The sequence below is a fragment of the Aegilops tauschii genome, chromosome 2, assembly GCF_002575655.3.
Source record: "Aegilops tauschii subsp. strangulata cultivar AL8/78 chromosome 2, Aet v6.0, whole genome shotgun sequence".
NCBI lineage: Eukaryota > Viridiplantae > Streptophyta > Magnoliopsida > Poales > Poaceae > Aegilops > Aegilops tauschii.
In genome coordinates this window covers 625,085,850-625,156,184 of record NC_053036.3, presented here as the reverse complement: position 1 = coordinate 625,156,184, position 70,335 = coordinate 625,085,850, and the positions used below count along the sequence as shown (strand labels likewise).

At 47.5% G+C, this 70,335-nt stretch overlaps 4 protein-coding genes, 1 long non-coding RNA gene and 2 other non-coding genes across 14 annotated transcripts; 2 read left to right on the top strand and 5 right to left on the bottom strand.

Annotated features, from left to right (window-relative positions):
* Window positions 1-1,542: 1,542 nt before the first annotated feature.
* On the bottom strand, window positions 1,543-9,408 carry LOC109770895 (auxin response factor 12). The gene is made up of 16 exons (XM_020329612.3): window positions 9,228-9,408; window positions 8,967-9,129; window positions 8,712-8,821; window positions 8,474-8,572; window positions 8,311-8,367; window positions 8,061-8,216; window positions 7,875-7,959; window positions 7,068-7,158; window positions 6,819-6,983; window positions 6,614-6,736; window positions 6,368-6,443; window positions 5,888-6,035; window positions 3,931-4,961; window positions 3,666-3,856; window positions 2,956-3,077; window positions 1,543-1,971 (listed from the first exon to the last, which is right to left on the bottom strand). Exons 2-15 carry the CDS (start codon window positions 9,037-9,039, stop codon window positions 2,981-2,983), a joined length of 2,502 nt encoding a protein of 833 aa, XP_020185201.1. The 5' UTR covers window positions 9,040-9,129; window positions 9,228-9,408; the 3' UTR covers window positions 1,543-1,971; window positions 2,956-2,980.
* Window positions 9,409-19,369: 9,961 nt separating this feature from the next.
* Window positions 19,370-22,810, bottom strand: LOC109770898 (peptidyl-tRNA hydrolase, mitochondrial). The gene is made up of 9 exons (XM_020329615.4): window positions 22,589-22,810; window positions 21,941-22,152; window positions 21,772-21,856; window positions 21,609-21,676; window positions 21,388-21,438; window positions 21,239-21,312; window positions 20,525-20,583; window positions 20,370-20,446; window positions 19,370-19,740 (listed from the first exon to the last, which is right to left on the bottom strand). Exons 2-9 carry the CDS (start codon window positions 22,106-22,108, stop codon window positions 19,609-19,611), a joined length of 714 nt encoding a protein of 237 aa, XP_020185204.1. The 5' UTR covers window positions 22,109-22,152; window positions 22,589-22,810; the 3' UTR covers window positions 19,370-19,608.
* A 23,097-nt stretch (window positions 22,811-45,907) lies between these two features.
* Window positions 45,908-45,981, bottom strand: TRNAN-GUU (transfer RNA asparagine (anticodon GUU)). Its single transcript has one exon. It is a non-coding gene; the product is annotated as a tRNA-Asn (tRNA).
* Window positions 45,982-46,532: 551 nt separating this feature from the next.
* Window positions 46,533-47,362, top strand: LOC141041839 (uncharacterized). The gene is made up of 2 exons (XR_012203578.1): window positions 46,533-46,640; window positions 46,671-47,362. It is a non-coding gene; the product is annotated as an uncharacterized lncRNA (long non-coding RNA).
* Window positions 47,129-49,033, bottom strand: LOC109770896 (cytochrome P450 89A2-like). The gene is made up of 2 exons (XM_045233435.2): window positions 47,364-49,033; window positions 47,129-47,259 (listed from the first exon to the last, which is right to left on the bottom strand). Exons 1-2 carry the CDS (start codon window positions 48,976-48,978, stop codon window positions 47,225-47,227), a joined length of 1,650 nt encoding a protein of 549 aa, XP_045089370.1. The 5' UTR covers window positions 48,979-49,033; the 3' UTR covers window positions 47,129-47,224.
* A 2,556-nt stretch (window positions 49,034-51,589) lies between these two features.
* On the top strand, window positions 51,590-51,663 carry TRNAN-GUU (transfer RNA asparagine (anticodon GUU)). Its single transcript has one exon. It is a non-coding gene; the product is annotated as a tRNA-Asn (tRNA).
* A 12,005-nt stretch (window positions 51,664-63,668) lies between these two features.
* Window positions 63,669-68,229, bottom strand: LOC109750115 (G-type lectin S-receptor-like serine/threonine-protein kinase At4g27290). Of its 8 annotated transcripts, none has more exons than XR_012203576.1 (7): window positions 66,615-68,150; window positions 66,186-66,531; window positions 65,879-66,107; window positions 65,493-65,730; window positions 65,240-65,390; window positions 64,884-65,142; window positions 63,669-63,945 (listed from the first exon to the last, which is right to left on the bottom strand). XR_012203576.1 is itself a non-coding variant. In XM_020309070.4 (7 exons), exons 1-7 carry the CDS (start codon window positions 67,957-67,959, stop codon window positions 63,875-63,877), a joined length of 2,619 nt encoding a protein of 872 aa, XP_020164659.1. In that variant the 5' UTR covers window positions 67,960-68,150; the 3' UTR covers window positions 63,669-63,874. The 8 variants fall into 8 exon arrangements, 5 of the variants coding, with proteins under 5 accessions (XP_020164659.1, XP_045089369.1, XP_020164661.1 ...); XM_020309070.4 differs by having other exon boundaries at window positions 65,899-66,107; XM_045233434.2 differs by having other exon boundaries at window positions 65,062-65,142; window positions 65,899-66,107.
* Between the last annotated feature and the right edge of the window lie 2,106 nt (window positions 68,230-70,335).

Here is a 70,335-nt window from a genome sequence, read left to right as displayed (position 1 = left end):
AGATACATCCATTTCTATCCATTTTGGCGACAAGTATTTCCGGACGAAGGGAGTACGAACATTGCATCTTATATATGGTAAAAAAAACAACGGAAGGAGGGTTCAGGTTTCAGAAGTTCCATCGCTCACGCAACTTTAAGAGCGTCTCTAGCAAATCTCGCAACTGGACGGCCCGCAAAATGCATATAAGGGCGCCCACAAAACTTTTTTACGATGCGGCGAGCGCTCTGCCGGTCGCCGGAACAGATATCTCAAATGCGTGTGTGACGAGTTTGCCGGATCTATTCCGCCGGAGCGCTCGCCGCATCGTAAAAAGGTGCATAGCATCAAACAAATTTACACATTTCAATGATATTAACCGAATGGAATCTCAATATAAATTCAACATATGAATATATATATGGTCCGAAAAGCAATGCAACAATAGTTTTCATTACAACAAATGTTCAAATTCAAGTAATTATCACAACATAAATAGGCACCGGCGCCGGCCGCGACCGGCGAACACAAATAGGCACCCCCGCCGGCAGAAATTAGGCGGAATGGATGCGGCGCGGGGCAACCGGGGGCAGCAACATGCGGCGGGGATTTGCGGCGGCAGCGGCGACGGGTAGTGGAGGCGGGAACTGAAACGGCCAGAAGTGGGTTCGCGTCAACGAAAAGGGGAGACGGCAAACTTGGGCGATGCCTGTAGATTTGAAGGAAATGGGCTCGCGAATTCTGAATCCCGTAAAATTCTTTCCGAGACGCCCGATTTGACGGGATATGAAATAGATCCTGCAAACCGGCCCGGTTTGCAGGATCTGCTAGAGATGCTCTAACAAACACGAGCCTCAGAACCGGCAACACCGGGAAACCGCAACAAGGTTGGTGCGCCGCCAGCCTGCCGGCGCAGGCCAGCCGCAGCTGATCCCTTTCAGATTTTCCGATCCTTCTCCACGCCACCTCCCGGTCCCCCGTCACCTGAAGGCGCACCAGTGGGCGGCGGCTACATTTGCCTTGACCGCACACGTGTGAGCACACTCGCCCCAGCCGCCGGTCGTCGGCTCGTCGCCGGCACCAAGACCAACGCAGCGCTGTTCACGGCTACGGTATTTTCCCGACTAGGCCTGTTGCGCCCATCCATCCTTCCACGCGCCATGTCCCAGAATTTTAATTCCAAGCAGGCTGTAGGGATGGGTATGTCTGGTTCATGCCCTACCAATTTTTGCCAACCATTGGCTGGGATTCATTGATCCTTTGTTGTCCATATACAAAAGTTTGGCAAGATTTTTGAAAGGAACGAGAGAAGAGTTGGCAAGACGCCATAGGCAACTAAAATTGTGGTAACCAAAGTTTGGTAGGGTAAATTAGGGCACAAACCAAACATAGCCAGAGTCTTCAGCAATTCCAACTGTGCATCAGCATCCCTACCAATCGTGCAATCCGGCATAGCAATTTAGAGAAAAAGCTTCAGATAAAAAGCTCCAACTGAATCACAGCCTTGAGATGAAAACCGGCGAAATCTAGGATGCAGCAGCAGCAAATGAACAACGACAGGAATTCATCAAAACGACTCGAAATAATCCTCCTGCATTCAAATTATTGCAGTTCTTCAAGGAAAGCGTGCCTGGGAGTCTCGAATACATAGATAGAATACGACCGAACACAGTACCAACTAAGCATAGTCTTGAAACATTTGATGCGGCGCGTGAACAGACGGGCAGATGGGCTGCCGCGCCACGCGGGGTACAAACCATCTAGGATAAAAGTTAAACCGATACAGATTCCCAAGAGGAACCTACAGAAATATCAGTTCATGGTGTCGGTGGCTTGCACCGGACGGAGATAGGTAACGGACGGGGAGCTCTCGAGACGTGCACGGAGCACACACAAGAGACAGGTACGAAGATGAGACGATGGGAGGTTCCGGGGATGTTGTGCCGCCGTGAGCAAGGGTGCTACCATGTGCTGTCGAATCCTCGCTGGATCCTGCAAATGTAGGCCCAGGTCAAGATGTTAGTGGACAGAGATGAACATCCAAAATAGTACTCCCTCCGATCCAAAATAAGTATCGTGGTTTTAGTTCTTGGATTGCAGGGAGTAGCTGATAAGACAATAATTCATCAAGTTTTTTTTTTCCTGAGAGAGAATTCAGCAAGTTCTGATAGCAGGCAATGAGTTGCTGTGCTGACTGGATAAAAGAAGTAGAAGCAACCGACGTCTAAAAACAATAGCAAAATGCATGACAAGATTGTGCCAGCCAAGCTACCCAAAATTTTACTTGGGGATCTGAATTTTCTAGAGATGTACTACTCACAGAGATGCCATAAAAATCTGAATTTTCTCCATGGAAGTCCACTGCTCAGAACAAACAAAGAATATCGATTACAGTTCAGTTTTCGATGCATGTGCATTATGCCATTATTTAACTCTGAAAGCATCAATTGTATGAGAAGATTTAGGTCTACCGTAGTCAGACATAATTCCTGCACATTTGTGCTTTATTATCTGTCCAGCTACCAAAACGACTGTCTTGACAAATCTCAAAACCCAACAAAAATCTAAATACTACACTTCACGGTGGCTTTATTTGTTTTCAAAGTTTTTTTTTTTTCAGGGGGTCAAGTCTGAGAGCAAACACCTACTCTTGCCCTCGAAAATAATGGGGAAACCTACTTCACCCATGAATCCCTATTATAGGTTAAAGATCATGAGCCCCCCTCCCCCCACCCCCACCCCCACCCCCCATTTAATTCTTATTTCTTTCTGAAATGGGGAAAATTAATTCTTTCTGTAGCTACACAAAAGGGGTTCCAGACCAGAATGCTCTGAAAGCCAATTCTTTCATGCCATTATAAATATAAATACCATAGACACGTTAACATAATGATCTGAATTTTTTTTAACAGAGATCATGACAAAATCCAATAATTAGTATGTACAGTAAGTAAACAACGGAGCAATATTAATTACCAGAAACAGCACAATGATCTTGCACTTAGGAAAGGTAACGTGGATCATTTCCTTGCTTGCCCAACTTGTGCACATCCTCTGGTGAAAGTATCTTGATGTACCATACACTATTGACAAATGACCTGCACAATTGACATGGAGATGATGTGGTTCAGAATAAAGCACACATGGAATTGTACACACTCTGCAGTCTTAAAGTAACTTGTGTCCTCAGACCATATCAATTAGGCACTGGGTACTCTGCATACTCATTATTGCTGGTAGATGCAGAAGGCATACACATTTAACCTAGAATGTAACTTAAAATAACCTAGAATGTAACTTAAAATACCAGGTACTCTGCATATTCATTATTGCTAATTTGCTATTAGATGCAGAAGGCATACACATTTAACCTAGAACGTGTCTTGATAAGCTATGAACTGCAGTTAGCAGAAAACCAAGTTTAGCAACACGAAGCCATCACAATTAAGTATATAGAGAAACATACTACTTTGTGGCAACTAAATACCATCTCCTATACTATGCGATCCAAAATTTTAGCACACATAAGAGAAACATAAAACTATGTGATGTAAAAAATTATCACCTAAGACAAAGCGAAAAACACAAAAATGCATCATACATTGTAGCAACCTGAATTTATAACACGGATATAAGTAACCCTTCAGGAATAAAGGAAATCAACATTCTAAAAAGTGGTTTCTTACTCCCAAGGGTCGTCTCCAAGGAGAAGCACATCATTCTCCCTGTCGACGAATACAAGCTGCCAGCCTGATCTATCGGGGTCATCCAACTGACCCCTAATGCCGTACATCTGACCCAGTTCTTCCCGAAGTTCAGAATAATTGGAGAACCGGGTGATGTCCAAGGACCTCCCCACTGATCCTGACTTATAAACCTGCAAAATATGTAACGATTCCATAAGAAAGGATTTATACTTGATGTAAAAAAGACACAACGTAATACAACTACCTTCACGAATGTTCTGCTTGTTGGGTCATTCTCTCCTGTATTCTGAAATATACCAGAAGAGTCGTCCAAACAACCATACATGGGACTTTGCAGATATGTTGATCCAGAAGGAATCGTAGACATGTTGTTATCCGCAACATTTGAAGTCATGTTAGGCACCATGTTGTACAGTAGGGAGGAAGAATCAACTTGAGGACTAAAAAGGGACTGATTTTGCACATCAGAACCAATTTTGCTCTCAAGAGAACCGTCTTTACTTGTGGGTGAGCTAAGCAAACCCGAGCCCCCAAAAGACAGTGATTGTGAACCCATAAACTTTTGCTTCCAAGCCTGCTGTTGCTGTTGTTGCTGCTGCTGCTGCTGATCGCTAGCTACTGGCTGATTGAATCTAGACAAGTCTACAGCTTTCGAATTCCCCTGAAGGAAGTTCGATTCCAGCATGTTGTCGCTGCTGCTAGAAGTGGTGAAGCTTGACGAATTAGCATTAGGATCAGAGAAGCCAAATTTTTCACGCAGATGGCTTGGTAGTGATGTTGGACTTGGGAGAGACGCACTAGTAGGAACATGATATGTTTGATCTGATTGAATCTTCTGCTTCTGATCAATGTGAGCCTGCTGCGCCTGCTGCACCTGGTGCACCTGCTGCAGTTGCTGGAGCTGTTGAAGTTGGTGCTGCATAGCACTTGAGTTCAGCATTGCCTGAATATTCTGACTATCAGCACTAACGGTTTGTTGTTGGCTTGCTTGCTGCAAGATCTGTTGCTGCAAGAGCGGGTTGAGGTTGCAGTGTTCTTGAGGCGACTGCATAGGCTGCTGAAGGTTTAGGAATTGTTGTTTCATATAACCACCAGACTGGGAGGCGGCGGCAGCAGCAGCAACTACAGCTTGGTACTGATCATGGTCGGTACTCAGCAAAGAAGGATGGAGCCTCTGTTGTCCCCAGGAGCCAATACCAGGTGACTGAAAGTTCATAGACTGATAACCTCCATCTCCAGCAACTCCTCTCAGCCACATCAAAGCATTGCTGTCATCTTAAGTGAAATACAATAATTAATAAAGGAATATGTGAATAAGAAAGGCTAGAAAGAAAAACAGAAGTAAACCGATTAGTGTAATTTCCAATGACAAGAACATAAAAGGCAGCCCGGTGCACGTAGCTCCCGCTTGCGCAGGGTCCGGGGAAGGGAACATGCAAAAGAAAATCTAAAATGTGTAGCAATCTACTCCTTCCGTTCCTAAATATAAGTCTTTTTAGAGATTCCAATGCGGACTACATACGGAGCAAAATGAGTGAATCTACATTCTAAAATATGTCTATATACATCAGTATGTAGTTCATATTGGAATCTCTAAAAAGACTTATATTTAGAAACGGAGGGAGTATGTAGCATGCATGGAGACTCTGGTGAATATCATTCATCCACCTTGGCGCTTAAAGGGCTGACTTTGCTTAGAATAAATAAGATCTCACGTACACTAATCTTACTTGCACTACTAATAATAAAGGATAGCGGAATACAAACTTCAGTTGCTGCATATATCAAGATGAATAAACAAATTATTAGATCACATCACTAATAACATTCGTTCCCAGCGGATAAATCAACATGCTTCAAAGTTCCAACTTCAAATCTCATGCTTTGACACCAGGTGGGGTTCACACACCAGATGGCATACACTACAGGCTCATAAGGCTCCAGTCTTACAGATACACAGTTCCAATTACTCCACTACTTAGCATTGAACCAAAGGTTAGTGAAGGTAATCTTGATTCCATGTTATCATTGACTTATGTTATTCTTGTTATAATGTAGCAAGTGCAGTGATTTGAATGCCATCTAAATGTACAAAAAGAGCTCTAGATTCTAGGTGCCACGCACATAGCAAACACACAATGATGTAGCTCCAAAAATCAGATATGCCAGACTCAATATAGAGAACAATGACTAAATAGTACCTTGAAGGCCTGCTACACCAGAATACCAGGGATGCTTAACCCTCAGCGGAAACAAAGACGGATACATAGGAAAGGTTGTCAATGGTTCAATCTCCCATAAAGAAACTCTAGGCGGCCTTTCCCCAGCAGTTGATTCATCCCAACCAACCTACATTTACAGCATCAATGATACTTTTTAGTGAATCCTCGTACTTCCAAGCAGTTTGAAGAAGCACAAAACACAATGATTAAATATAACTAATTTTGTTCTGACCAAACAATAGCATCTGAAGATATAACACGGATGCAAAATTTCTGTTATGAAAGAGAATGGTATACCGAAATAAAAGAGAGAATAGATGAAATATCATCAAAGGCACAAAAAAAGAAAAAAACTGCAAGTACAAAATGCAGCTGGCAACGAAATAAAGCAGATAAGTGGGGGAACCAACCAGGCAGCGCTCCAGAACAAAATCATTAAGTGGAAAAGACAGCTCTTACCTTAACTGATCTCCAGTAGGAACTAGCCCAACGCACTGGATCAGCATCACTCACTTCTGTTATCGTCCCCATATACCTGTATTTCATTTAATATCTCGTCAGTTTCCTTCAGCAAAAAAGAGAGGTAACTTTAGTCATTGCCATTACATACTGCAAACATTTCATGGTACCAAACAACCAAGAGAACAATAAGGATAAAGAGCACAATCTAGAAGCAAGATTGAGTTTGTGATTTCGCTACTTCACCTGCGAACACTAGATTCCTCGGTCTCAAAGAGCATCCTGAACCGCATGCCGACCGATATCCGGGTGTGAAAAACAGCCTTGATATACTTTGAGAGTGGTATGACAAATTCTGATGGACATGCCCTACAAACATTCTTCTTTGTAAGACTTGACCACAAAAAGGAAATGTAGCACCACCACATGTTAATGAAACAATCCAAATTACCTCGGATTGTAGAAAATTGTGAAGCGGCTGTTTGTAGAAGCAGCGTGAGCCGCAGCTGCAAGGAGCCCTATGTGCATGCTGTCACTCGAAAGAACAGAGGAAGGCATCACAGTCTGTGTCCGGTTGGCACGCCTGATTCCTAGCCAAAGCTGGTTTTTCTCGTTCCTAAATCATAAAATAAACAGTAAGTCCTACTTGTTTACCAAGTCCAATTTTTTCCACAAGCACAAGAATAAAGAGTAAACAAACCATATGAAGAGCACTGAGTCTCCAGCAACTAGTCTTTTGGCGCTAACGAACACACTCCAGCCAGTAGTTAGCAAGTGTCGTTTGGGCTGGCCTGTGAAAAATAAGCATATTATTAATATAAAAGGGTAACAATATGCGATGTTAACAAATAGTACTATAAAACAGCTTTTCAGTGTTGTTCAATTAATATGTGTGTGATGGCAACCTTTGTTAGTCATGGTGATACAAAATGAAGTGCATTTTAGTTAAAATATAGAGTATATTCTGCACTGAAGAATCCACACAAAAAAAAATACTCCATGGGAAATACAAGCCCAAGACATAAGGGGGAAAAAAACACATAGTACATTTGTACAGGTTAGAAGGAGTGAACACCAGTTCAGAGACTAGAGTGCTCCATATGCAATTTTGTTAGTGCCCGACTCCCAATTTAAGTACTTCAGAAAACATCTGACGAAATATTATTGTCAATTGTTACTTATATTCGATCCAGTACTGCACTCAGGTTCCAGTGTAGTACTAACTATCCAAGTAATTACTCCAAGAATTTCTTCTTTTGCAAGCCCATTAAAGAGAACTTCATGTACTGACTGTTTCCCCCCATAAAGGAGACGCTCAAATAACATTATGCACGAACAGTTGATATTTCCGTGCGCACACGCACTTTGGAAATGTTTGGGAGGACATGATTTGATCAATCATCAGTGGTAAGAAAGTCAAACTGTACCATAGCAGTTCAAAGCCAAACTAATTAAGAGACTTCATTTAAAACCAGAAGACTTCACGCTGGAGATTTTAGAAACTTGCCTCGGAAGATGTGCCTAAACTTCCACTCCACATCATGAATGTCCCGCGCAATTAGCTCCTGAGCAGGAGGCTGCTGCGTGAAATCCTACAAACCACACTATACCACCTGTTATTGGCAACAGCAGACCCAAAACCCACGATGCAAAAGGAAAGGAACGCTGGCCAGAGCTAACACACTCATCACACCAGAGGGGGGAAGACGCGCTCGGCGGCACGGCGGGGCACGGAGAAGCCGCCGTGCGTGCTGGTGTCGCTGGCCGTCAGCGTCTTGCAGAAGTAGTTGGTCGGCTGCTTGCTCATGATCCCCATCTCCGCCGGCAGGTAGGCGTCGTTCTGCTCTTGCTGCAGCAACACAGATGAGAAAACATCGAACTCCATCAGCATCACACCATTTCAACTAGTACAATCATGAAATATACATCAGCGGCTGGCTTACTGGATTCAGCGGCTGCAGCGTCATCTGCGCGTACACTTCGTCGGTCTCCACATCAGCCTGCACAGATTGTCACCCAGACTCAGCACCAGCAGCACCCAAATAGGCAATAGGTCAACACGGATCACCGCATCTGAGTAAGAAATCATGGCAGAGAAAGACGTACATGCATTGTGACATCGTGCAGCTGGCAGATGAGCTGCGGCGGCAGGTTGGGGTAGTTGGGGATGTGCCCCTCCACCTCCTTGTTCGTGGACGCCGCCACCTTCACGACGCAGCGCATTAGAAAACAGCACAGAAGAACGCCCACGCAGGCAATAAACCAAGAACGTTGCACGCACGCAGGTTTTACGAGCGAAACACCAAGCGGAGAGAGGGGAGTGGCGGGAGACGGCGGAGCTGACCTGCTCGCTGTGGCCCTGCGGGAAGTAGACGACGCGCGTGCCGAGGGTGGGGAGGCAGACGAGCGGGCCGGCGCATGCGTGCCACAGCTCCGAGTTGAGGTTCTTCTTCTCTGCACCCGCACGCACGGACGCACAGCAAGCTTAATAAACAAACCAAGGGAAGAAGAAAGGCCAAGCACGCACGCACGCACGCAGCAGGCAAGCAAGCAAGCAATAAAGAACCAACCAAACAACAAGACCTAGCGACCCACTGACCTTCCTCCGGCGGCGCGGCGGGCGGCGGCGGCGGCGGCTGGCCGCCAAGGCTGGCCCCTGACGAGGAGCTCATCTCCCCCGCACCCGCAGCACCAACACCAAAAACCAAGGACCCCTCTCACGAATCCGCCCGGCGGAACCCCATCCTCAAATCCGCCGCATTCTGCAACCAAAGCCACCGCGTCAGACGCCCGCCACCCTCGAAACCACACGGATAAAAAGCAAGGAGGCGGCATCAAATAAACACGGATACGCGCCTACCTCATCTCGTCCGGTCAGGTCAGCCGAGCTCGGAGATCGCCATGGTGGCCGGCCAGGAGGGTGGGGGTGGAGAGAGAGAGAGAGGGGAGAGGGGAGGGGTGGGAATGATTAGGTCCGGGGCATTTAAGCGGGATGAGACTGGGAGGCGCAAGTGCGAGTGCGAGTGGGAGTGCGCGTGTGCACAGTGCAGAGGAGAGAGAAGGGTAGAGAGTTTTGAATAAAGCGAGGCCGAGGAGAGAGGAAAGTTGGAAAGCGGGTTTTCGAAAAAGCCGTATTTTATGGGCTCATGTAAGCCGCTGTCGGGCGCCCGCCCGTAACCCCGCCCCCGTAATGCATGCCACAGGCACAAGATGATACACCCTGCCACCGCCCGCTCCCTCATCACACTAGCACTGGCAGTACCAGCGTGGTGGTATCTCTGCGGCGTGGGCCAGGCCGCCTGTGAGGCGCGCAGTCACAGGCCACGCAGCCCACAGCCCACCGCTGCTCGGACGTGCTTGTCCAGTCCCTCCCTCCCACCAGATTCTGCGTGCCGTTTTTCAAAATATTTCCACCTCGTTCGTCCGAGCCGAGCCGCACCGGAATAGATGCCGCCCATCCATCGAGATGAGCAGCGAGCGATTCCTTCAATGGCCCGTGTACGTGACGCCTGGTGCACGTACGCATCCATCCGTCCATCATGCGATGCCTTTCTCCCAGCACTGTGCATGCGTACTCTCCTCTCTTTGCCAGTACAGTTTAGCCAACACGACTCGTCGCCGCCGCGATAAAGCGGTGCTAAAGCGCCCCATCCTCGTGTCGAGCTGCCGGCCGCGGGACTAATACGATAAGCCGGCGGAATTTCGACGTTTTTTTTTTTTGCCCGGCAAAGGGTGGAATTTTCGCATGATGGCGGCATCTTTGGCGGCGAAGACCACAAAAAACGGACGACGGATATGATAACCATTGTTTATTAATGTCTTTATTACTACAGTACCTCGTAGAGTGCTAAACTCGGCGGGCGGCCGGTCGTTAGTTAACTCGTGTCACCTGCCTGCCGCAACCACTCGCCGCACGAGCCACAGCACCGGTGACCGGCCGTCCTCCGAACAGCGTTGTCTCCCCCTAATCCGGGCCGTGATTAGCACACGGGCACAGCGTTAGCGTACGTGACAGCACGGCGCACTAAATAAAGAAAAGGAAAAAGAGTACGGGGTACGGAGCCGATCATGTCACGTCCACTCATCAGTGCACTGCCGCTGCCACTGCCACTGCGCGCGACATGCCGCTCGTACCGTGACGTGACCACCCAAGAGAAATATAAATGAAATGTACTAGTAATAAACAAATAGTATCTCGTCCGTGCCGGCACGAGCGCGCTTCTGTCGAGTCGACTGGGAGAGAGAGAGGGAAAAAAATAAAGGTGACGCGACCCGGAGGAAGCAGGGAGTGAGAGACATGCTGGATCGATCGGACCCGTACGTACGTACGCCCGTACGTCGACGCGACGTGCCGGTGGCGGAGGCGCAGCTATATTCCCGGCGTCTTTCACCTTTTTACTGCGCGTTGCGGAAAACTACCGCCGCTGCCTACTGCTAGGCCGTGGAAGGTAGTACGGGTAGGAGGAGGATCGGCCGTACCGTGGAAAATACTCTCAAAAAGTTTACGGCGTAATCTACTGCCGTGCACTCAAACTGGACGGCGGAAGCTAGCTTAACCTCCCTGGCTAGGAGTACTTAGCAGCTCTCTAGATAGACTCTATGGTTCACAAGAGTGGGCTGAGCTCACCAGTGAAACTGCTTTATGCGGATTCGACCGTTGCTTTGGCTGCAACTTCCGGCATCTGCCAACAGTGCCGCTACCTATGATAACCCTGTGCCGTAACTTTCAACTTTGTAAAGGAAATATATACATATACCTTAAAAAGCGCAGCATGACAGGTGGGGCTCATGATGCGCACACAAGCTGTGTGTGTGTGTGTGTGTGTGTGTGTGTGTTGCGAAAACACAGGCTTGAGCTGGGAGTGAACGATAGTAAAGCAGATCCTTGCTTATCAGGGTCTTAATTTTAGTGGTCGCCAATGGGAGACAGGGGAGGGGTCATGATGAGTCCAGAAAACGAGAGGTGGCCGTGCCATCCGTACCGCTGCCACGGCTTTTGACCGGCCCAGTCCAGCATTATTATCATACTAATGCGGCTGGCAGTTTAGTTAAGGACTGGATCTCGAGCGCGAGCGCGTACGTGTACTCCACTTGCCGGCCGGCCTGTCTGTACACACACTCGCTCCGTATTAGTCAATGGTGGTGTACATGGCGGGAATACTTTCAGTTTTTTTTATGCTCACCTCTTCTTGTTTATTTAAGGCAGCTCTTGTACTTGGCCTATCGTCCTATCCAAGGACTTACTTGTCCGGGCGTTTTCAAAAAGAAGCGCCCGCCCGTCCTGGAAAGTGCAAAGGCACAGTGTGACAGTGAGAATCGTCCGGTAGTAGTAAGTTACCGCTACCGCTTAGCACCTCATGTCAGGTGTACCCAGAAAACGGCCAGGTGGAGCTGGCCAGCCCGTACGCTCTCTACCGCCTTGTTTATTTACTCTAAATTATTAAAGACAATGTTCACTACTACTACTACCGTACTCTATACTTTGTGACAAAAAGGAATCTGAAAGTGTTAGTTTTCGCATGCAAGTGAGAGCTCATCTGTTATTTTATTGGACATGTATATGTAACCAAGTTGAGCATATAGTATCATGGTAGCCACATGACTTGAGCTGCACCACTACTGATCAGCACTTGACTCAGCACACTTGCAGCACCTAGCTAGCAGGTGGAGTAGCGTGTTTTGGGCGTGTTGCCTGTATACTCGTCGTCCATGGTTCCTGTCGCGTAGACCAGGCAGCGACGGGCGGGTTACGTCGGCTTGGAAATGCTCTCGGTCTAGCGATGCCTAGGCAGTGCGTACAGATACTCGACGAGTGGTCCATGGCCCCATCGACATCGAGATAGATCACCTCACGCTGATGGGAAATTACCTCCTGCAGGCTGCCTCTAGAGCCCAATCACGGCCCAATATATACTAGTTTCATTGTGTGCGAGCTGGCTCTAGATCGATTGATCGATCGATCTATGATCGATGTGGCTTGGCAGTGTAAAACAACTCGTGTTTTCACTGGCCTGCCTGCCTGCATGCATGCACGAGCACGCACGGCGCACCAGCCGTACGCCGGCGAGGACGTGCGTGCCTCCCGTCGCTGATGAGAGCAAAGCAGATGTACGGCTCGGGCAAGTGGCTGTTGCAAGTTGTGCACGATGGATCCGTCGAGTGGTTTCGTTTCGTACGTTGGGGCGGGGTGGAGGGACGCGCGGTCCACCAGGTGGGAGGCCATGGACGGCGTCCACACACCCAGGCCAGACCCAGGCAGGCATGAGTAGGATCGATCGCGATCGCCGATCGGGCCGCCGCGGGCGCCACCACCGCTGCGAGGGAACAGCGCCGGCTTTGGCTTTTCCACGGCCCCGGCCCCGCGCGCTGCCCCAAAGGCTGCCGGGCTCGCCTCAGCCGCTCGACTGGATCAGTTTCCCCTGCCCATGTCCGTCGCCCTGCCGACGACCGCCGTGCGCCCGGCCCCGCCCACGCCCCCGCCTCACCCCTCCGGCCCCGCCACCCGCGCCATCGATATATAAGGTAGTACGTAGTAAAATAATAGGGACCGGGAGACCGCGCCGGCCGGCGAGCGTGGCGACGGTCGTACGCGTGCGTGCGCCCGGCCGTGCATGTGTCTCTCCCCGCTCCACTAGCCAGTGAATCTCGAGCGTACATACATGGTAGTACTACGTGCGCGCGATCGCTGTGCGCGTCAAGTTTCCTGCATGCACGCACGCACGCGCGCGCGTGGCCACTGGCCGGCGGAGTACAACAGTCCCCGCCGGGTCAGGTCAACAAAGGGGCGGGGCGCTGTAGTGGCGGCCAGGGCCGTGTCACTTGCTCCTGTACCGGCCGGCCGGCCTGCCCCTGCCGCACGCGCGTGGGGTGGCGCCACTGCCACTGCTGCCGTGGTCCGGCCGGCGCCGGGCGGGGACCTGCACCTGCACCTGCTGACCTGCATGCTGGCTAGCTGCGAGATCCGTCCATCTCCGCCAGTTCTCCCCAACCTGTAGTCAGCCAGGCCGGCTCACCCACGCGTGCACGTGCGACGTGCATACGCACAGCCTCCGCCCCTCTCTCTCCCTCTCGACCCAGTTTTGAACGTATCAAAAGCAAGAAGATGAACTGTTCACGCCATGGATGCATCGCGAGCTCTCACTGTCTACCGTCACTATACCGGTGTGCATGCTACGGCATCATCGGCCGATCGATCGCTGTTCGCGAGTACGTAGCACTGCAGTGGCATTGATTCCTGGTGTTCTTCTGTGTATGTATTCCTCCTGCTTCTGTTCTACTAACATGTTAAGCCTCGGCGTGAGCGTACGCATCAATCAAAGCGATTAGACGATCGGCGTACGGTTGACGGATTTTGGCACATGGGGAGTACGGGTGAACAGTGGTCGATGAATCGTCCCTTCGTGCCAGGCCATTCCAAATGAAGCATGTGTCTACAGAAGTGGTGAACAGAGGCCCATGCCTGTGCACAGGGAGCCTCCATACAACTCTTGACGCCTCCACAGTTCATCAGACTCGCGACTTCGTACTTCTCTTGTTGGATCTACGTCGCGAGTTCGTGATCCCGCTGAAAGCACGGCATGGGGTAAGTTTAACCCCTGTACGAAAACCCATGTGTAACTTAACACTTCTTATTCAGACACCCCTGTACGAAACCCATATGTAACTCAACACTTCTTATTCAGACAGAATAGCGCAGGTACGTGTAACCATGTTGCAGATAACCATGCATTTCTTTCGTGGAAAAATTCGACCATTTCTCGACCTCTACGAGTAATCTAATGCAAATATCTGATTTTCGGAGTAGCGGATTGACAATAATTGTTAGATTTTTTTGTTTGAAAGTAAATATGATGAACATATACTCACCCATTTTCTTTTTAGTGTGCATATAAAATTTGTTGATAGTCAAACTTAAAGTTTGACCAACTACATGGAAAAATATATCACCATTCACAACACGAAATCAATACCATTACATCACTTGGCAGTTTTTATACCCGCAAAAAAAGTCTTCATAGTTTTATATCAATTACTATACGATGAACTAGTTGTAATATGATGAAAATAGTAGAGCATCTACAGCCGGACTCCTCAAACCATCCCTCGTACACCTGCGGACGCGCCCGGCCAGTGACCGGACAAGAGAGAGAAGGAAAAACGCGACCCAATCGGACACCTCATATCATCCTTATACACTCGGGCTGTCTGCCAACCCTCATATCCATCTCAAATATGGGGAGGATATGAGGGCTCGCGGACGCGACCGGGCGCGCCCGGTCATTCCGCCACGTAGGACGTGACCCCAACGCGGACCACCTTTTCTGTTTCTTTATTCATTCTTTTACTTCTCTCTCTTCATCTTCATCAATCACGTGCAATGGACCGGATATATAAGAAGAAAAATGAGAAGTGTGGCTGCGCGGACAGATAAATAGGGGCTCAAATCGGACATGCCCGGTCACTGACCGGGCGTGTCCGTGAGCGTCTAAGGAGTCATATTTGCTATGTCCAGCTATAGATGCTCTTACACATCATGTGTACTATATGGATGAATCTAGGTTTCTTGATCGGTCAAGCTATTGTCTAGGTGATGCTTCATGTTCAACACTTCGGTTCTTCCTTTCTACTATTCTTTTTTTGTTGTCATCACAATATTTTCAAAATAAAATCAGATAAAATTCTCCTGCATTATACGGGTTGGGACCTAACATGGGACGCTATACATACATATGGGTGGGTGCACGGTGACGTGCGTAGCTGTTGGTGTCTTGGGCCTTGGATGCCAGGGCGGCGGTCTAGGAGGGCGGTCCACATGGTTGGCTTGACGGTGGTGGCTATGCCTCTTGGTCGTTTGGGCGGCGAGAGTGTAGCCGGGGGTGGCTCGGGCTCGTTCTTTCTCGTTAGCAGGAGCGTCGCCCTGATCCGAATTTGGAGGCTGGTGCACGTCGTGGTTTCCTGGGTGCCTCATGGTGGCACGGGTGGGCTGCCGAATGAAAACTCCGCGCTGTTGTTATCCTCTTGAGGGCATCGTTGTAGTTCTTCTCTCTGTGTCAGGGTTCCGGGTGAAGACCCTTGTCCATGTCGGACTAGGCAGCGGCAACACTTTGCGTTGTTTCCCCTCTGAAGGGTGTTGTTGTGGAGTTTAGGTGTACTAGCCATGACTTGGCGTTGTATCCAGGCATGTATGTATTATTTCTCGACAATGTAGCCGTGTGCGTTTATATTGTTCGGTTATCTCAGGGTCTGCTTTCTAAGAGGGCTCCCTCACTAACCTGTATCATTCGACCGTGTATTTTAGTTTGTGTTTTATCTATAAAGCGGGGCGAGGGCATGTTCATGTAAGATCTCTGGTCATACAACTTCTTTAAAAGAGTGTGTTTTATCGACTTATAACATTGCATCAAGGTGAAGCACAATGGATTCATGCTCAACCTTTGCATAATTGTGGTGCACACATCTGTTGAATTTTTTTCTATTTTGGGCCTAGCCCAATAGCAGTTTCAGAAATTCCTAATAAATCCTAGAGGCCCACACAGCCCATTTGTGCAAGGCAAGAGGTGGAACAAAAGTTTAGTCCCACATTGCTAGTTTAGAGGGAGTTGGACCTCTTTATAAGGGAGGTTCTTTCCCCACTTGTATGAGCATGAGAATAAGAGGGACATCCACGTGCGCTCCTCCTTCGCCGCCCGCCTCGCCACGACGCGCCGCGGGTTGCGTGAATGAGCCTCCTGAACCGCACCTTTTGAGGTTTTTGGGGAGCGCTCTGCGCGACTACTGGCTTCTTCATCACGGATTCCGACGACTACTTTCCCCGACGACGACTTCTTCCCCGACGTCGACTACCTCAGCAACGACATGGCTGGAGAGGATGTCGACCCCAAGTCCAGTGCTTCTGCTGCTGCTGTCCCGTACGTGTTCTTGCTCTTTCTGTTAGATGTCATAACACAGTTCTTTACTCTAGTTTCTGCCCTACATATGATAGGTTCTACTTCATATATGCAACTTCATCTAGTGTCTGTTCTAGATGTGTTTAGTTCAAGTTCATATATGCAGATGCTATTTACTTTCTCTCCGTCAGATTGCATGACTTGCTTTATCGCGGCTATATTAGTCATGCTTTATCTAGTATTTCTGTTAATAAAATCATTTGGTAAATTGCTCATATTTCCAACAACATCCACCACAACGCACCCACCAAAAAAAAAAGGAAAACATAATACTGCTTAGTATGTGATGTTCGCTGCCTAAAAAAAGGAAACATAATGCCAATAACCAACTAATCTTTTAGGGAGGTGGGCCGATGGGAAGACTACAATACCATCTATGATGTTGTTTGCTAAAAACATCTTGCTCCATAGGCAGTTAGGCACATACACCACTGAATCTAGCATTCTACCACTAACTATGCGCTTGACTATGGTTTCGGGCTATTGCCGGGCTCCAGTGATGGGTTGCACTGAATATGTTCATCAGTGTCCGAAGACGCGAAGATTCAACCGTGACGCTAATATTGTGTCACAAGAATGTGTGTGTGGCCTGAAATAGAACTAGGGTCAGTTGATTTCGGGAGCGAAGGAAGGAGGCGACTGGCGGCGCCCGGGCGAGCGAAGCGAGGCCTGGGGATGCCGGCAAGGCCTCGGCCAGGAGCGAGCTGCAGCGGACAGCAGCCGGCGTAGGCAAGTAAGAAACTTAACGGTTTGGGGTGGGGAAGGGTGCAGGGACCCTGGCCAGTCCCTCATTCTTGACACAAGAAGGAAACGACTGAAAAAATACTCGGCCATGGACTGGGATCTTCTTCCTCAAGACCCAACGGAAGAGGCACGGCATGAAATAACCACTCACGGTCTCTCACGGTGTTGGTAAGCACAAATGATCGAATGGTCCATCCATTTCGAAAACACCACATCTTCACTCGCACCACGGCGGAGGCCCCCACCTCGCATGCACTCGCAGATGGCGCGCACCCACAAATCTATCTTGAGAAAAGCTTTGATGTCCATGGTCCCCTGCGGATCGACCCCAATCGAGGCTCCCGCGCTCCCCAGCTTTTGGCGCCTCCTCCAAATCATTCGTCCATAATTCACCCCGCACGCCACTCCACGCACCATCCCCCTCCTCTCCTCTCGCACTAGGCGTAGAGGGGTAGGCCGGCCGGAGCAGGCATGCGTCCCCGTCCACCACCCAAATCCGCCATTGCTTCCCCTTCTTCCTAGCCCTGTCGATCTAGGAGTGGCAAGAGGGCCCGGCCGGCCGTCCCTGCGCGAGGGTCGAGATTCCCCTATTTCCACGAGACGCTGCCGCCGCGGCGCACCAGTCCAGCAGTGGCCGCCCGGTGCGGTCGGTCCCTTGCCCGTGGAATTTTCAAAAATATGATTCGGGGTTTCCGAGGAATCCTCCTCCTCTGTGGATCACCGACCGTTGCGTCACGACGGCAGTGCTTCCATCGAGCTGCCACCCATGCATCAGTGCTTACGTAGAACAGCATGGCCCGGCATTTGTGCCATGCATCTCAAAACGGCGGGTGCCCTACCAGCTATCAGCAGCAATGGCGATGGCTCTTTCTGCCTTTCGGAGCTTAATGCTTTTAGGAGGCTATAAGCTGCATGATTGATCATTGATCCATCGATCTCCCCCCACCCCCCACAATCCGTGGATCTATGCATGCACGCATGCACGCAGCTATGGGCTATAGCAAACCCCGGTCAAGATCGCTGAATAATTGCGGCGTACTTAGGAGCAAGCACCGTGGGAGTGCTCGGAAAGGCCTCTTCACTCGTTACCGGGCGAGCGTGTGGATCCCCGGGAGAGAGAGATGGAGATCGGTGGAGCCGTAATGGCCCGTCCAAAACCGGCACTGTTCCCTGGTAGCCTCGCTGTAAGACTGACTGTAACTCTGCTGGCGCACGCCCGGCCGGCGGGGCGACTGGTCTTTTCCGAGGGCGGGAGGGAGGGAGGAAGGGGCCAAGGGGGAAAACGAGGAGGAACCTCGCTGTTGGTGAGTCCGTGATGACACGGACCGGACCGGCGCGTCCGGTGCATGCAGGGATGCACGCGAGGGATGAGAGCTGACCCGACGGAGAAGCGCGTGGTGTGACACTGTGGCTGCACGGGGTAACTGCACTGCATCTGCATGCATGGTGTGTGTGCTGATGGTGTTACAGACGCCTTCTTCCCCGGCCGCGCTGCACCCAGAGCCAGTGGGGGTGGGGCTGGGTCGGGTCGGGATCAGTAAAAGCAGAGGGTTAGCGTAGCACTAACCCCGGTGATGAGGCGGCCAGCCCTGGGGTCGGATCGCCGCTGCCGAGCACGCATGGGTGGCTTTGGATTCCGGGAGGACGCACTGGTGCATGGTTTGGGCCGGGCGGTGGCAGCGCGCGCCGTGTGGGTTGGCCCGACCCGACCCCGACGGACGGACGGAGCATTGGTGTGGGCAGGGCAGCCGGGGTCCGTGTGGCAGACGCGGCTGGAGGGAGATCACTGGGATCGTGCGCGGAGCAGTGGCAGCAGCGAGCTAGGGACACCGGCAGCGGTACCCCACGGCACAGGCACACACTGGCAGTGGTGTGCCTGCCGTGATCTTTTCCATCCATCGATCGTCTGCCCCTTGCGAGTGCCGGGTGGTCATCATGGTAGTATTGGTCTGTGACTCACTGGAGATGAGACGTGTTGGTGTGGGCGAGGTGACACTGCCATGCCCACACCACAGGCACTGCTGCTGCTGCTGCTCCAGTCCAGTCCAGTCCAGTGTGCTTCCCTCCTTGTTGAAAACTTTGAATGGAATTGCTCCCATACTCACACGTACAGCAAAGGGAAAACACATCTGCCCATCCTTCTCAGCTGGAGACTTCTTTGGGCTGGGATTCTTTATAAGATCATAGGATTTGAATTTTGAATGGCACTAAGCCGACATATTGCTGGTCTGCCTTTTTCATGCCATTTCTAGGGTCTGCGTTTTGAATGGCACCTGCGAGTGATCTGCGTTTCCTACGTGGAGAGATCAGATTGTAGTAAAAGGGGGCCGACACTTCTGCCAAGTTTTATTTGCGACAGGAGATAGGGACGAAGGTCCCCGGCCCGTACAACGTCCAGATCCACATTGTTCATGCCTAAGTCTTGCCACACAAGCACATTTGGAATGGGGCCTGTCAAGAACTCTAGGAGAAAACAGGCACATCAGAGCTTACAGCAAATCATACATACAGTATTTCTCCAGGCCCAAGCGGTTTGTAGCCATCTTTCAATTACAGCTGCTGGTCATGTGAGACCAGATGCTTGTACTTCTGATCCACGTTTGACGCTCTCGCCGCCTCCGTCAGACCCTTGGTCACCACCATCTTCAGAATGTCGCAACCCTCTTTTATGGCCGAATCAATCTAGGTTCAAAACAGGAAGACACAAAACACAATAAGCCTCCGGTTGATGTATGCGGCACTCAATATATAAGCTTATTTCAGTATGTTTCTTTCGGCCAAGTGTGGAACGCCCAACACGCCTCCAGTCAGTCAGTCAGACTATGTTCAGTTTGAAGCACAATATCTATGTCTATGTGCATCTAGTTCGATCATATGAAGATGATATGGTTAAATTCACTTGTCTCAGAATACACTGATCACACAATTTAAGTTTTGGAAACCATCTGAATGTCGAGGATTCCTCTGATTGCTGACTCTGGAGTACTAAAAATGGTGGCAACAGACGAATGCAGTCATAAAATGGGCTACTCGATTAAAACTGCCGGTATAAGTAAGGTGTTTGCCACTTGCAAGAAACTTTGCAAAAACTCACCAAGGTTTAACTGAATCATATTAAATCAAGAGCTTGCTTATACAATATTGTTTGGTCATACCTGTCCTAGCAGATTAATGGACATGACCATGGAACCACAGAACAAATGAAGGAGTTTTAAATTAGTTTATTAAGAGTTAATAACAAATAAGACACGATAATAAAAAGAAGCATTGCATTAAACTGGAACTACATGGTAAAAGCAATAAAGATTTACCCGTTCCCGACCAGTCTTATTGAACTTCTGAAGCACAAAAGCTTTGGGATCCATCTGACCAGGAGGTCGTCCAATTCCTACATATGCCAAACTATGAATTTTTTTTTGTCCAGAAAAGGAAAATAAAATCTGAATCCTGCTGTTGTCAAACCTACCGATCCTTAATCGACCAAATTCCCGGTTCTTGCGAAAATGATAGATCACACTCTTCAACCTGATAAACTAACAAGGTAAATGTTTCCTGTCAAGATAAAAAAAAGCCCTCATCTGACAGAACACACACAGATTTCAGAGTGCCAATGGTCTGCATCCATACGCAAATACCAAATTTAATGATGGAGAATTCTATGACACTAATTAAAGAGTGCTCATGTTTGGAAGATGATTTTCAGTAGCTGACTAAATGTCAAAGTCTGTTAAATGGCAAGTAGAAACAAGTGCACTAAAAGGATCATGGTGGCATGATGAAATGAAAAGAAGAAACGTGTGCATTCAGGAATACAACAACTAACATGAAGTATAATTACTAAGATGGTACACCTGCTTTATCAATGAAATGAACAAGCTTTCCCACTTGTAAAAAAATCTACAGAACAGAAGAGAAGTTCTGGCAATCTCTGTTTCTCAAAGATAATTTGCATAATGATTACCAGTTCACTGAAACAGTGTATCTTCTAAGGGAATACCAACAAACTAGATTAGAGGTCCAAGACAACGATCTGAAATTTTAAACTGATAAATTACAGATATATGCTTTTCATTATTTCTGTATTTAAACACAACGCATGAACACATGGTTTTCCCTTTGGAATCTTCTGACACAGGAATAAAACTCTTTCAGAGAGCACATAAAGTTAAGGTTTACCAACCCATTGTGACGTCCATATCCTCCTTTAGGTTGTAAACGGAGAACTCCACACGGCAGGTCCGTGTCATCATATGCCTAAGACTCAAAAAACAGAGAAATCAGATCACCACATAAGGTGGCGCCGATGAAGATTAGAAAACAAGCGCTTACCACTATGACACGGTGAAGTGGCAGTTTATAATAGGCAGCAAGTGCACCAGCCTGTAATAAGAAAAGGAAAAACAGAGGGGTGTCAGCGTCACAAGCATTTAACATGCTGTCATGGTTCACGGTCAAGCCAGTCAAAATGAACTGCATCGCATGAAAAATGTATAGGAAGGAAAATATGTATAGTATTAAATTTGAAGAAGTCTTCCAAAACTGTTGCTTACAGATTCACCACTCAGATTTATGTATGTTTGAGGCTTGGCAAGCAAAACAGGGACACCATCTACCACCACTGCGGAAGGCCGGAACTTTAATTCAATTCAACTCTTTGTACTTTGAAAACAGAATATGCATTACTTTCTGAGGGATATACAGATGGAGCCAAACCTTCACCAAATAGTGCTTTGAAATGATGCGTTGTCAGGGATATGCCCTGAGACTCTGCAAATGCATCTATCATATCAAACCCAACCTGCAAGGCGAAACAACACAAAAGAGCTCTGAGAATAAAGCCGAGCCACTGAATTCCAAACAAAAGATGAGAAGTAGAACTTACATTGTGTCTGGTGGATTGGTACTTCTCACCGGGGTTACCGAGGCCAATAAAAAGCCATGGTTGTATTACCGAGCTCGATGAAGATGGAGGTAGTGAGGATGTCCGGCAGGTGGAGATGTAAAGCTTTGAAAGGAAGGGAGCAAATCCCATCCGAAGCTTTGCCCGCATGATTTACTTGATCATAGGAGTCCAAACTGCCATAAGTGCAAAACCTGATGGAAAATAATCCGTGAGGTAAACCAATTCTGTGAGTGACCACTGGCAATGCTGCAGCAAAACAAGAGGCCAAAACACACAGATATTCATATTGGACCCAAGCCAATATCTAGTGAGTAGTGACGCACATTGGCCACAGCAGAACACAGAAGTATCCAAGGCAGAAAGAGCTCGAACAATCATGGAAGAAAGCACTTTTACAATCGCAGCATCTAGCTTAAGCATTTCATCATACAGCTGCTAGACAATAACATGTGCCGGCCTCATCCCAATGCCTGAGCTGCAAAACTATCCTGAACTCTAGATCATGATTCAATCATACCATCGGCTCTAATTAGACTCCGTGCTCGAAATGCTAAAAAGCTCCCAAAATGACAGCTCCCCGGCCACATTCGGAGATTCAAGTGCGGGTGAGGACCAGAGAATGCTTACAAGTCGGCTGCAGAGGGCACGATCCCCACGGCACCGGTGAAGACCGTCGCGGAGCAGGGGGCACGGCCGGTGCACCTGGTCTTGATCCGCTTGTTCCCGTCAGCGCGTTGTGGAGTGGCCGCCGGCTCCAGCGCCGTCGCGTCGCTTTTTTTCTTTCCCGAGAGGTTCGCCGTCGCGCGCCGCTGTGTGCGCAAGAGAATTTGGTCGCTCACCGGTGTGCTTGGGCCTCCAGAGAGAGTGGTAAGCTAAAACCCATTGTGTATGGGCCTAAAATATAGGCCCCGATTTGAACGCGGACAGAAACTCAAAAAGCTACAACTAGTGAATATCATTTATGTCAAAAAAACATTTATGTCAAAAAAAGTTTAAAAAAATACATGTACGAAAAAACTGGCATGAAAATTTCACACATGTTGTTTGGATGTCATATAGGAGAGACACACAATGGTAGACACGGCGATGAAAGAATATAAAGTGAGACCGTGTGAATATGAAATTCATTGGAATCAAGGATAGCCATTTGTTTATTCCAAAAAGTGTCAAATTGAAAATATCTATATTCTGCAAAAAATATATCTATATAAATACCATCCTTGAAAAATCCTAAGCTTTTACAACACTAGATAATACCACTTAGATTGCTGCAAGAATTTATAGCAATAAATTTGTCGAGGACAAAATTAGAAGCCTCGTGATCTTCTGGTTTCAGTGGCAGGATTTTTTATAACAAAAATAAAGATTGACAATGATGGGGTGCCCCCATGATCTTCTAGCTTTGGCAGAATAATTTGTTGCTAAAACATAAAAAATAAAAAAATTATGATGATGTGGTGCCTTTACATGTGCTGAAAAATGGGATCATATGTAGTATGTCACCGTACATGCCACCGTCTGCAAATGTTCTCTTCTCATTACAAAAGTTTTAACATTTTTGGAACAAAGCGGTGATATACATTGTGTTATCATGTGTCCTTAAACTCAGGGAGAATACTAATGCATTATATATATTATATAGAAAAGGCAAATTCACACATCTTCAACATTTACTTATTCTCTACCAAAGTTGTCCAACAGTAAAATAAATATAGCAGGAAAAGATGATATTAAAATAATAATTTTTTATAACATATGCGTGCCGGGAGGCTCACGAAAGCTGATATAAAACCGGAAATAAACCGCGCGGACAAATATCTATAAAGGACACTAAGACAAATATTGCAGGAAAACACATTGATTTTTAAAAGAATACTTTTATCCTTCTGAAAGGATCGATATAGTTGACTGGGGGGGGGGGGGGGGTGAATAGGCAACTAACAATTTTTAGTTTTTCTTTACCAATTTAAACTTTGCATCAAAGTAGGTTGCCTAGATATGCAACTAGGTGAGCAACCTATATGATGCAACAACAACAAGCACACAAGCAAGCAAGGGATATAACACAAATAAGCTTGCACAAGTAAAGGCACGAGATAACCAAGAGTGGAGCCGGTGGAGATGAGGATGTGTTACCGAAGTTCCTTCCTTTTGAGGGAAAGTACGTCTCCGTTGGAGCGGTGTGGAGGCACAATGCTCTCCAAGAAGCCACTAGGGCCACCGTATTCTCCTCATGCCCTCACACAATGCGAGATGCCGTGATTCCACTATTGGTGCCCTTGGAGGCGGCGACCGAACCTTTACAAACAAGGTTGGGGCAATCTCCACAACTTAATTGGAGGCTCCCAATGACACCACGAAGCTTCACCACAATGGACTATGGCTCCGCGGTGACCTCAATCGTCTAGGGTGCTCAAACACCCAAGAGTAACAATATCCGCAAGGGATTAGTGGGGGAATCAAATTTATCTTGGTGGAAGTGTAGATCGTGGCCTTCTCAACCAATCCCGAGTAAATCAACAAGTTTGATTGGTTAGGGAGAGAGATCGGGCGAAAATGGAGCTTGGAGCAACAATGGAGCTTAGGGTTGGAAGAGGTAGTCAACTCGGGGAAGAAGACACCCCTTATATAGTGGAGAGACAAATCCAACCGTTATCCACCAGCCCATTCTGCGCAGCACGGTACTACCGCAAGCACACGCGGTACTACCGCGGGGCCTTGCGGTACTACCGCCCGAGCAGCACAGACTTGGCCAGCCCAACCGCACTGAAGCCGAGAGCGGTAGAACCGCACATGCGGTACTACCGCATCACCTTGCGGTACTACCGCAAGGCAGGGAAGGTCCAGAGAACGGGGAGGCACGGACATAAAAAATTACATCCGTAGCAACTTCCGCTGAGTTGGAGTCGATGCAAAAATCCGACATGGTAGTACGGCAGAAGGAGCGGTACTACCGCGTAGCGGCTGAGCCAGGCCAGGGCGCGCGGTACTACCGCGCACAGGGCGCGGTACTACCGCGTATGGCGCGGATGTAAAAAATTACATCCTCCCCTACTACCGCTGCGCAGCAGCACTTGGCCTGGGGGCCACGGTACTACAGCTCCTGAGGAGCGGTACTACCGTGGGCTCCCGCGGTAGTACCGCACCGGGGTCCGGTACTACCGCAAGGGCCTGCGGTACTACCGCTCTAGGGAGCAGTACTAACGCATGCCCAAGCTCAACAACCTAAGACAAGTGCATGGACGAAAAAGACGGAGGATGCTCCAAGGTGCCAAAGAAAAGGCGGTGCAAAAGGAGTAGACGTGTACGTGATGATTCCACCCGAACGTTTCCAAAGCGAACCCCCTCTTAATAGTACGACTTTCCTACGACTCAAATCCACCGAAAAGAAACGTAGAAAAACGCCATCTTCACTAGTCTTCGAGGGGCACCGAACCGTCTTGTGCCTAGTGACGAAACGTCTGAAATACTCAAGGCACACGATTAGTCCGCAAAAGCATTGTCATCAATCACCAAAACAGTTAGGGATAAATATGCCCTTACAATCTCCCCCTTTTTGGTGGATTGATGACAATACGGGATTTGCACAAAGGGAAATAATATGGATCATAAGCAAACCCAACATCTCTAAAATATAGACGGGCTCCCCCTAGATACGTGCTATCTAGATAAGTGCTTTGGACTGCACGACATGTAGGATCAACACTCCCCCTATATTTTATAGACAAGGCATATCTTGCAACAATAGGGCTAACACTAAGCAAGATAGTAAACAAGAGCATAACATAAATAGCACAAAATATCATAAGCTCAATAAGGTACGATAGAGTGCATATGTCTTACACCATATGATAGATAAGTCTTACGAGCAAACCAAACCAAACCAAAGCAAGCAAGGTTCAACGGAACAAACGCACGCAAAGCAAACACAAGACTCGCAAATCTCTACACTCTCTTCCCCTTTGGCATCGAGACGCCAAAAAGGCAGAGAGGACACCTACAACACAAGTGGTGGCTCAAGCGGAGTAGTCACTCGCACGCTCTCCGTCAGACTCAGCAGCGGGGACGGTCTCCTCGTTGTCCTCCTCAGAGTCAGTCCACTTGGAGCCTTGTTTTGCCATCCACTCAGCCTCTGGAGTGATGATCTCCTCAGAACCGCCAGAAACTTCCTCTCCAAAGACTCTCATAATCTTCTTGTCGCAACGGCGACTCTCCTTAGAGGCAACGTGAGTCCTGTACTGTCCCTTTGCCTGCATGCAGAACAGAGTCTTCATCTTGTCCTTCAGCTTCTTAGCCCAAGAGGGCTCAGTGGAGGAAGAGGCATGTCCAGTAGGGCGGTCCTCATATGCATTCTCCTCCTCACTTTCCTCCCCATCCACAGCCATCTTAGCAGCCGCTGCCTCAGCCCGAGTAGTAGTGTTAGCCCACTGGGGCTTGATGCGAAGTCTTATGGGGTCATGACGGATCTAGTCAGGGGCCAGAAACTCATCCTGAGGGAATTGCTGCTCCCAAGTCTTCGAGATCAGCAGAAATAGGTAAGGTCCATAGATGGGAACCTTACGGTTGAACACCGCAAAGCGAAGCTCGCACCACATGATGTGAGAGACATCCAAGGGTTGTGTCTGAGAGATCCGCGCCTCCTCACAGAGAAGCAACATATCCACAAGATAAGCATGCACCTTGTCCTTGTCCCCAATGCGTGGGAAGAGAGAGTTGCGGAAGATCCGGTGCATGATGTCAAGGAAAGGGTTCAGAACCCAGGGCTTCTTGCCGCTTGCAAGGAGCTTCTCAACATAGTATGGCATAAGCTTGTTCTTGTTGGAAGACTCGGGGTTGGCATGAGGACGGACACCAACGGGCGTGTTGAGCCCCTCATTAGGTACATTGAGCAAAGCCATGAACTCCTGCCATGTAGCAGACAGCTGTCGTCCATTGGTCATCCAGGTCAACCTCCGATCCTCCTCAGTGTGAAAGTGAACCGAAGCAAAGAACTGGGCCACAATCTCGGGATCATAGTCCAGGTGAAAAGAGATCACATCCTCAATGGCAAACTGCTCCACGAGATCCAAGGCCTCACCAAAGTAGGCACGGTGCTTCTCCTCCCTCATGTGATGCATATCAATCCAGTGCACATCCACATAAGTGTTCTGCTTGCCCTTGATCACATCCAGATAGATGAGATTTTGCTGCTTGGTCCAGAACAGATCATTGCCTCTGATGTTGGCACGAGGATTCACATACGGGTTGATCATCCTCCGAGCGATAAACTCTGCCAGTGGGATCTCATCCATGCCCATGGTGGGCTCCTTCTGCTTGGTGGCGGTGGTCTTGGTCCTGCGTCGGGGGGCATTGGAGCCCTCTTGTGCTTCATCTTGGTTGCGCAGACGCTTGGAACCTGTGTCACGGCTGGGATTGGAACGGCGAGCAGGAGCACCGGAGCCACCACCTAAGACACAGAACACAAAACACACACAAAAAGGCAAGAAGGATCAATGCAAAGACCTCAGCAAAACACGGGAAACAAGTAGAAAGCATACTTGGTAATTGCCACGAAGAAGATTGGACAACAACGGTAGTACAGCTAGTTCGCGCGGTACTAAAATTTTAGTACCGCTCCTAGTCGCGGTAGTACCGCGTGGAGGCACGGTAGTACCGGGGCTTGGAGCGGTAGTAGGACTTTAGTACCATGGCTCGCGCGGTAGTACCGCACCTAAGGGGCAGTAGTACCGCACGGCATCAGATCCGAATCTGAGAACAACCGCGAAAACGAGGCGGTACTATGGTTGATCAAATCTGCCACGGGACAACATATCAAGTACAATTTCTACGCAACACTACTCTCCTACAACCTCCTCTTGCATAGATTTGGCCTAAAATCTCAAGAACAACATGCAACTCCCCAAAAGCCTAGAAGCACAAGAACAAACACGAAAGAGAGGGATTTGGGGAGAAACCTTGTTCCATGGCAAGAGGAAGTGGTGGGGAACGATCCCACCGGTCGGAATCCGAGGAGAGCGGCCGGAGACGGAGATCCGGCGAGGGTCTTCGGCGCCGTTCTTGAGCAGGAGAGAGAGAGGTGGCGGGGAGAGAAACAGACGAATGGGTATGGGGGAGTTGGAACTCCCCCTGCCCGGGTCTTAACCCCACGCGCCCTCGGCAGCGCGGTAGTACCGCTTGGGCGGAAGTGCCGCACCGAAGCGGTAGTACCGCTCCCCCAGGCGGCAGTAAAAAATTACTGCCGCACTGGGTGCGGAAGTACCGTGCGCTCCACATGCGGTAGTACCGTGGCAGGCCGCGGTAGTACCGTGAGCTCAAGAAGATGCAAGTTTCAAACGAAAGAGAAAGGGTCTTCGCAAGGAAACTTCAAGCGAACGAGACACCACAAGAACACGCTCAACACGAAGAAAGAAAGGCAAGAGACAACAAAGACCAACCACAAGACACAACCTCTCCACGGAGAGGGCGGTGGCCGGAGCCACCTATGTTTGAGTTAATTGGTATGGCACCGCGAAGAATTATCCTTGGGCCCATGACCAAAACTCGTCTTTGAAGCACAAGTACCATAAAAAATGGCTAATGTGAAAGAGTTGATCAATTTATGCATAATGGGGGGAGGGAGAGTTCATTGAGAGAACAACACTCCCCCTATGTCCATGCCTACATCTAAACTAGACAACAAGTTGAGTGTGGTGGGTTGTGCAAGGGTTCAAGTCACATTGCTCGAATCAATGATATTTAGCTCATGCCTTAACTCGCGAAATCTTGCTTCGTCCAAGGGCTTCATGAAAATATCTGCAAGGTTGTCATGGGTGTTGAAATAGTTGAGCTCGATCTCCCCTCGCCTAATATGATCCCGGATGAAGTGATACCGAGTCTCAATATGCTTCGTCTTGAAATGTTGCACCGGGTTGAGAGAAATCTTGATGGCACTTTCATTGTCACACTAAAGAGGCACTTTGTCACAAATGACACCGTAATCCTTTAAAGTTTGCCTCATCCATAAGAGTTGTGCACAACAACTACCGGCCGCGACATACTCCGCTTCGGTGGACGAGAGAGACACACAACTTTCCTTCTTGGAAGACCAACTCACCAAAGAGCAACCAAGAAATTGGCACCCTCCGGAAGTGGACTTCCTATCCACTTTGTCTCCCGCCCAATCGGAGTCCGAATATCCTACAAGCTTGAAGTTTGCTCCCCTTGGGTACCATAAGCCAAAGTTTGGGGTATGAGCCAAATATCGAAAGATTCGCTTGACCGCCACAAAGTGGCTTTCCTTAGGTGCGGCTTGAAACCGTGCACAAATTCCCACACTCAACATGATATCCGGTCTAGATGCACAAAGGTAAAGCAAGGAGCCAATCATGGAGCGATATACCTTTTGATCCACCGCTTTACCATTGGGATCAATGTCAAGTTGGCACTTGGTGGGCATTGGAGTGGAAGCCGGCTTGACATCACTTAGCTTGAATCTCTTGAGCATGTCTTGAGTGTATTTGGCTTGGTTGATGAAGGTTCCTTCTCTTCTTTACTTCACTTCGAATCCGAGAAAGAACTTCAACTCTCCCATAGAAGACATCTTGAACTTTGAGGTCATGAGAGCGGCAAATTCCTCATTGAAAGCTTTGTTAGGGGAACCAAAGAGAATATCATCAACATATAGTTGGCACACAAACAACTCCCCTTTGACCTTCTTAGTAAAAAGAGTGGGGTCGATTAGCCCAACTTCAAATCCACGGTCTTGTAACAACTCGGTAAGGTGGTCATACCACGCACGTGGGGCTTGTTTAAGGCCATAGAGTGCCTTATCGAGTTGATACACATGATCGGGAAAGTAGGGATCCTCGAACCCGGGGGGTTGCTTGACATATACCAACTCATTAATAGGACCATTAAGAAAAGCACTTTTCACATCCATTTGTTGCAACTTAAAGTTGTGATGAGAAGCATAAGCAATCAACAGACGAATGGATTCAAGGCGAGCAACGGGAGCAAAGGTTTCACCGTAGTCGATACCCTCGACTTGGGAGTAACCTTGAGCCACCAATCTTGCCTTGTTGCGAACGATGGTCCCATGAGCATCTTGCTTGTTCTTGAATATCCATTTGGTTCCAATAACATTGTGGTTCCCCGTTGGCCTTGGCACCAATCTCCACACCTTGTTGTACTCGAAGTTGTTGAGTTCTTCATGCATGGCATTAAGCCAATCCGAATCTTCGAGCGCCTCATATACTTTTTGGGGTTCAACACAAGAGAAAAACGCGTGATGTTCACAATAGTTTGCCAATTGTCTACGAGTGCTTACCCCCTTTTGGATGCTTCCAAGCACATTCTTCATGAGATGGCCCTTGGTGGAGTGCTTGGAAGCAATCTTGGCGGCACGACGCTCCAATTCCTTCTCGGGGGAGAGTCGAGGAGCGGTCACTTGATCATCTTGAGCGCCGTCTTGAGCTTGTTCTTGATCTTGAACTTGCTCGGAGGAGAGAACTTGACCTTGGTCATCACTTGGTGTTTCAACACCGTCTTGAGCTTGATCTTGCCCTTGGTCTTGCTCATGAGGTTGAGGGCCTTCACTTTGTTCTTCGGAAGCGTGTGGGCCTTGGGTTGGTGATGGCTCCACTTGAGTGGAGCATTGTCCTTCTCCTTCGGCCACAAGGGGTTCCTCAATGGGTAGGATAAAACCAACTCCCATTCTTCTTATGGATTGGGGAGGAATTTCATCACCTACATCACAACTGCCACTTTGCTCCACTTGGGAGCCGTTATTCTCATCAAACTCCACGTTACACGTCTCCTCAATAAGACCCGTGGACTTATTGAGGACACGGTAAGCATGAGAGTTTGTAGCATAACCAACAAATATGCCCTCATAAGCTCTAGCCTCAAATTTAGACAAACGAACACCTTTCTTGAGAATGAAACACTTGCACCCGAACACCCGAAAGTACTTGAGGTTGGGCTTGTTACCGGTGAGTATCTCATATGGAGTCTTGTTCAAACCTTTGCGGAGATAGAGCCGATTTGATGCATGACACGCGGTGTTGATGGCTTCGGCCCAAAAGTTGTATGGAGACTTGAACTCCGCCATCATGGTCCTTGCCGGATCCATCAACGTCCGGTTCTTCCTCTCCGCTACACCATTTTGTTGAGGGGTGTAAGGTGCGGAGTATTGATGCTTGATCCCCTCATCACTAAGAAACTCATCCAAGGTGTAGTTCTTGAACTCGGTGCCGTTGTCACTTCTTATTGTCAAGATCTCTGCATTGTGTTGACGTTGGGCTTCATTTGCAAAGTCAGTGATGGTTTGTTGGGTCTCACTCTTCCTCTTGAAGAAATATACCCAAGTGTATCTTGAATAGTCATCCACAATCACCAAGCAATACTTCCTACCCCCAAGACTATCAAAGGATGGAGGCCCAAAGAGATCCAAATGAAGGAGCTCCAAAGGCCTCTTCGAGTAAATGATAGTCGTGGGAGGGTGAACCTTCTCATGTAGCTTTCCTTCGATACAAGCACTGCAAGCACGATCTTTAGCAAAACTAACATTCGTTAGTCCACGGACATGGTCCCCCTTGAGAAGACTTTGCAAAGATCTCATATTGACATGGGCTAAACGGCGATGCCAAAGCCATCCCACGTCAACTTTAGCCATTAGGCATGTCACGGTCTTAGTGGGTCGCTCTGAAAAGTTAATCACATAGAGACCGTTCTTGACATGCACAACAAAGGCTACTTTAAGAGTCTTGCTCCACAAGAGGGCCACGGTATCAATATCAAAGAAAGTGGCAAAACCCATGAGTGCAAGTTGACGAACGGAGAGTAAATTGTATGCAAGGGACTCAACAAGCATGACCTTCTCGATCGTGAGATCATGAGAAATGACAACCTTGCCAAGTCCCAATACCTTGGAGGACGAGGCATCACCCCACTCGACATTGGTGGGCATAGATGGAATCTTGTGAACATCCACCAGCAAGTCCTTGCTCCCGGTCATATGATTAGTTGCTCCACTATCGAGCAACCATGATCCCCCACCGGAAGCAAACACCTACAAGAAATCAATGCTTGGTTTTAGGTACCCATTTTGTAATGGGTCCTTTGACGTTAGTAACAAGGGTCTTAGGAACCCAAATAGACCACTCAATGTACTCATATGGAGAACCAATAAATTTGGCATAAACATGCCCATCACTTGCACGGCACAACACATAAGAAGGGTTAAAGTCGCCGGCTTTGTTGGAAGGGGTGGCATTGCCTTTCTTGACACCACCACCCTTCACATTGTTCTTCTTCTCCTTGGAAGCACCCTCTCCCTCCTTCACAAAGGTTTGCTTGAGAGGGGGAGGTCATTTGGTCTTGTCATTCTTCTTCTTGTTCTTGGGCATGGGTGCGAACCCAATCCCTTCCTTGGCCACAACTTCCTTTTGATTGCTCAAAAGGTCGTTGAGGTTCTTCTCACCTTGAATGCACGACACAAGGCCTTTCTCAAGTTGCTCCTTCAACTTAGCATTCTCCTCAACAAGATGCACATGCTCACAACAAGGGTTAGTAGCATTTGCATTATCAATTAACACCATATGAGGAAAGGTGGCTTTCTCCTTGGTTAGCTTCACTTGGAGTTGATCATGAGACTCCTTGAGGCTAGCATGAACACCTTTCAAGGCCTTGTGAGCCTTGTAAAGTATATCAAACTCCTCCTTGAGTCTAGCAAGATCAACCCCAAGTTTGGCCTTCTCGGAATTTAGCACACGAGATACAACAAGAGCACGATCAAGATCTTTCTTTAATTTAGCATGGTCATCGTTGTGTGACTCCTTAAGAGCCAAACGAAGACCACACTCTTCTTCAAGAGCATTGGAAAGATCCGAAATCTCATCGGCATAGTCACGACTATGCCCCTCCATCTTAGAGATGGTGTCTTCGTGAGCCTCGATCATGTCATTGGCTTCACCAAGTTGTTCCAAGAGAGCAACGAAGTGCTTCTTGGGTTTACCTTTGAGTTTGTTCATAAAAGACTCAAACTCATTCTCCTCCACACTAGACCCCTCATGTTCATCAATGCAATCCGTCAAAGAGGGATTATTAATGATGGTAGTTTTGGTGTTGGGGGTTACCTTGTTGGTGGCTTTAGCCATGAGGAACTTGGCGGTGATGTTCTCATTAGGTGAGTCGAAGAGAGAAGCCCGTGGAGTTGTTGCAATGGCAACGGAGGCCATGGCAACCGACTCACCATCTTCATCATCATCATCATCCTCATTGTACTCTTCTTGTACAACCAACGCCTTGGGAGGAGTCTTCTTGGTGAAGTTTCTCTTGTTAGAGAAAGACTTGGCCTTGTCCTTTTGGATGAGCTTGCCACCATTGTCTTCTCTTTTCTCATAAGGGCATTCCGCAACAAAATGGATCACATTGCCACAATTATAGCAAGTCCTCACACGTTGCTTGACCTTCGCGCCACTTGAGTTGCTCTTGTTAAAGTTGGGCCTTGAGTTCTTCTTGCTCCAAAATTGCCTTGAAGCAAGAGCCATGTGTTCATGATAAGCATACTTTGTATCTTCGAGGTTGCCTTCCTCTTCTTCCTCTTCTTCTCCTTCTTCAACACAAACCTTGGCCTTCAATGCAAGGTTGGGCTTCTTTGCCCTTTGAGAGCGTAGCACCGCATTGTCAGCGGTCTTGTCCAAGATGCTCATAGCCACAAACTCATCCAACCCTTCGCTTGAGGACAAAGTGTGGAAGTCCAGCCTTTGACGAATGACGGAGGACATGGCCTTGTGGTAAGGCATCATTGCCTTGAGGAATTCGCGCTTGATCCAATTGTCATCCGTGTCCTTGCTTCCATGGTCTCGGAGTGAAACCGCGAGTTTGGTTACTCTCCGATAAAGCTCACGAGGTTCTTCATCCTCTTTCATTGCAAACTCGTCGGCTTCATCTTGCACCACTTCATAGTTGGAGCGTTGAATGCTTGCACTTCCCCGGTAGAGGGAAACAACTTGGTGCCAAGCATCTTTGGCCATGGCGTAGGGCCGGAGGTGAGGAAGATCTTCGGGTGGAATTGCATCTTGGATGATGAAGAGAGCATTCTAATTGAATTGATTATCCGCGGCTTCTCTAGGAGTGAAGTTGCTTCGGTCATTTGGATAGAAACCTTCTTCAATGATTCTCCAAAGATTAGTATTCACATGATTTAAATGACGCTTAAAGCGATAAACCCAAGAATCAAAGTCCTCATTTTTCACAATCTTAGAGGGAGGACCGACATGATTCAAATGAGTAGAAGGAATCGGTCCACCATAAACAAGTGGAGGTTCCACATGGGCAAATATGCCGGTGCCATTCTTACCACTAGAAGAAGGAGCTTTTTCACTAGTAGCTTCCCCCTTGTCGGAGTTAGCATTCGTCACCTTGTTAGTGGGACCACCCACTTTCAACGGTGCGGTGGAAAGTTTAAGCCCTTCAATGAATTTATTAAACATGCTTTCAACCTCGGTCGTCATGGAGGTTTTCAATGTGTCCAAAGCTACATTGAATTCCTCATGAGAGACCGCGGTTCCCCCATCGCCCGTAGACGAGACCGGATTCGCACCGGAGTGCTCCTCCACACCGTCTACGACGTCAACCATACTCTTCAGACGACAAAGTCCTTAATAAAGAGACGAGGCTCTGATACCAATTGAAAGGATCGATATAGTTGACTAGAGGGGGGTGAATAGGCAACTAACAATTTTTAGCTTTTCTTTACCAATTTAAACTTTGCATCAAAGTAGGTTGTCTAGATATGCAACTAGGTGAGCAACCTATATGATGCAACAACAACAAGCACACAAGCAAGCAAGGGATATAACACAAATAAGCTTGCACAAGTAAAGGCACGAGATAACCAAGAGTGGAGCCGGTGGAGACGAGGATGTGTTACCGAAGTTCCTTCCTTTTGAGGGGAAGTACGTCTCCGTTGGAGCGGTGTGGAGGCACAATGCTCCCCAAGAAGCCACTAGGGCCACCGTATTCTCCTCACACCCTCACGCAATGCGAGATGCTGTGATTCCACTATTGGTGCCCTTGGAGGCGGCGACCGAACCTTTACAAACAAGGTTGGGGCAATCTCCACAACTTAATTGGAAGCTCCCAACGACACCACGAAGCTTCACCACAATGGACTATGGCTCCGGGGTGACCTCAACCGTCTAGGGTGCTCAAACACCCAAGAGTAACAAGATCCGCAGGGATTAGTGGGGGAATCAAATTTCTCTTGGTGGAAGTGTAGATCGTGGCCTTCTCAACCAATCCCGAGCAAATCAACAAGTTTGATTGGCTAGGGAGAGATATCGGGCGAAAATGGAGCTTGGAGCAATAATGGAGCTTAGGGTTGGAAGAGGAAGTCAACTCGGGGAAGAAGACACCCCTTATATAGTGGAGAGACAAATCCAACCGTTATCCACCAGCCCATTCTGCGCAGCACGGTACTACCGCGCCACGGACACGGTACTACCGCAAGCACACGCGGTACTACCGCGGGGCCTTGCGGTACTACTGCCCGAGCAGCACAGACTTGGCCAGCCCAACCGCACTAAAGCGGAGAGTGGTAGAACCAAACATGCGGTACTACCGCACCACCTTGCGGTACTACCGCAAGGCAGAGAAGGTCCAGAGAACGGGGAGGCACGGACATAAAAAATTACATCCGTAGCAACTTCCGCTGAGTTAGAGTCGATGCAAAAATCCGACACAGTAGTACGGCAGGAGGAGCGGTACTACCGCGTGGTGGCTGAGCCAGGCCAGGGCGCGCGGTACTACCGCGCGCAGGGCGCGGTACTACCGCGTATGGCGCGGATGTAAAAAATTACATCCGCCCCTACTACCGCTGCACAGTAGCACTTGGCCTGGGGGCCACGGTACTACAGCTCCTGAGGAGCGGTACTACCGTGGGCTCCCGCGGTAGTACCGCACCCGGTGCGGTACTACCGCAAGGGCCTGCGGTACTACCGCTCCAGGGAGCAGTACTAACGCATGCCCAAGCTCAACAACCTAAGACAAGTGCATGGACGAAAAAGACGGAGGATGCTCCAAGGTGACAAAGGAAAGGCGGTGCAAAATGAGTAGACGTGTACGTGATGATTCCACTCGAACCTTTCCAAAACGAACCCCCTCTTAATAGTATGGCTTTCCTATGACTCAAATGAAGGAAATATGCCCTAGAGGCAATAATAAAGTTATTATTTATTTCCTTATATCATGATAAATGTTTATTATTCATGCTAGAATTGTATTAACCGAAAACATAATACTTGTGTGAATACATAGACAAACAGAGTGTCACTAGTATGCCTCTACTTGACTAGCTCGTTGATCAAAGATGGTTATGTTTCCTAGCCATAGACATGAGTTGTCATTTGATTAGCGGGATCACATCATTAGGAGAATGATGTGATTGACTTGACCCATTCCGTTAGCTTAGCACTCAATCGTTTAGTATGTTGCTATTGCTTTCTTCATGACTTATACATGTTCCTATGACTATGAGATTATGCAACTCCCGTTTACCGGAGGAACACTTTGTGTGCTACCAAACGTCACAACGTAACTGGGTGATTATAAAGGTGCTCTACAGGTGTCTCCGAAGGTACTTGTTGGGTTGGCGTATTTCGAGATTAGGATTTGTCACTCCGATTGTCGGAGAGGTATCTCTGGGCCCTCTCGGTAATGCAAATCACTTAAGCCCTGCAAGCATTGGAACTAATGAGTTAGTTGTGGGATGATGTATTACGGAACGAGTAAAGAGACTTGCCGGTAACGAGATTGAACTAGGTATTGAGATACCGACGATCGAATCTTGGGCAAGTAACATACCGATGACAAAGGAACAACGTATGTTGTTATGCGGTCTGACCGATAAAGATCTTCGTAGAATATGTGGGAGCCAATATGAGCATCCAGGTTCCGCTATTGGTTATTGACCGGAGACGTGTCTCGGTCATGTCTACATAGTTCTCGAACCCGTAGGGTCCGCACGCTTAACGTTTCGATGACAGTTATATTATGAGTTTATATGTTTTGATGTACCGAAGGTTGTTCGGAGTCCCGGATGTGATCACAGACATGACGAGGAGTCTCGAAATGGTCGAGACATGAAGATTGATATATTGGAAGCCTATATTTGGATATCGGAAGTGTTCCTGGTGAAATCAAGATTTTACCGGAGTACCGAGGGGTTACCGGAACCCCCCGGGGGCTTAATGGGCCATAGTGGGCCTTTGTGGAGAAGAGGAGAGGCGGCCAGGGCAGGGCCGCGCACCCCTCCCCCTAGTCCGAATAGGACAAGGAGAGGGGGGCGGCGCCCCCCTTTCCTTCCTCTCCTCCACCTCTTTCCCCTCCACTCCTAATCCAACTAGGAAAAGGGAGGGAGTCCTACTCCACCTGGCGCGCCCCTCCTGGCCGGCCGCACCTTCCCCCTTGCTCCTTTATATACGGGGGCAGGGGGCACCCTAGAGACACAACAATTGATCGTTTGATCTTTTAGCCGTGTGCGGTGCCCCCCTCCACCATAGTCCACCTCGATAATACTGTAGCGGTGCTTAGGCGAAGCCCTGCATCGGTAGAACATCATCATCGTCACCACGCCGTCGTGCTGACGAAACTCTCCCTCAACACTCGGCTGGATCGGAGTTCGAGGGACGTCATCGGGCTGAACGTGTGCTGAACTCGGAGGTGCCGTGCGTTCGGTACTTGATCGGTCGGATCGTGAAGACGTACGACTACATCAACCGCGTTGTGCTAACGCTTCCGCTTTCGGTCTATGAGGGTACGTGGACAACACTCTCCCCTCTCGTTGCTATGCATCACCATGATCTTGCGTGTGCGTAGGATTTTTTTTGAAATTACTACGTTCCCCAACAGTGGCATCCGAGCCAGGTTTTATGCGTAGATGTCATATGCACGAGTAGAACACAAGTAAGTTGTGGGCGATATAAGTCATACTGCTTACCAGCATGTCATACTTTGGTTCGGCGGTATTGTTGGATGAAGCGGCCCGGACCGAGATTACGCGTACGCTTACGCGAGACTGGTTCTACCGACGTGCTTTGCACAGAGGTGGCTGGCGGGTGTCAGTTTCTCCAACTTTAGTTGAACCGAGTGTGGCTACGCCCGGTCCTTGCGAAGGTTAAAACAGCACCAACTTGACAAACTATCATTGTGGTTTTGATGCGTAGGTAAGAACGGTTCTTGCTAAGCCCGTAGCAGCCACGTAAAATTTGCAACAACAACGTAGAGGACGTCTAACTTGTTTTTACAGGGCATGTTGTGATGTGATATGGTCAAGGCATGATGCTATATTTTATTGTATGAGATGATCATGTTTTGTAACTGAGTTATCAGCAACTGGCACGAGCCATATGGTTGTCGCTTTATTGTATGCAATGCAATCGCCCTGTAATGCTTTACTTTATCACTAAGCGGTAGCGATAGTCGTAGAAGCATAAAGATTGGCGAGATGACAACGATGCTACGATGAAGATCAAGGTGTCGCGCCAGTGACGATGGTGATCATGACGGTGCTTCGGAGATGGAGATCACAAGCACAAGATGATGATGGCCATATCATATCACTTATATTGATTGCATGTGATGTTTATCTTTTATGCATCTTATCTTGCTTTGATTGATGGTAGTATTATAAGATGATTCCTCACTAAATTATCAAAGTATAAGTGTTCTCCCTGAGTATGCACCGTTGCGAAAGTTCTTCGTGCTGAGACACCACGTGATGATCGGGTGTGATAGGCTCTACGTTCAAATACAACGGGTGCAAAACATTTGCACACGCGGAATACTCAGGTTAAGCTTGACGAGCCTAGCATATAACAGATATGGCCTCGGAACACGGAGACCGAAAGGTCGAGCGTGAATAATATAATAGATATGATCAACATAGTGATGTTCACCGTTGAAACTACTCCATCTCACGTGATGATCGGACATGGTTTAGTTGATATGGATCACGTGATCACTTAGAGGATTAGAGGGATGTCTACCTAAGTGGGAGTTCTTAAGTAATATGATTAATTGAACTTAAATTTATCATGAACTTAGTACCTGATAGTATCTTGCTTGTCTATGTTGATTGTAGATAGATGGCCCGTGCTGTTGTTCCGTTGAATTTTAATGCGTTCCTTAGAAAGCAAAGTTGAAAGATGATGGTAGCAATTACACGGACTGGGTCCGTAACTTGAGGATTATCCTCATTGCTGCACAGAAGAATTACGTCCTGGAAGCACCGCTAGGTGTACCACCTGCGCCAGCAACTGCAGACATTGTGAATGCCTGGCAGTCACGTGTTGATGACTACTCGATAGTTCAGTGTGCCATTCTTTACGGCTTAGAACCGGGACTTCAACGACGTTTTGAACGTCAAGGAGCATATGAGATGTTCTAGGAGTTGAAGTTAATATTTCAAGCAAATGCCCGGATTGAGAGATATGAAGTCTCCAATAAGTTCTACAGCTGCAAGATGGAGGAGAATAGTTCTGTCAGTGAGCATATACTCAAGATGTCTGGGTACTGCAATCACTTGATTCAACTAGGAGTTAATCTTCCGGATGATAGCGTCATTGACAGAATTCTCCAATCACTGCCACCAAGCTACAAGAGCTTCGTGATGAACTATAACATGCAAGGGATGGATAAGACGATTCCCGAGCTCTTCGCAATGCTAAAGGCTGCGGAGGTAGAATCAAAAAGGAGCATCAAGTGTTGATGGTCAATAAGACCACCAGTTTCAAGAAAAAGGGCAAAGGGAAGAAGAAGGGGAACTTCAAGAAGAACAGCAAGCAAGTTGCTGTTCAGGAGAAGAAACCCAAGTCTGGACCTAAGCCTGAGACTGAGTGCTTCTACTGCAAGTAGACTGGTCACTGGAAGCGGAACTGCCCCAAGTATTTGGCGGATAAGAAGGATGGCAAGGTGAACAAAGGTATATGTGATATACATGTTATTGATGTGTACCTTACTAATGCTCGCAGTAGCACCTGGGTATTTGATACTGGTTCTGTTGCTAATATTTGCAACTCGAAACAGGGGCTACAGATTAAGCAAAGATTGGCTAAGGACGAGGTGACGATGCGCGTGGGAAATGGTTCCAAAGTCGATGTGATCGCGGTCGGCACGCTACCTATACATCTACCTTCGGGATTAGTTTTAGACCTAAATAATTGTTATTTGGTGCCAGCGTTAAGCATGAACATTATATCTGGATCTTGTTTGATGCGAGACGGTTATTCATTTAAATCAGAGAATAATGGTTGTTCTATTTATATGAGTAATATCTTTTATGGTTATGCACCCTTGAAGAGTGGTCTATTTTTGTTGAATCTCGATAGTAGTGATACACATATTCATAATATTAAAGCCAAAAGATGCAGAGTTGATAATGATAGTGCAACTTATTTGTGGCACTGCCATTTAGGTCATATCGGTGTAAAGCGCATGAAGAAACTCCATACCGATGGACTTTTGGAACCACTTGATTATGAATCACTTGGTACTTGCGAACCGTGCCTCATGGGCAAGATGACTAAAACGCCGTTCTCCGGAACTATGGAGAGAGCAACAGATTTGTTGGAAATCATACATACAGATGTATGTGGTCCGATGAATGTTGAGGCTCGTGGCGGATATCATTATTTTCTCACCTTCACAGATGATTTAAGCAGATATGGGTATATCTACTTAATGAAACATAAGTCTGAAACATTTGAAAAGTTCAAAGAATTTCAGAGTGAAGTTGAAAATCATCGTAACAAGAAAATAAAGTTTCTACGATCTGATCGTGGAGGAGAATATTTGATTTATGAGTTTGGTCTTCATTTGAAGCAATGTGGGAACACCACAGCGTAATGGTGTGTCCGAATGTCGTAATCGTACTCTACTAGATATGGTGCGATCTATGATGTCTCTTACTGATTTACCGCTATCGTTTTGGGGTTATGCTTTAGAGACGGCCGCATTCACGTTAAATAGGGCACCATCAAAATCCGTTGAGACGACGCCTTATGAACTGTGGTTTGGCAAGGAACCAAAGTTGTCGTTTCTTAAAGTTTGGGGCTGTGATGCTTATGTGAAAAAACTTCAACCTGATAAGCTCGAACCCAAATCGGAGAAATGTGTCTTCATAGGATACCCAAAGGAGACTGTTGGGTACACCTTCTATCACAGATCCGAAGGCAAGACTTTTGTTGCTAAATTCGGAATCTTTCTGGAGAAGGAGTTTCTCTCGAAAGAAGTGAGTGGGAGGAAAGTAGAACTTGATGAGGTAATTGTACTTGCTCCCTTATTGGAAAGTAGTTTATCGCAGAAACTGGTTTCTGCGACGCCTACACCAATTAGTGAGGAAGTTAATGATGATGATCATGGAACTTCAGATCAAGTTTTTACCGAACCTCGTAGGTCAACCAGAGTAAGATCCGCACCAGAGTGGTACGGTAATCCTGTTCTGGAGGTTATGCTACTAGACCATGACGAACCTACGAACTATGAAGAAGCGATGGTGAGCCCAGACTCCGCGAAATGGCTTGAGGCCATGAAATCTGAGATGGGATCCATGTATGAGAACAAAGTGTGGACTTTGGTTGACTTGCCCGATGATCGGCAAGCAATTGAGAATAAATGGATGTTCAAGAAGAGGACTGACGTTGACGGTAATGTTACTATCTATAAAGCTCGACTTGTTGCAAAAGGTTTTCGACAAGTTCAAGGGCTTGACTACGATAAGACCTTTTCACCCGTAGCGATGCTTAAGTCTGTCCGAATCATGTTAGCAATTGCCGCATTTTATGATTATGAAATTTTGCAAATGGATGTCAAAACTGCATTCCTGAATGGATTTCTGGAAAAAGAGTTGTATATGATGCAACCAGAAGGTTTTGTCGATCCAAAGGGAGCTAACAAAGTGTGCAAGCTCCAGCGATCCATTTATGGACTGGTGCAAGCCTCTCGGAGTTGGAATAAACGCTTTGATAGTGTGATCAAAGCATTTAGTTTTGTACAGACTTTTGGAGAAGCCTGTATTTACAAGAAAGTGAGTGGGAGCACTGTAGCATTTCTAATATTATATGTGGATGACATATTGCTGATTGGAAATGATATAGAATTTCTGAATAGCATAAAGGGATACTTGAATAAGAGTTTTTCAATGAAAGACCTCGGTGAAGCTACGTATATATTGGGCATCAAGATCTATAGAGATAGATCAAGACACTTAATTGGACTTTCACAAAGCACATACCTTGACAAAGTTTTGAAGAAGTTCAAAATGGATCAAGCAAAGAAAGGGTTCTTGCCTGTGTTACAAGGTGTGAAGTTGAGTAAGACTCAATGCCCGACCACTGCAGAAGATAGAGAGAAAATGAAAGATGTTCCCTATGCTTCAGCCATAGGCTCTATGCAATGTTGTGTACCAGACCTGATGTGTGCCTTGCTATAAGTCTAGCAGGGAGGTACCAAAGTAATCCAGGAGTGGATCACAGGACAGCGGTCAAGAACATCCTGAAATACCTGAAAAGGACTAAGGATATGTTTCTCGTTTATGGAGGTGACAAAGAGCTCATCGTAAATGGTTACATTGATGCAAGCTTTGACACTGATCCGAACGATTCTAAATCGCAAACCGGATACGTGTTTACATTAAACGGTGGAGCTGTCAGTTGGTGCAACTCTAAACAAAGCGTCGTGGCGGGATCTACGTGTGAAGTGGAGTACATAGCTGCTTTGGAAGCAGCAAATGAAGGAGTCTGGATGAAGGAGTTCATATCCGATCTAGGTGTCATACCTAGTGCATCGGGTCCAATGACAATCTTTTGTGACAATACTGGTGCAATTGCCTTGGCGAAGGAATCCAGATTTCACAAGAGAACCAAACACATCAAGAGACACTTCAATTCCATCCGGGATTTAGTCCCGGTGGGAGACATAGAAATTTGCAAGATACATACGGATCTGAATGTTGCAGACCCGTTGACTAAGCCTCTTCCACGAGCAAAACATGATCAGCACCAAGGCTCCATGGGTGTTAGAATCATTACTGTGTAATCAAGATTATTGACTCTAGTGCAAGTGGGAGACTGAAGGAAATATGCCCTAGAGGCAATAATAAAGTTATTATTTATTTCCTTATATCATGATAAATGTTTATTATCCATGCTAGAATTGTATTAACCGGAAACATAATACTCGTGTGAATACATAGACAAACAGAGTGTCACTAGTATGCCTCTACTTGACTAGCTCGTTTATCAAAGATGGTTATGTTTCCTAGCCATAGACATGAGTTGTCATTTGATTAACGGGATCACATCATTAAGAGAATGATGTGATTGACTTGACCCATTCCGTTAGCTTAGCACTCGATCATTTAGTATGTTGCTATTGCTTTCTTCATGACTTATACATGTTCCTATGACTATGAGATTATGCAACTCCCGTTTACCGGAGGAACACTTTGTGTGCTACCAAACGTCACAACGTAACTGGGTGATTATAAAGGTGCTCTACAGGTGTCTCCGAAGGTACTTGTTGGGTTGGCGTATTTCGAGATTAGGATTTGTCACTCCGATTGTCGGAGAGGTATCTCTGGGCCCTCTCGGTAATGCACATCACTTAAGCCTTGCAAGCATTGCAACTAATGAGTTAGTTGTGGGATGATGTATTACGGAACGAGTAAAGAGACTTGCCGGTAACGAGATTGAACTAGGTATTGAGATACCGACGATCGAATCTCGGGCAAGTAACATACCGATGACAATGGGAACAACGTATGTTGTTATGCGGTCTGACAGATAAAGATCTTCGTAGAATATGTGGGAGCCAATATGAGCATCCATGTTCCGCTATTGGTTATTGACCGGAGACGTGTCTCGGTCATGTCTACATAGTTCTCGAACCCGTAGGGTCCGCACGCTTAACGTTTCGATGACAGTTATATTATGAGTTTATATGTTTTGATGTACCGAAGGTTGTTCGGAGTCCCGGATGTGATCACAGACATGACGAGGAGTCTTGAAATGGTCGAGACATGAAGATTGATATATTGGAAGCCTATATTTGGATATCGGAAGTGTTCCGGGTGAAATCAAGATTTTACCGGAGTACCGAGGGGTTACCGGAACCCCCCGGGGGCTTAATGGGCCATAGTGGGCCTTTGTGGAGAAGAGGAGAGGCGGCCAGGGCAGGGCCGCGCACCCCTCCCCCTAGTCCGAATAGGACAAGGAGAGGGGGGCGGCGCCCCCCTTTCCTTCCTCTCCTCCACCTCTTTCCCCTCCACTCCTAATCCAACTAGGAAAAGGGAGGGAGTCCTACTCCCGGTGGGAGTAGGACTCCACCTGGCGCGCCCCTCCTGGCCGGCCGCACCTCCCCCCTTGCTCCTTTATATACGGGGGCAGGGGGGCACCCTAGAGACACAACAATTGATCGTTTGATCTTTTAGTCGTGTGCGGTGCCCCCCTCCACCATAGTCCACCTCGATAATACTGTAGCGGTGCTTAGGCGAAGCCCTGCGTCGGTAGAACATCATCATCGTCACCACACCGTCGTGCTGACGAAATTCTCCCTCAACACTCGGCTGGATCGGAGTTCGAGGGACGTCATCGGGCTGAACGTGTGCTGAACTCGGAGGTGCCGTGCGTTCGGTACTTGATCGGCCGGATCGTGAAGACGTACGACTATATCAACCGCGTTGTGCTAACGCTTCCGCTTTCGGTCTACGAGGGTACGTGGACAACACTCTCCCCTCTCGTTGCTATGCATCACCATGATCTTGCGTGTGCGTAGGAATTTTTTTGAAATTAGTACGTTCCCCAACATCAAATCCACCGAAAAGAAACGTAGAAAAACGCTGTCTTCACTAGTCTTCGAGGAGCACCGAACCGTCTTGTGCCTAGTGACGAAACGTCTGAAATACTCAAGGCACACGATTAGTCCGCAAAAGCATTGTCATCAATCACCAAAACACTTTAGGGATTAATATGCCCTTACACCTTCTGATGCTAATCTTGAAAAATTAACAAAAAAATTTGCTCTAGAAAAGGCGTCATGTATACAAAGGGGAAAGTTTGCACATCTTCGATAAATACTTATTCTCTTGCAAAGTTATCCAATAGTAAAAAAATCGTGAAACATGATATTAAAACAATTCATTTGGATTTCTTTTATACCATACATGCATGAAAATTAATATGCATAAAACCATAAATCAACCGCAACAACAAATATCTGTACAAAGGAATGTCACTCAAGAAAATTAAACAATCTTGAAAAATTAACAAAAACATTTGCTCTAGAAAAGGCGTCATATATAAAAAGGGGAAAATTTGCACATCTTCGACAAATACTTATTCTCTTGCAAAGTTGACCGATAGTAAAAAAATCATGAAACATGATATTATAATAATTTATTTGGATTTCTTTTATACCATACATGCATGAAAATTAATTTGCATAAAACCATAAATCAATTGCAACAACAAATATCTGTAAAAAGGAATATCTTGCCACTCAAGAAAATTACACAATCTTGAAAAATTAACCAAAAATTTTCTCTAGAAAAGGCGTCATATATAAAAAGAGGAGAATTTGCGCATCTTCGACAAATACTTATTCTCTTGCAAAGTTGAGCAATAGTTAAAAAAATAATGAAACATGATAATAAAATACAGTAATTCATTTGGATTTCTTTTATGCCATACATGCATGGCAGTTAATATGCATAAAATCATAAATCAATCACAACGACAAAAATCTGTAAAAAAGAATATCTTGTCACTCAAGAAAAATATACAATAGAAAAAAATGGAGAATGGAAGTTAATATGTATAAAACTATAAATCAATCGCAACGACAAATATTTGTAAAAAAAGAATATCTTGTCACTCAAGAAAAATATACAATAGAAAAAGAAATTAAATTCGCTAGAAGGAGGGCTTGAACCTCCGACCTTGTGGTTAACAGCCACACGCTCTGGCCAACTGAGCTATTCCAGCTTTGTGGCTCAATTTATATTCTAATTTATTTGATACGTCTGTACAATGGCCAACGATACAAGTAGCTAGCAGTAGTACTAGTTTCAGGTTTCAACGTATGTGCACACTACCCATACGTGTAACCATCACACACAATCAATCAGACTGGCCGAACTAGCCGAGGGCGGAATTATTTATCCAAAACCACCACACTTGAGGTTAGGGTAACTACTTGATACCATATTTAAGCCAAGGCATAAAAAACATCAAAAATGTGCCTAATGCGTAACGCAGAGCACTGATTATCTTATTTGCCCGTGAAAACAGCGAAACCGACAAGTTGAGCCCACCTGTCGGGCTGACATGGCCTGCCTATGTGGATAATTCGCTGAGGTGGCCTAAGGCCCCACCTGTCAGATGCATCTCTTCTTCCCCCTCCTCCTTCCTCCTGTAAAAAAAAAACCGCACCATAGCCATATCCCACGCCGCCGCCAAAGCCCAACCCCGGCGAGCCATCCCACCACCGGCGAGGCGCCCGGCCGCCATAGCCACCTACCATCCGTGCTGAACCACCCCGTTGGAACTCAATCTGCCTCCATCAATGGCGGATGCAGCATCGGGCCCAGCGGCGGGCGGCCGAACGGGGCGCGACCAGTGGCTGGCGGCGCGACTAGCGGAAGGCGGCCGACCGGCAGCGCGACTAGCGGAAGGCGGCCGACCGGCAGCGCGACTAGTGGCTGGCCTGGGTGGCGGAAGAAGCATCGGGCGGCGCGACTAGTGCGGGGCGTACTGCTCGGGCTAATGGAGGCGGATGCGCGTTGGGCTCGGAGCACGCACGCGGGCGGCGCTGGAGCTGCTGTACAGCGTCCGTCGACACCGCGGCGGTGCATAGGGAGGCTCTGGCCGCGCCTGCGCTAGCGCGCGCCGTGCAAGGCATCTCCGGCCGCGGCGGCGAGTCTGACATCGTCTTCCTGGCACTACATCACCGTCCTTTGCGCTCGAGCCCACCGCCGCCTTGACAACCATGGAAGACCACCATGGGCGCCCCCGAGCATCTTCTTGCCGCAGCTGTATCGGCCGGCTTCCCAGTGCGCCACCGCGCGTCCTCGCCTGGTCGTGGTGCCCCTGACAGACACGCACATAGCCTGTTTGTTGAAATGCCTATGAGAAAATAAAGAGAAAATTGAAAAAAGGATAAACACTCGAGTCATTGACATGTGGGACCCCATCCAACTCAGCAAATTGTCCACCTAGGCACACCACGTCAGCCCGACAGGCAGGCCCCACTTGTCGGTTTCGCTGTTTTCATGACCAAATTCCAGCATTAGTGCTCCGCGTTATGTATTAGGCGCATTTTTGATGGTTTATTGTGCCCTGACTTGAATGTGGTATTAAGTTGTTACCCTGGCCCCAAGTGTGATGGTTTTGGGTAAATAACTCCCGGGGGCGTCTGGGCGCCACGCGCGCGCGCAGCGGCCGCTCCATGGTCACCGTGAACTCCGGCCTCTCGGCGAGGTCGACGCCGCCGCCGTCCTCCGCAGCAGACCACTCGAACCGCCTCACCAGGTTGGCCACGAAGAACTCCAGGTGCAGCATCGCCAGCCCGAGGCCGGGGCAGATCCTCCGGCCGGCCCCGAACGGCATCATCCTGATCTCCCGGCTCCCCGTCAGGTCCACCCCGGCGCCCTCCCCGCCGTCCAGGAACCGCTCCGGCCTGAACTCCTCTGGCTGGCCCCATACCTCCTCGTCAAGTGACACGTCCGCCACCGAAAAGTTCACCGACGTGGCCGCCGGCACGCGGAGCCCGTCCAGCGACGCCTCCGTCGGCGCCGCGTGCGACAGCAGGAAGTGCGCCGGCGGGTGTCGCCGCAGCCCCTCCAGGACAACCGCCTTCAGGTAGCGCATGCTCGAGAGGTCCTCCTCCGCGACGGCGTCATGGTCGTCGGTGATCGCCGCGTCGATCTCGTCCTGTAGCCTCGCCTGGATCTCCGGTTGCCGGACCAGGTTCGCCATGATCCACTGCAGTGCGGTCACCGTGGTGTCGACGCTGGCGGTGAGGAACTCCGTGCATAGGCTCACCATCTCGGCGTCGGTCAGCGCGCGCTCGCCGCCATCCTCTTCCTCCTTGGGGAGCCGGTGCGCGAGGAGCGTGTCGACGTAGCAGTGCGCCAGGCTGCCGTCGTCGCCGTTAGCCGTCAGCACGCTCCGTTCTCTTCTTGCTGTGATCAGTGGCAGGAACAGCTCCTCCTGCTTACTGCGGATGGACAGCACCTTCCGCCACCGGCGCCGGAATAGCCTCGTGGTGAGCGCCGGGCAGAAGGCGAAGACCTGGAAGCCGATGTAGGAGGAGAAGAGCTCCCTCTGCACGGCCTCGATCTGCCGTACGCGGCCGGCCGGCAGCTTGCTTCCGAAGCACATGTACGTGAGCAGCGAGAACATTGCGAACTGGAGGCACTCGACGGCGGTCACCACGCCTCCCTCGCTCCGGGACGACTCGTCCTCGAGGTCGGAGGCGAGGATCGCGAGCGCCCAGCGCCGCGCGGGCGCGAAAAGGCCTGCGACGCGTGCGGGGTGGAGGACGCCGGAGGTGAGGTTCCGCCTGAGAGAGCGCCAGAGCGGGCCGTAGGGCGCGGAGCTGACAGTGCGCTGGGCGGAAGTGAGGACGACGAAGGGCGCGATGGCGGGCGGGCGGCTGGCGAATGCGTGTCCGCGCTGGACGAGCGCGCGGTGGGCGACGCGGCGGCCGGAGACGAAGACGGCGGGGCGCGGGGAGAGGAAGCCGAGGGAGAGGACTGGCCCGTGGCGGCGGTGCAGTTCGCGGATGGCCGGCTCGAGGCGGGAGCGCGCGCGCCAGAGCCAGAGCAGCGGGCCGAGCACCGGGACGGCCGGCGGGGACGGGGGCAGCGGGAGGCGGCTGGCCTTGGACGGCCGAAGGGCCGGGAGCAGCAGGAGGAGTGGGAGGAGCATGGCGCAGGTGGCGAGCGGGAGGAGGAGGAGGTACGCGACGGCGGCCTCCATTGTTGGTCGATCAGCTGCTCTCCTAGCACGGGTGCCGGTGCCGCAACGAGCTGCGTGCCTGCCATGGCTATCTATACGTAGCCGCTGATCAGCGGTGACCGCCTCACCGGTGTTGTGTTGGCACGCCGCTTCTGCTGACCGGTGCGTTGGCGCGAATCCACTGCGGTGATCTCGCAGGCGGTGCAGGGGACGGGACAGGTGGCGGCGCTGGGTTAAGCGGCCGGGGCCAGATGGATGGAGTCGGCCACGGTGGTGCCGACGCCGACCGCCGCCGATAGATGGAGTGTGCGGTTGCGGTTGCATGGAGACGTGGAATCAACATGGTACGAAGATCACATCAGACCAGCTGAAGATATATTCATCTACAGGAAAGATGCCAAGCTGAAGATTACAGCCCGTGCATGCGGAAAACCTTCAAGTCAGCGCACCATTCTTGGCCCTGGATAACACTGGAAGAGCACGTCAGACTCAGATCAGTATGCATTGCTGCATGAACTGCTGGTCATGTGACACCAGATGCTTATACTTCTGATCCACGTTAGCCACTCTTGCCGCCTCCGTCACACCCTTGGTGACCACCATCTTCAGGAGAGTTATTTATCTAAAATCACCGCACTTAGGGTTATGATAATAACTTGGTATCAAATTTTAGTCAGGGCACAAAAAGATTGAAAATGCGCCTAGTCCGTAACAGAGAGTACTGATCATCTGATTTGCTTGCGAAAACAGCAAAACTAACAAGTTGGGCCTACCTGTCGGGCTGACGTGGCGAAGACTAATCCAAGTCACTACTTGACGAGCTGAGGTGGATGGGGGACCCACCAGTCAGTCGCTCCTTGTCTTTCTCCTTTTTATCTTCTTCTTCCTCGTCGTTTCCCTGCGACTGCTGGTCCGGAGCGGAGGCAAGCGCGCGGGCGCATTGACCGGAGATGGTCTTCGGGAGGAAAGGGAGGAGGCACAGGAAGGGCCCACCGGCGGAGGCCGCGCCGCGCGCCCATCCACCCCGTCGCCCAGATCGCTGCCTCGCCGCCGTCCACGGCGTCCTCCTCGCCTACGCCGCCCCTGTATCCGACGATGAAAAAGGGATGCCAACCATGTCTGGAGGTGGAGCCAAGCTGACTCAGACACGCAGCTCCTGGTCCATGCGGCGCCGGAGGTGAAGCCACGCTGCCTAACTCCTGGTCCACGCCATACCGGAGGTGGAGCCATGCCGCGCAGCTCCTGGTCCTCGCCGCGCCGGATGTGGAGTCAGGCTCACTCCGACGCGCAGCTCACCAAGGGCCTCGCCCGCTGCTCGTGCTCCGGCTCGCTGGCGCGCTCGCGAGGGACGTCGCCATGGTGCCGTTGGAGTTCATCTAAATGCAGAACACTCGAGGGCCGACGACGAGCTTCGTCCATCCAGAGCACCCATGGCAAGGTTTGCGGCGAGCAGACGAGGACTCAGGGCACGGGAAGCACGCCGCCGCTCTCTGGGCGCCTAGAAGTGCTCGACGGAATGTCCCATAGAAACAGTTATATGAAGAAGAAGACCATATGGTCATTGACAGGTGGGGACTAAGTCTCATTTGCCACATGGTTAAAATTTTGGTCTTCGTCAGCCCAACAGGTGGGCCCAATAAGTCAGTTTCGGTGTTTTCGCGAGCAAATTCGACCATCAGTGCTCCGTGTTATATTATAGTTTAGGCGCAGAGTTGTGGTTTTTTATGCCCTGACACAAATGTGAAACCAAATTGTTACCCTAGCCCCAAGTGCGGTGGTTTTATGTAATAATTCTCTTCAGGATGTCTCCACCCTCTTTTATGGCCGAGTCGACCTAGGTTCAAAGCAAAAGATGCAAAAGAACATAAGACTCCAGCCAAGTCATGATGATGTAATAATAGTTTGTTGATACTGGGATAATTCTGGTGTCACCAAATTCTAGTTTAGGAGAAAAATCTGAATGTACAGGACGCCATCTATTGCTGACACCACACCACGCCCATCGCGATGCAACACCTCGCCGCAGCAAACGCGCCTCTTTCGTAACAGTGGTGAGATTACCTCTTACATGGACATCATGTACAATCTAAACAAGTATAGCTCTTTGCATGTTTAGCTAGCAACATACTCATAGTATTCAAATTTTAAACGGCATTTCTATGGTTTGCATACTGTTTCGAACCAGTCATGTAATATAAATTCTTTACCATTTTAATAACACTAAGGAATCTCATTGGCAAGACAACCTTATGATTTTACTCTCTGTTTGGTAGGGAATCAGAATCAAATTAGCTTTTTTTTTTTTGCGGGTGAAAAATCGGAATCAAATCTCCTATTTCTCTGTTCGTTCACGTACACCATACAACAAAATTTACAATAAAGAATCTTATTTTTTGCAATGGTTACAATAAAGAATCTGCAATACGCAACGGCAAAAGTTCGACTAGTAACAATACAACCAAATCAGGAAACTGCACCCGCGGGGCCGCCAGGGACGCAAGAACCTCCCCGGCTGTGGCAGACTCTTCCCCGCGGTTCAGGAACTGCTCCAGTTGGAACTGCCTAACTCAATTTCTAATCACGCAGTAGACCAAATATTTATGTAGCATAGTAATATTTAATTGAACACAAAGCTGGAGTAGCTCAGTTGGTTAGAGCGTGTGGCTGTTAACCACAAGGTCGGAGGTTCGAGCCCTCCTTCTAGCGATTTTATTAACTTTTTTTCAAATTTTTTGATTTTTTTCCTCTTAAGTACTTTTTTCTTTGTCAAACTGTCATCTGATTTGAGTTATCGATTGCCCATTTTGTAACCAAATCATATGACGTTTTCCTGGTATATTTGGCTTCGAGTTAATTTCTGCTTCTTTTACAGATATAAAAGGAGCAAGGAACACCCCGCTTTAAATTAACAAAGCCCACAGACATGTCACAAGGTCTATTCTTTTTATTCGCAAATGGAACAAATCTATTTCAAAGATCCACCGGAAGTACAAAGCACCTCAAAAAAATAATAAAAATTAAATTGAGGTCCATAGACCACTGAACAACCATTATTGTTGTCTAAACACGCCGTTGTTGCCGTTTCATACCGGAGCCGGCCTGGCCTTCTCGATAACAGCCGAGAACTCTTCGTGCATGTGCCCCTAAGGACTATCACCACGGAGCCCTAGTCTTCGTTGTTGAATCCTTGACTCGATTTGAAGAAACCGACATCAAATATTGTTGTTGAGTATGCTCGGTGAGAAACCCCAACCTATTTGCCCTTGGGAGCTGACAGGAATCTACATTGGAGTTTCGTCTAATCCATCCCAACATATGAGCTTGAGGAGGATTGGAGCTCGAAAGACTAAGTCGAAGAATAAGTATCACCATTCGTCCGAGCTTCCCCCTGCGAGGACTAATACCCTATCTATCTACTAGTCGAAGCCGAGACACCAGGATCTCAGAGCGACAGGCGGAGCGGAGTCAAATCCACGGGCTCGTAGCGAAAACATAAATTAACAAGGGTATTACTGACAAGCGGGCGAAGGTGAGTGAAGTTCAAGTGAAGGGAGTTGGCCAAACATAATGATCACTCCATCGCAAGCGATGTCTCCTTGTGCACAATTTCCTTGTTATGCAAGGTGAAGCAAAAGTATCATGCCCAAGTTGGGAGAGTAGTGATGTCGGGAATCATAGCTTTCCCAAGAATGAGCATATTCTCTTCATTAACCTTTGGAAATTCTCCTCGTGCCTGCAACGAGTTAGTGATAACATAGTAAAAATATCGAATAGCAGGACACTCAATGCAACTTGTCCTAAGCTTATAGCCTTGGTAGCTCATCTGATCAAACAAGTCAGTTGTATGTGGTTCTAGGGTGTCATAGGTGTAACGGAGGTTTTCGTTGTTGTTTGGAAGCCAAAGTAGTTGTACCACTCCGTGAGAGTGATGTTGAAATTATGGTCCATGAGACGAAATTTGGTAGGGGTGTTACGTGTTTCGGGCAACTGCAGAGGGCGCAAAAACCGATGCTAAGGCCTCGCCGTTTCTGAAGGTTAAGCGATGTTGGTAGGCGGTTAAGAGAGGCCCGCCAGAAAAAAGTGTGAATTTTAGTGGAACCCTCGTAGACCAGAGGGCCTTCATGAATTGCACCCTAGGACTTTGGCACAATTTGGGGTATAGAGATTTGACAAAAAAAATCCCAGACGCCTGAAGCTCCAATTTGACAGACTCCCTGTTTGCAAAAACATGAGTGTAGCCCAACTGAGTTTGGAGTGTTTCCCAAGCAGCATGCTTAGCTCAGTTATGGATGAACGACGGTCCAGGCCTAATCCCAGAGCATTGAAACTGAATGTTGACACATCCTCCTACTTTGATGAAGGGCCTGACACAGCTGTGACAATATTTCGAGATCATAATGTATAGTTTTGGCAGCTAAGTGTTGTTATCTAACCCATGCAGCCAATGCTACTACTGCGGAAGCACTTGCTATGAAAGATGGGCTAATTCTTTCTAATTCTTTGGGGTTTAATAATGTTGAAGCGGAGTCGGATTCTCTTGAAGTCATTAATTTCTGTAATGGCCATCCACAATGGTGGGACTCAGTGGTCTTGATACATCCAATTTGATTGGGAGCGTCAAATATATGCACTCTAATAGGGTAGCTAATGGTGTAGCTCATGAGCTAGCTAAGTTCAGATTTTTGAAAAAGTTTTCTGGTTTTTGGGACGATGATCCTCCAAACTTCCTATTGAAAGAAATACAAAATTATGCAATCGCTATTTAAGTTTGATCAAGCTAGCTATGATGGTCTTCCCTTAAAGAAAGCACGCTCTAGCCCAGTTAAGTTGCACAGAAAAGCCAAGTTGATTTGGCCCTCGGCAAACACATTGCTAACAAGGATATCCAGATCAGACGCGATGACAAAAAGTTTGGGTATGTCGCAAGCAGAGGTTTGAAATTAGCTTCCACGTGTATAGTAATAAGGGCGTGCTACGCGTCCATCGGCTAATCTTTTTAAAATATCAGCCGGGTCGCGAGCCGTCAGATCTGCCGCATCGATCGGCCTAGCGTGGCTCCACCATTGCAACACAGGTCTTGTTGCAGAAATATTTCCGCAACACATGTATATTGCAACAACTGTTTTGTTGCACACACATTTTTGCAACTGAGGTTTTGTTGCAATTTTTTTTCCAACTAAGGTCTTGTTGCAGAAATTTTTCGCAAGAGAGTTTTTATTGTAAAACATAAACCCGTCGTAGACCATTGCAGCACCGCATATATTTCAGAAGCATAGCCCCCGTTGCATGAAGGATGGTATATAGGCCCTCACTGGACGCATCCATCCAGGGAAGGTGGCGGACACGGCCGCTGAAGGAAATATGCCCTAGAGCCAATAATAAAGTTGTTATTTATATTTCCTTATATCATGATAAATGTTTATTATTCATGCTAGAATTGTATTAACCGGAAACTTAGTACATGTGTGAATACATAGACAAACAGAGTGTCACTAGTATGCCTCTACTTGACTAGCTCGTTGAATCAAAGATGGTTAAGTTTCCTAGCCATAGACATGAGTTGTCATTTGATTAACAGGATCACATCATTAGAGAATGATGTGATTGACTTGACCCATTCCGTTAGCTTAGCATGCGATCCTTTAGTATATTGCTATTGCTTTCTTCATGACTTATACATGTTCCTATGACTATGAGATTATGCAACTCCCGAATACCGGAGGAACACTTTGTGTGCTACCAAACGTCACAACATAACTGGGTGATTATAAAGGTGCTCTATAGGTGTCTCCGATGGTGTTTGTTGAGTTGGCATAGATCGAGATTAGGATTTGTCACTCCGATTGTCGGAGAGGTATCTCTAGGCCCTCTCGGTAATGCACATCACTATAAGCCTTGCAAGCAATGCAACTAATGAGTTAGTTGCGGGATGATGTATTACGGAACGAGTAAAGAGACTTGCCGGTAACGAGATTGAACTAGGTATTGAGATATCGACGATCGAATCTCGGGCAAGTAACATACCGATGACAAAGGGAACAACGTATGTTGTTATGCGGTTTGATCAATAAAGATCTTCGTAGAATATGCAGGAGCCAATATGAGCATCCAGGTTCCGCTATTGGTTACTACCGGAGACGTGTCTCGGTCATGTCTACATAGTTCTCGAACCCGTAGGGTCCGCACGCTTAACATTCGGAGACGATCGATATTATGAGTTTATGTGTTTTGATGTACCGAAGGTAGTTCGGAGTCCCGGATATGATCACGGACATGACGAGGAGTCTCGAAATGGTCGATACATAAAGATCGATATATTGGAAGCCTATATTTGGACATCGGAATAGTTCCGGGTGAAATCGGGATTTTACCGGAGTACCGGGAGGTTACCGGAACCCCCCGGTAAAGGTATGGGCCTTATTGGGCCATAGTGGAGAGAGAGAGAGAGGAGGCCAGGGCAGGCCGCGCGCCCCCTCCCCCTCTAGTCCGAATTGGACTAGGAGGGGGGCGGCGCCCCCCTTTCCTTCCCCCCTCTCCCCCCTTCCTTCTCTCCTAGTCCAACTAGGGAAGGGGGGAATCCTACTCCCGGTGGGAGTAGGACTCCTCCAGGGCGCGCCATAGAGGGCCGGCCCTCCCCCCTACGGAGGAGGGGGGCACCCCATAGACACACAAGTTGATCATTGATCTCTTAGCCGTGTGCGGTGCCCCCCTCCACCATAATCCACCTCGGTCATATCGTAGCGGTGCTTAGGTGAAGCCCTGCATCGGTAACTTTATCATCACCGTCATCACACCGTCGTGCTAACAAAGCTCTCCCTCGAAGCCCTACTGGATCGTGAGTTCGTGGGACGTCGCCGAGCTGAACGTGTGCAGTCCGCGGAGGTGCCATACCTTCGGTGCTAGGATCGGTCGATTGTGAAGACGTACGACTACATCAACCGCGTTGTCATAACGCTTCCGCTTACGGTCTACGAGGGTACGTAGACAACACTCTCCCCTCTCGTTGCTATGCATCACCATGATCTTGCGTGTGCGTAGGATTTTTTTTGAAATTACTACATTCCCCAACAGTGGCATCCGAGCCAGGTTTATGCGTAGATGTTATATGCACGAGTAGAACACAAGTGAGTTGTGGGCGATAATAGTCATATTGCTTACCAGCATGTCATACTTTGATTCAGCGGTATTGTTGGATGAAGCGGCCCGGACCGACATTACGCGTACGCTTACGCGAGACTAGTTCTACCGACGTGCTTCGCACACAGGTGGCTGGTGGGTGTCAGTTTCTCCAACTTTAGCTGAATCGGGTGTGACTACACCCGATCCTTGTTGAAGGTTAAAACAACACTAACTTGACGAAATATCGTTGTGGTTTTGATGCGTAGGTAAAACGGTTCTTGCTCAGCCCGTAGCAGCCACGTAAAACTTGCAACAACAAAGTAGAGGACGTCTAATTTGTTTTTGCAGGGCATGTTGTGATGTGATATGGTCAAGGCAAGATGCTATATTTTATTGTATGAGATGATCATGTTTTGTAACAAAGTTATCGGCAACTGGCAGGAGCCATATGGTTGTCGCTTTATTATATGCAATGCAATCGCCCTGTAATTGCTTTACTTTATCACTAAGCGGTAGCGATAGTCGTAGTAGCAATAGTTGGCGAGACGACAACGATGCTTCGATGGAGATCAAGGTGTCAAGCCGGTGACGATGGTGATCATGACAGTGCTTTGGAGATGGAGATCAAAGGCACAAGATGATGATGGCCATATCATATCACTTATATTGATTGCATGTGATGTTTATCCTTTATGCATCTTATTCTGCTTTGATTGACGGTAGCATTATAAGATGATCTCTCACTAAATTTCAAGGTACAAGTGTTCTCCCTGAGTATGCACCGTTGCAAAAATTCGTCGTGCCGAGACACCACGTGATGATCGGGTGTGATAAGCTCTACGTTCACATACAAAGGGTGCAAGCCAGTTTTGCACGCGCAGAAATACTCGGGTTAAACTTGACGAGCCTAGCATATGCAGATATGGCCTCGGAACACTGAGACCGAAAGGTCGAGCGTGAATCATATAGTAGATATGATCAACATAGTGATGTTCACCATTGAAAACTACTCCATTTCACGTGATGATCGGACATGGTTTAGTCGATTTGGATCACGTGATCACTTAGATTATTAGAGGGATGTCTATCTAAGTGGGAGTTCTTAAGTAATATGATTAATTGAACTTTAATTTGTCATGAACTTAGTCCTGGTAGTATTAGCATATCTATGTTGTAGATCAATAGCTCGCATTTAGCTCCCCTTTTTTATTTTTGATATGTTCCTAGAGAAAACTAAGTTGAAAGATGTTAGTAGCAATGGTGCGGATTGGATTTGTGATCTGAGGATTATCCTCATTGCTGCACAGAAGAATTATGTCCTTGATGCACCGCTAGGTGACAGACCGATTGCAGGAGCAAATGCAGACGTTATGAACGTTTGGCAAACTCGATATGATGAGTACTTGATAGTTTAGTGCACCATGCTTTACGGCTTAGAATCGGGGCTTCAAAGACATTTTTGAAACGCCACGGAGCATATGAGATGTTACAAGAGTTGAAGTTAGTATTTCAGACTCATGCCAATGTCGAAAGGTATGAGACCTTTGACAAGTACTTTGCCTACAAGATGGAGGAGAATAGCTCAGCTAGTGAGAATGTGCTCAGAATGTCTGAGTACTACAATCACTTGAATCAAGTGGGAGTTAATCTTCCAGATAAGATAGTGATTGACAGAGTTCTCTAGTCACTATCACCAAGTTACTAGAACTTCGTGATGAACTATAATATGCAAGGGATAACGGAAACGATTCTCAAGCTCTTCGTGATGCTTAAATCGACGAAGGTAGAAATCAAGAAAAGCATCAAGTGTTGATGGTTGACAAGACCACTAGTTTCAAGAAAAGGGCAAAGGGAAGAAGGGGAACTTCAAAAAGAACGGCAAGCAAGTTGCTGCTCCCATGTAGAAGCCCAGAGCTAGACCCAAGCCTGAAACTGGGTGCTTCTACTACAAAGGAAATGGTCACTGGAAGTGGAACTGCCCTGGATACTTGGCCGATAATAAGGATGGCAAAGTGAACAAAGGTATATTGGATATACATGTTATTGATGTGTACTTTACTAGTGTTTATAGCAACCCCTCGGCATTTGATACTGGTTTAGTTGCTAAGAGTAGTAACTCGAAACGGGAGTTGCAGAACGAACAGAAACTAGTTAAGGGCAAGGTGACGATGTGTGTTGGAAGTAGTTCCAAGATTGATATGATCATCATCGCACACTCCCTATACTTTCGGGATTAGTGTTGAACCTAAATAAGTGTTATTTGGTGTTTGCGTTGAGCATGAATATGATTTGATCATGTTTATTGCAATACGTTATTCATTTAAGTTAGAGAATAATTGTTGTTCTGTTTACATGAATAAAACCTTCTATGGTCATACACCCAATGAAAATGGTTTGTTGGATCTCGATCGTAGTGATACACATATTCATAATATTGAAGCCAAAAGATGCAAAGTTAATAATGATAGTGCAACTTATTTGTGGCACTGCTGTTTAGGTCATATTGGCGTAAAGCGCACGAAGAAACTCCATGCTGATGAGATTTTGGAATCACTTGATTATGAATCACTTGATACTTGCGAACCATGCCTTATGGGCAAGATGACTAAGACTCCGTTCTTCAGAACAATGGAACGAGCAACTGACTTATTGGAAATAATACATACTGATGTATGCGATCCGATGAGTGTTGAGGCTCGCGGCGGGTATCGTTATTTTTTGACCTTCACGGATGATTTGAGCAGATATGGGTATATCTACTTGATGAAACATAAGTCTGAAACATTTGAAAAGTTCATATAATTTCAGAGTGAAGTGGAAAATCATCGTAACAAGAAAATAAAGTTTCTACGATCTGATCGTGGAGGAGAATATTTGAGTTACGAGTTTGGTCTTCATTTGAAATAATGCGGAATAGTTTCGCAACTCACGCCACCTGCAACACCACAGCGTAATGGTGTGTCCGAACATCATAACCGTACTTTATTAGATATGGTGCAATCTATGATGTCTCTTACCGATTTACCACTATCATTTTGGGGTTATGCATTAGAGACAGCCGCATTCACGTTAAAAAGGGCACCATCTAAATCCGTTGAGACGACACCGTATGAACTGGGGTTTAACAAGAAACCTAAGCTGTCGTTTCTTAAAGTTTGGGGTTGCGATGCTTATGTGAAAAAGTTTCATGTTGATAAGCTCAAACCCAAGTCGGAGAAGTGCGTCTTCATAGGATACCCAAAAGTAACTGTTGGGTACACCTTCTATCACAGATCCGAAGGCAAGATATTCGTTGCTAAGAATGGATCCTTTCTAGAGAAGGAGTTTTCTCTCGAAAGAAGTGAGTGGGAGGAAAGTAGAACTTGATGAGGTAACCGTACCTGCTTTCTTATTGGAAAGTAGTTCATCACAGAAATCTGTTCCTGTGACTCCTACACCAATTAGTGAGGAAACTAATGATGATGATCATGTAACTTCAGATCAAGTTACTACCGAACCTCGTAGGTCAACCAGAGTGAGATCCGCACCAGAGTGGTACGGTAATCCTGTTCTGGAGGTCATGTTACTTGACCATGACGAACCTACGAACTATGAGGAAGCGATGATGAGCCCAGATTCCGCGAAATGGCTTGAGGCCATGAAATCTGAGATGGGATCCATGTATGAGAACAAAGTGTGGACTTTGGTTGACTTGCACGATGATCGGCAAGCCATAGAAAATAAATGGATCTTCAAGAGGAAGACGGATGTTGATAGTAGTGTTACTATCTACAAAGCTAGACTTTTCAAAAAAGGTTTTGACAAAGTTCAAGGTGTTGACTACGATGAGATTTTCTCACTCGTAGCGATGCTTAAGTTAAGTCTGTCCGAATCATGTTAGCAAATTGCCACATTTTATGAAATCTGGCAAATGGATGTCAAAACTACATTCCTTAATGGATTTCTTAAATAAGAGTTGTATATGATGCAATCAGAAGGTTTTGTCGATCCTAAAGGTGCTAACAAAATGTGCAAGCTCCATCGATCCATCTATGGACTGGTGCAAGCATCTCGGAGTTGGAATATACGCTTTGATGAGTTGATCAAAGCATATAGTTTTATACAGACTTGCGGTGAAGCCTGTATTTATAAGAAAGTGAGTGGGAGCACTACAACATTTCTGATAATTATATGTGAATGACATATTGTTGATTGGAAATAATGTAGAATTTTCTGGAAAGCATAAAGGAGTATTTGAAAGGAGTTTTTCAAAGAAATACCTCGGTGAAGCTGCTTACATATTGAGCATCAAGATCTATAAAGATAGATCAAGACGCTTGATAAGTTTTTTCAATGAGTACATACCTTGACAAGATTTTAAAGTAGTTCAAAATGGAACAGTCAAAGAAAGAGTTCTTGCCTGTGTTACAAGGTGTGAAATTGAGTAAGACTCAAAGCCCGACTACGGCAGAAGATAGAAAGAGAATGAAAGTCATTCCCTATGCCTCAGCCATAGGTTCTATAAAGTATGCCATGCTGTGTATCGGATCTATTGTATACCCTACACTGAGTTTGCCAAGGGAGTACAATAGTGATCTAGGAGTAGATCACTGAACAGCGGTCAAAATTATCCTTAGTAGAATAAGGATATGTTTCTCGATTATGGAGGTGACAAAAGGTTCGTCGTAAAGGGTTACGTCGATGCAAGTTTTGACACTGATCCAGATGACTCTAAGTCTCAATCTCGATACATATTGAAAGTGGGAGCAATTAGCTAGAGTAGCTCCGTGCAGAGCATTGTTGACATAGAAATTTGCAAAATACATACGGATCTGAATATGCCAGACCCGTTGACTAAAATTCTCTCACAAGCAAAACATGATCACACCTTAGTACTCTTTGGGTGTTAATCACATGGCGATGTGAACTAAGTTTACTGACTCTAGTAAACCCTTTGAGTGTTGGTCACATGTTGATGTGAACTATGGGTGTTAATCACATGGTGATGTGAACTGTTGGTGTTAAATCACATGGCGATGTGAACTAGATTATTGACTCTAGTGCAAGTGGGAGACTGAAGGAAATATACCCTAGAGGCCATAATAAAGTTGTTATTTATATTTCCTTATATCATGATAAATGTTTATTATTCATGCTAAAATTGTATTAACCAGAAACTTAGTACATGTGTGAATACATAGACAAACAGAGTGTCACTAGTATGCCTCTACTTGACTAGCTCGTTGAATCAAAGATGGTTAAGTTTCCTATCCATAGACATGAGTTGTCATTTGATTAACGGGATCACATCATTAGAGAATGATGTGATTGACTTGACCCATTCCGTTAGCTTAGCATTCGATCATTTAGTATATTGCTATTGCTTTCTTCATGACTTATACATGTTCCTATGACTATGAGATTATGCAACTCCCAAATACCAGAGGAACACTTTGTGTGCTACCAAACGTCACAACGTAACTGGGTGATTATAAAGGTGCTCTACAGGTGTCTCCGATGGTGTTTGTTGAGTTGACATAGATCGAGATTAAGATTTGTCACTCCGATTGTCGGAGAGGTATCTCTGGGCCCTCTCGGTAATGCACATCACTATAAGCCTTGCAAGCAATGCAACTAATGAGTTAGTTGCGGGATGATGTATTACGGAACGAGTAAAGAGACTTGCCGGTAACGAGATTGAACTAGGTATTGAGATACCGACGATCGAATCTCGGGCAAGTAACATACCGATGACAAAGGGAACAACGTATGTTGTTATGCGGTATGACCGATAAAGATCTTCGTAGAATATGTAGGAGCCAATATGAGCATCCAGGTTCCGCTATTGGTTATTGACCGAAGACGTGTCTTGGTCATGTCTACATAGTTCTCGAACCCGTAGGGTCCGCGCGCTTAACGTTCGGTGACGATCGGTATTATGAGTTTATGTGTTTTGATGTACCGAAGGTAGTTCGGAGTCCCGGATATGATCACGGACATGACGAGGAGTCTCAAAATGGTCGAGACATAAAGATCGATATATTGGAAGCCTATATTTGGACATCGGAATAGTTCCGGGTGAAATCGAGATTTTACCGGAGTACCGGGAGGTTACCGGAACCCCCGGTAAATGTATGGGCCTTATTGGGCCATAGTGGATAGAGAGAGAGGAGGCCAGGGCAGGCCGCGCGCCCCTCCCCCTCTGGTCCGAATTGGACTAGGAGGTGGGCGGCGCCCCCCTTTCCTTCCTCCCTCTCCCCCCTTCCTTCTCTCCTAGTCCAACTAGGGAAGGGGGGGGGGGGGATCCTACTCCCGGTGGGAGTAGGACTCCTCCAGGGCGCGCCGTAGAGGGCCGGCCCTCCCCCTCCTCCACTCCTTTATATACGGAGGAGGGGGCACCCCATAGACACACAAGTTGATCATTGATCTCTTAGCCGTGTGCGGTGCCCCCCTCCATCATAATCCACCTCGGTCATATCGTAGTGGTGCTTAGGCGAAGCCCTGCGTCGGTAACTTCATCATCACCGTCATCACGCCGCTGTGCTGACGAAGCTCCCCCTCGAAGCTCTACTGGATCGTGAGTTCGTGGGACGTCGCCGAGCTGAACGTGTGCAGTCCGCGGAGGTGCCGTACCTTCGGTGCTAGGATCGGTCGATCGTGAAGACGTACGACAACATCAACCGCGTTGTCATAACGCTTCCGCTTACGGTCTACGAGGTTACGTAGACAACACTCTTCCCTCTCGTTGCTATGCATCACCATGATCTTGCGTGTGCGTAGGAATTTTTCTGAAATTACTACGTTCCCCAACCGCCGCTGCAATCCGCCGGTTGATGTTAAGCGTTTCCTATTAGTATTATTATTAAATATGTTATTAGCATCTGAGCAAACGTATGATATCATTTTAATTTTTTTACTTATTGTTTCGATCTAATGTTTTCCTGCCATAATCATACTGAAACAAAATGGAATACTATGATCATGCACGCATGCACATGGATGATATCATTTGAAAATATTTTCCTATTGTATAACTCAGTTAAATAATAAGTGTTTGTTAAATTTGTGATTTTTTTGCCTCTCTTCAAGATACATATTGTCATTTCCATGAATTTAGAACACGCGAGGACACAACGTACATCCCCCCAAAATTAGAACTTCTCCTTCTAAAAAAAAGTTATGGTGACGTTTGTGATAAAATATATTTTTGCGAGCGCATTGCATGTATGGTGACGTTTTAATAAAACAAGATAGTTTTTGAAAGGTACTCTTTTGTGTTCCCATTTTGGAACAAAGGAAACAAACTTAGGAATTTTTATAGATATAATTTCTATAGAAAAAAAATCCTTCTGATATGTTTGAATGAAATGGCTATCCCTACTTCCAATAATTTTCATCCGGATGGAGTAAACCAAACATGAGGTCCCATTTGACATTCTGTCCTCACCTACAATTTATGTGTTTTTCTTATCCGTGAAAGAACATTTTTTGTAGTTTTCATATGGGTTTGCTTCCTACAAATATTTAAAGATATTTAAGATACATGAAATTGAAATATATGTTCATGTTATACCTCTACTCTTTTGAGTTTGTGCATTTCAAACATGGCCTAATTTTATTTTTCAATGCTATATTCTTCTTTGTGTTGAACAACTTGAATAACAAGGACACATATCCTAATTATTCTGAACCTTACAAGAAGTCAATAATAGATGCTATAGTACAATGTATCTTCTTGGTCTTTGTCCCGAAAAGTTACTATTTCTTTAGGAACCTTTTCCTTAGACTAGTCAGAACTTCTTGCAATCACGAAAAATCTTTAGACATAATTTCGTCCAACCCCACCTCCTCTGATCTCTAGTCTCCACCAGCCTTCCACGACATTCACGCCTAGAAAACGACCAAAATGATTGCATATTAGTAACATAATTAGTCAATATGGATCACATGTGGGAGTTAATCTTGCTCGTGTAGTGTATTACATAGCCGGTGAGGTTCATATCAAGCTAGACATCCTAATTGCCTTAATTCTTCTTGCATGTGAAGATCTCTAGCACCATGACACCGACGCTGGAGATAGCAGGACAATACAAGGTTTGAGCCCTCCTTCTAGTGATTCCACTTTAGTAACATATCTATGTTGTAGGATTTGCTATCCTCTTGTTGTATTATGACAACTACTTGCTGCTTCGAGACCACCAGCTGCTTCACTGTCAAAATCAATGCTCTCCATGCGAAGAATTGTTCTCTATCGCCCCGGTGATTCCCCATGACATGAGTCATCTTTGACGCACTGGCCTTCATAATAAAGTTCGCTCCACGAACATCAGGGACGACACTCAACTAACCCACCTAATCGCTTGTTCTGCTGCTGATGGCATCATGCTTTGGTCTAACAGATGCACCAATGAGCAGGCATCGAATATGCTAGAGTACCATGTTGTTTCACTTATCTATGAGATTCTAATCTAAATTTTATCTATTTCACTTTCTTACCCTACCCCCAATCCGTTTCGTTGTAAATGTGCTCTGGTTTATTAATGCAATGGTTCAGGCCGGCGTAAGCCCACCATATAGCACCGTAAAGAAAATTATGACAACTACTGCTTTTGAGTCTCTTTCTTTTTCTCATCAAGTTATACAAAAACGATATTAATATGTAGCACGATGTAAAGGATATGTCTATAGAAACAACCTATCAACAACTATGTGATCGAAAATTCACAATTAGATTTGTATGCTTCACACAGAAAGCATGCCCTCTTCCGCTCCATCTCAACTAGTCCACCCAAACTACCGAGTATCCGTTATAGTTACGGTCAACTCACTTTGAGTTTGGGACAATTCTCCGTCCGACGTGCTCCTTCTGATGTTTCCTCCAGGCTCATTTGGCTCTGGCAGCGTGGCATTCTCGGCAACCAACATCATGACAACTGAAGACATGAGTGGCCTATTCCTAGGATGCATGTCAACACACAAGAGAGCAACCTGTATGCATCTCCGCACCTGGCTGTGATCACAGCTACTGCCCATCATCGCCTCATCAAGTAGTTCAGTGCTTCTGCCTTCCTTCCACAACGTCCACGCCTGTAAAACGATCAACATGATTGATTGCATATTAGTAACACAGTTAATCAAATAAGAATCACACGAGGGAATTAATCATGCTCGTGCAGTGCATTACATAACCGAGGAGGTTTAGATCAAGCTCGACGTCGTAAAAGCCTCGATTCTTCTTGCCGGTGACGATCTCTAGCACCATGACACCAAAGCTGTAGATATCGGATTTCATGGAGAACACGCCATCCATGGCATACTCTGGTGACATGTAGCCGCTGATGCACCGCCATCTCACAAGTCAGCACATATCTCTGATAACACACCCAGCTTGAAAATAGTACTATACACAGCTGGTTTAGAAATAGGTTCTCACGTACTATGTCCCAATGACTTTCAAGGTGTATGCGGTTGTCTGGTCACCACCGAACATCCTCGCAATGCCAAAGTCCGAGATTTTGGGGATCATGTTTCTGTCCAACAACACGTTGCTTGCCTTCATATCCCTGTGGATGATCCGGAGCCTTGAATCCTCGTGGAGATAGAGCAGGCCCCGTGCGATTCCTGCGATGATCTCGAAGCGCGTTTTCCATCTTAGTAACTTGCGCTTTTCTTCATCTGCATGACCAAAATTAGTACGTTGTCATTGATTCAACTAAGGGTGCATGGTTAAAATTAAGTTCTTTCTTCAAGATGAACTTCTTTTCAACAAAAGAACGCATTTATTAACTCAAAATGTAGCATCAGAGCGGAATGAGCAGACCACCGTGTGTAAGATGAACTGACCACCAAATATGAAGGTGTCGAGGCTGTTGTTGTGCATGAACTCGTAGACGAGCATCCTCTCGTCGCCGTCGATGCAGCAGCCGAGCAGCCTCACCAGGTTCCTGTGCTGGAGCTTGGCTATGAGCTTCACCTCGTTCTTGAATTCCTCCACCCCCTGTGCTGATTTCCTTGACAGCCTCTTCACAGCCACTTCTTGCCCATCCTCAAGCCTTCCCTGCGCATGTACGTACGTGCTCATTTTTATTTGCAAGCACAACGGAGAGCTGAGTGATCGACATTGTTATTACTTGATCTTACTAGTTACCAGATAGACAGGGCCAAATCCACCTTGTCCAATCTTACTGTCGGCAGCGAAGTTGTTTGTGGCGGCCAGAATCACTGCCAGATCGAACACCCGAAGGTCAAGATCATCTTCCTCGCCGCTCATCTTGTTCTCTTCGGAGAACCGCTGATCGTCCCGTGGGCGTTTAAGTTTTGTGGCCCTTAATGGAAGCTCGTTGTCCCGACTGCCGGCCGGCGCCGCCCTGTTTCTCCAGAAACAAAGACAGCCAAAGGCAAAGGCCCCCAGAAGAAGCACGCCGGAGATAGCCGCCACGGCGGCGATCACAACCACGACATGGCTTCGCCGGTTAGCTGAAGAAATCGACATGGCTCTCGAATTGAAATGAGAAATTTGGAAAAAAAGTTAGTCGAGGCAGAGTTGTAGTGCTACTAACCGGCAGCGGTCAAGGCATCAACCTCGGACTGCGCGAGCCGGATGTACACATCCTGCACGACCTCCGGGTACTGCCGCATGTCGATCAGATCCACGGCCCAGATGACGCACCCGCGGTTGATGCCCCCGCTGACGTCCGCCGCCGCGTACGCCCTGCAGCTGCAGTTGCCGAGGCACATCTTCCTGCACTGGTCCATGGTCACGCCGGCGTGCACCGTCGCGCTGGTCGCCTCCGGCAGCTTCATCCGGCTCACTGTCCAGAACCCGTCTCCGGCCCCGCAGCTCAGGTTGGTCGTCCTGACGCAGCCGCCGGAGCCGTCCCCGAGGCTCCACCGCTGAGGCGACCGCGGCCGGAACCCCGGCAGGCAGCTGCACAGCGGGGACTGGCCGACGTCGCAGTACCCGAACGCCCCGCACCTGGCGTAGCTGTCGCACGGGTCGAGCGGGAAGTGCCAGAAGCCGCTCCAGCCGCCTCCGCCTCCGCCGCCGCGGTGCCACGAGAAGCGCTGCACCTGCCCCGTCGTGCCGTTGAGGACGAAGCGCGACAGCACCGACGGGTCGCTGACGTAGTAGGTGTAGTAGGTCTCGTCGGGGTTGGACAGGACCGTGAATATGAAGTCCCTGGACTTGAGGTTGGGCACGCCGGTGAGCTCCGCGCCGTTCCACGGCCCGCTGGCGTACGTCTTGGACAGGCCCCGGAAGAGGAAGAACTCCGGCAGCCCGCCGCTGACGAGCTTGAACGTGTAGGCCCCCGGCGAGGGGTCGGCCGCGCTGCGCCACGACGTGATGTTCCTGGAGATGCCGCTCCTGCCGTCCACCCCGAGCTTCATGCCGGGGAGCAGCGTGTCCGTCGGGTAGTCGAAACTCTCCCACGCCACGCTGGTCCGACCCGTCGTCGATCCACTTTGACTTTCCCCGCCGTGGCTCACGACCAGGTCGCCGTTGTCGAGCAGCTGCGCGGTGGCGCGGGTGGCTACGCCGCCCGAGCCGGCAGCGTTGTCGGAGGACCACACGGTGGCGTTACGGCCGTCGAGGATCACAAGCCGGCCGTCGGAAGAGAGAGTGAGGACGCCGGGAGGTCTGACGACCGGATTCCGGCGATTGGCGACCCACACGACCGTCTTCTCCGGGATGCTGGCGTACCATATGCCGAGGTAGGCCCTGCCGTCGGAGCTGCCGGGTGGGACGAAGAAGCCGAGCCTGAACACTCCGCCGGCCGACTCGAGCGTCTGGTTGCCGGCGATGGACGCGGTCTGGTCCAACTTGTCGGTGGCGATCGAGGGGGACGGGGACAGGAAGGCGGTGGCGAGCAGGAGAGGAAGCAGGGAGGGCGGCGGCGCCCTCATCCCCTCTCTCGCTCTCTGGATGGAGTGTGGCCTCTCTCCGTCTCAGGCCAGTAAGGACATGGCTGTGTGACTGGATGCCGACCTGTATGGGCGCGCACGCGCGTGGTGGTTATCCTGGGAGAAATGGCTGCTACGCGCCCGTGATGTATGTCGACCGACCCGCGACCGCACATGTTCGACGTTAGGTATATGGCGGCATCGGCGACGGCGTAGCTGCAGGGAACTGAACTTCACTGTGCGCCGAGGGTCCATCGCTGGTGCAGGAGCAGCAGAGAGCGAGACGAAATGGGCTTGACTAGTAGTAGAAATTTGGTTGGATTGGAGTAGATTAGTACGAGATGGGCTTGACTAGTAGTAGAAATTTGGTTGGATTGGAGTAGATTAGTACGAGATGGGCTTGACTAGTAGTAAAAAATTGGTTGGATTGGAGTAGATTAGTAGTAGCACGAAAATGCGACATGGTTCCACGCGTATCCATGTGAATAGTTAATTAAAAATACTATAAATATTCGAAAAATTCTGAACTTTTGGGATATCAAACTTGGTTGACCATTCTATTCATATGTAGTTTCGTACAGAAATGACACTCGTGGTATCCTTAGTGAAGAAATACAATCGAGACCTTAATGTTCATGAAACAATGTTTTTTAATATAGCGTCTATTTTGTCATTTTAGCCAAAAATACCATGAATGTCATTTCTTCGTAAAAGTTCATACACCAATATATGAGTTGACTATATGTATGCTAAAAAAAGTTCAGTTTTATTTTTACCTTTTCTTGTATTTCTTTTTAAATTTATACTGTTCATAAGGGGTGCATGTGAAACCTTGTTCATTAAATTCCTGTCAGCATTGCATTATTGTCTATGCTCCCTTTCATCCCCCGTTGTCTCTTGTCTTTGCCTGTGGTAGGCTTGGAACCACCAAACCTGACATGGTAGCTTTTCTAAATAACGTTAAACTAGCACCGTGGCCCCACAAATGTGTGTAAAAAATGTTAGTACTAATTATTTAGGCTAGTTACGAGCCAACTGTACTTGGATAATTAGGAGGACAATGATATTTCAACCCATCAGAGTTCAAGTTCAACTATCAAATATGGGAGGAGAATGTGTTGATGGTAGAGGGTGCACGATTGAGCTGAATTTTTAGGATGTGATCTCGACAAACAAATCTTATATGTTGGCCACGGTGTCACCCTCAACTTCCCGCTCAATAGCAGCTAGAGAGACCACCACAGAACCTTAAATTCACACCATTGAAGTTCTCCACCTAGCCCACTCTCTCATCATAGTTGGCAATCGAAGCAAGAGCCGCGAGGGATACAAGATTGGTCAGGAGTCATCGGAGGAGTGGAAACAACATAAGGATATACATGGCAACGGTAGAAGAAACACCTGCTCCTCAACTATTCTTTTACTCACTTTGTTAGAACACGTTGAGTGTACAATGTGGTTTGACAACTAACAAAGACAGACACCTGGTCCAGCATGTGCTTTTCTGTTCTTCGTAACAAGTGTTATTCCTACCTGAGATGAATCGGCAGTACCTTGATTACTTCGTCGTTCTTTTTTCTCCAAATGATAAGTGCTACACGTCAAGTGTGTGGCACTCCGGCAAAACTAAAGTTGTCATGCTTGAAAATTAAAGTTGACATCCCTGCGTAACTAAACTTGTCGTCGAACGTTTTTTTACCTTTTGTTCCTCTTGTTCACACTCAAGAACCTTTCATGCTATCAATGCTACAAATACAAATGCTACAAATACCTATACTATTTCTATACCTAAATTTAGATAAAAATAAGACCAACATTAGGCTTCTTTTCTAAGTGCCAAATGGCACATTTCTTACCACAATTGAACAAAATTTGTGTGCAGAATTCAACTTTCAAAATATGCAAAATACTAAATTGCGCAACAAAAAATTGCATGCAATTTCATGTGTCATAATGTGCAGGCCACCCAATTTCACATTCCAAGCCTAGAATTGGAAAACCGGAAATGCGCAAACTTGGGCTGTAGACAGGGCATTTCCCGAGATTGCACATTTTCTATCTCGATGAGCAACGGCCTAACTAAAAAACCAACGTAAACACTAAAGTAAAACCAGCGGGACCTAGACACGCTTGAGGCCATTATGGACGGGCTTCAGATCATCGCTCGACGTCGGCATCGCTCTGACTTTCTATATCAGATCTGTACTCTGGCTTGACTAGATTAACCTTGGACTGTTGGACATATGATATGTGCCAGCCAACCCCATTTTTTTGAGCAAAAGAGGGTGGGTGGGTGGGGGGACACCCTCCGATTTCATTAATGAAACCAGCGCATGAACCCAAGTTCAAGTAAGAAGTTACCCTAGATCGAACAACGAC

What these genes read in the sequence shown, in the direction of transcription:
- LOC109770895 (XM_020329612.3), bottom strand. Translation starts at nt 9,039, where the DNA reads ATGAGCTCCTCGTCAGGGGCCAGCCTTGGCGGCCAGCCGCCGCCGCCG. An exon ending in TGCACGATGTCACAATGCAT is followed by an intron (nt 8,368 to 8,473) that starts GTACGTCTTTCT and finishes CAATCTGTGCAG; the next exon opens with GCTGATGTGGAGACCGACGA. An exon ending in CCTACTGGAGATCAGTTAAG is followed by an intron (nt 6,036 to 6,367) that starts GTAAGAGCTGTC and finishes CTGTAAATGTAG; the next exon opens with GTTGGTTGGGATGAATCAAC.
- LOC109750115 (XM_020309070.4), bottom strand. Translation starts at nt 67,959, where the DNA reads ATGAGGGCGCCGCCGCCCTCCCTGCTTCCTCTCCTGCTCGCCACCGCC. An exon ending in CGACACCTTCATATTTGGTG is followed by an intron (nt 65,731 to 65,898) that starts GTCAGTTCATCT and finishes TTGGTCATGCAG; the next exon opens with ATGAAGAAAAGCGCAAGTTA. An exon ending in ATCTAAACCTCCTCGGTTAT is followed by an intron (nt 65,143 to 65,239) that starts GTAATGCACTGC and finishes ATCGTTTTACAG; the next exon opens with GCGTGGACGTTGTGGAAGGA.
- LOC109770896 (XM_045233435.2), bottom strand. Translation starts at nt 48,978, where the DNA reads ATGGAGGCCGCCGTCGCGTACCTCCTCCTCCTCCCGCTCGCCACCTGC. An exon ending in CCATCACACTTGGGGCCAGG is followed by an intron (nt 47,260 to 47,363) that starts GTAACAACTTAA and finishes TCATGAAAACAG; the next exon opens with CGAAACCGACAAGTGGGGCC.
- LOC109770898 (XM_020329615.4), bottom strand. Translation starts at nt 22,108, where the DNA reads ATGCGGGCAAAGCTTCGGATGGGATTTGCTCCCTTCCTTTCAAAGCTT. An exon ending in ACCAATCCACCAGACACAAT is followed by an intron (nt 21,857 to 21,940) that starts GTAAGTTCTACT and finishes TTCGCCTTGCAG; the next exon opens with GTTGGGTTTGATATGATAGA. An exon ending in CAAAGCACTATTTGGTGAAG is followed by an intron (nt 21,677 to 21,771) that starts GTTTGGCTCCAT and finishes GGCCTTCCGCAG; the next exon opens with TGGTGGTAGATGGTGTCCCT.